The 72,089-nt window shown below is 40.5% G+C and overlaps 1 long non-coding RNA gene across 1 annotated transcript; it reads right to left on the reverse strand.

Moving 5' to 3' along the window:
• Positions 1–24,180: 24,180 nt before the first annotated feature.
• LOC134732566 (uncharacterized) lies at positions 24,181–48,745 on the reverse strand. The gene is made up of 4 exons (XR_010115880.1): positions 48,687–48,745; positions 45,696–45,842; positions 26,583–26,646; positions 24,181–24,289 (listed from the first exon to the last, which is right to left on the reverse strand). It is a non-coding gene; the product is annotated as an uncharacterized lncRNA (long non-coding RNA).
• Between the last annotated feature and the right edge of the window lie 23,344 nt (positions 48,746–72,089).

A 72,089-nucleotide genomic window follows, 5' to 3' on the forward strand; every position in this document is an offset into this window, starting at 1 on the left:
TGCCCAGCCTTTTTTTATATTTTTAGTAGAGATGGAGTTTCACCATGTTGCCCAGGATGATCTCGATCTCTTGACCTCCTGATCTGCCTGTCTCAGCCTCCCGAAGTGCTGAGATTAGAGGCGTGAGCACCTGTGCCTGGCCATAGTGTGATCTTATCATGACTCTAATTTGTGTTTATCTGAGACTAATTTTATTAAGCACATTTTCATGTATGTTTTGGCCATTTGTATATTCTCTCTTGTGAGATACCTGCTCAAAATTTTTGTCCATTTTCTGGGGAAAAAGACAACTAATACAGCAAGTAATACCCATCTTTTCTTACTGATTTATAGGAATTATTTTATATATACATATATGTATGTGTGTGTACACATGTATGTATGTGTGTGTGTGTATATATGTATACATAAATATACATATCTCCTGAATATCTCAAATATATGTATTAGAAATATCCCCCTCTGAGGCTTGCTTTTTTACTCTCATCATTTTTGGTGAAGAAAAGTTCTTAATTTAATAAAGTCCTATATAATTTTCCTTTATGCCTAATGTTTTTGGTGTCCGATAGTAGATATCTTTGCATATTCCAGCTTTACATTCTGATGCTATTTTCACATTTACATCCACAATCAATTTGGAATTGGTCTTAATGAATAGTGCAATGTGGAAATCAACATTTATCTTTTCCATGTGGCTAGCCAATTGACTCAGCATCATTTATCGAAAAGACTAAACTTTCCCCACTTCTTTGCAGTAAAAATCTTTGTCATAAGTCAAATGACAGGCCAGGCACAGTGACTCATGCTTGTAATCTCAGCACTTTGGGAGGCTGAGGCGGCCGGATCACCTGAGGTCAAGAGTTCAAGACTAGCCTGGCCAACATGGCGAACCCTGTCTCTACTAAAAATACAAAAATTAGCCGGGCATGGGGCACACATCTGTAGTCCCAGCTACTTGGGAGCCTGAGGCAGAAGAATCGCTAGAACCGGGAGACGGAGGTGGCAGTAAGCCAGAATCACACCACTGCACTACAGCCTGGGTGAAAGAACGAGACTCCATCTCAAAATAAATAAATAAAATGATATAATATGCGGTCTATTTCTGAACTCTGTGATTTTTTTCTTTTTGCCATTGATCTATTTGTCTCTCTTTGCGCCTTTACTGTTAATTACTGCAGCATTGTATAAATCTTGATATCTGTCAGTGTAAGTTTCCAACTTTGTTCTTCAAGATTTTCTTGAGTACTCTTGACCCTTAGTTGTTCCACATAAAATTTAGAAGCAACCTGTCATTTTACACACACACACTGTGTGGTTTTGATTGGAATTGTATTAAATTGATGAATCAATTTAGGCAAGTTGACAACTTTTTTTTTTTTTTTTTTTTGAGACAGAGTCTCGCTGTTGTCAGCCTGGGCTGGAATGCAATGGCGTGATCTCGGCTCACTACAACCTCTGCCTCCCGAGTTCCAGCAATTCTCCGGCCTCAGCCTCTCGAGTAGCTGAGATTACAGGCTCCCACCACCATGCCCAGATAATTTTGGTATTTTTAGTAGAGACAGGGTTTCACCACATTGGCCAGGCTGGTCTCGAACTCCTGACCTCAGGTGATCCACCCACCTCGGCCTCCCAAAGTGCTGAGATTACAGGCATAAGCCACCGTGCCTGGTGACAGCTTTTCAATATTGAGTCTCCCAATCCATGAATGTGATATATTTCTCTGTTATTTAGGTTTTTTTTTTAATTTCTTTCTACAACATTTTGTGGTTTTTCAGTGTAGAGGCCTTACACATATTTTACATGTAAGATAAATATTTAACATTTTATGTTCATATAAATGGTATTATAAAATTCTATTTCTAGTTGTTTGTTTCTATTATATAGATGTACAGTTGATTTTTGTACTTTCACCTTGTGACCAGAGACTTTGTAGAATTACTATTTTAATTACAATAATTTATCTTTAAGGCCTTTCCATGTTCTGAACCATATCATCTGTAAATTACAATGACTTTGTTTTTTTTCCAATCTTTATCATATTTCTTTTATTTTCTGTCTTATTTTATTGGCTGGCATGTCTAGGACAATGTTGATTAATCCTGGTGATAGCAGACATTGCTGTCTCATTGCTCATCTCAGGAGAAAAACTTTTAATATTTTTAAATTAAGTACAATGTCTGCTCTAGATTTTTGCAGAAATTGTTTCAAATTTCAGATTTAAGAAATCCTCTTCTATTTTCTAGATTCTTACAATTCCTTAAAGTGCTGAATGTTACCAAGTAATTATTCTGCATCTTTTGAGAGGACTATATAATTTTTCCCTTTTATTCTGTTAAGGTAGAAAATTGCACTGATAATTTTTCTAATATTAAGCAACCTTGCATTCCTAGAATACATTCAACTTGGTCATGATGTATTTTATACAAAATGCTGAATTCTGTTTGTAAATACTTTGTATATTGTTTTTGCATCTGTGACAATGAATGTGAATAAACTGCAATATTTCTTTCTTGTCCTAATTTTATCAGGTTTTTATATCAAGGGATATCTCTGGAAGCTTGGCCTTAAAATCCTGGCCACTTTGGTTGCTCTCTGATGTCTTCTGATAGCTAGATTTTTTTTAATGCTATCGAGTTTTATAATTATTATCAGGGTAGTGTTTGTGTGACACAAGCTAGTCATCCATAGCCAGAAACAAAACTTTTGCCTTTTGCAAACCTGATGAGCAAATGAAACTTCAAACAAATATATAACCTTTAGTTAATCTTCTGACCTGGTTCAGTTCCTGAAAAATTCTTGGGTTGCCAAAAGTATAGTTTTGACTTTCAGTGCCATTTAGTGCCCTAATCTCTTAAAACAGTTGTAGGAAAATAAATACAATTGAATTGCAATCATAATATTTTATCCCTTTAAAGTGAAGAAAGAAAGGAATTTAGTTGGAAAATGTTAATGTGGCTGTCTGTGATTTTTTCAAATATTAATTATTACTATATTAATTAATTAGTAATATATTAAGTAATTGCTATATAATTACAGTAAGGAACACTGTAGCATTCTCAATGATATGACTCAAAAATTTCACTGGATGAAAAGATGGAGGATTCGACTATTCATATCTGACAATTCTCACTAAGAGAAAGACATTATGTGGCAGAAAGATGGTCAAATTATACCCATTAATTTTAAGTGGTTGCTAAATACATGTCTTGCATTTGGCTAAGAAATAGGACATGCATCCTATAGTAATGAAATACATGGTAAGGTCAACCTGAAATTGGTATAAACACTAAAAACTAGGAGAGAGGTGAGGTGAGAGCAGAGAAGTTGAGATAACACTGTCATTTGTTAAACTTCTATGTGCTAAGTGCTGTGCTTGGGGCTTTGCTGGCATTATTTCACTTAATCCCTGCAAACACAATAAGGTATTTTTATCTCCAATTTTACAAGAGGAAATTGAGGCTCAATAAAAAATAACGACTTCCCAAACATCGTACAGGTAGTAAGTGGGATTCGAATTTAGCTCTGTTTGACTCTAGAACCTATGTTCTTTCTAGTAAACCAGGCTGAGATTAAACAGAAGAGAAATCCGGTATTCTTATCAGTGAAGACTAGACGCTCTATTAGGAAGCCCTGCAAAAGAGGTGCTGAAGAAGCAAAAGTTTAGTTACACGTTTATGATTTGTTGGGTAAGGATTTTATTTTGGGTGTGTATTTCCTTTGTCTCTGGAATTCCTGGTATATTCTCAAATAAAAACATTTCCTGTTTACTACTGACTGGGCTCACATCCAATAACCAAGCAATATAAACAAATTCCAACGTTTTTCTATCTCATGTAGGGTTAGAGCCCGTATATCTCTGGTTGACTTGCTCAGTGGTTTACAAAATAGTACAGTTAAGTCTACGTCATGGGTTAGATCTTCATTTCCTAAATGTGTTTTCCAGAACATAGTAGTTCTACATATTAATAGCTATTATTCAGGAAAAAAAGTAAGTATCTGGGGTTGGTTCATAGTAAAATGTGTTTAATAAACTGTGGATTAAACTGAGTGAAACGAATGTCTAGTTTTAAACTTTTCTAACCTTAAAATATTAGTATGTAGTGTGAATCTTCAAGAGGAGGTATAAGAATTTCGAAACTTATTTGGCTTCAGAACACTGAGGATTATCTTCTAGAATGGGTGTTATTTAGGTCATGTTTTGGGAAAGAATGAATTAGATGCTTTATAGACTAATTCGTTTTATAGAAAAATGCTACATCATTGGTCATAAGGGGAAAGGTATAAAAATGTAATCAAAGCAGCCCCATGGACCGGCCCTCCTAGTGATGCAGTGTAGACCCCATCACAAAAGATTTGGGACAGAGCGTGATTGACTTCCTGAAGAGATATTGTACAGGAGATTGCTACATGGGAAAGAAGTTGGACAAGATGACCTTTAACTTTTTTCACATGCTAAGATTCTTTGTTTCTATGAAAACCATAATCTCTTTTAGAAAAGCAAATAAACAAAAAGTGGTGTGAAACTGCTATTTATAATAGGAAATGTATATTTAGTCTTTGTCCTGTTGCCTGACACACAGCTCCTAGAACCCTTAGAATCTCCAAACTAATGTGTCTTCTTGTAGGCTAACGAGAGATGACTGCTGGCTGGGGGCTCCTGGATAGCCTCAGGAGGTGGGGGCTGGTTCCCAGGGAAACCAACCATGTGATTAGAATGTTGGAAATTTAAGTCCCATCCCCAGACCTCCTGGGAGAGGAGAGGAGCTAAGGGTTGAATCAATCACCAATGGCCATTGATTTAATTAATCACTCCTATAAAACAAAGCTTCCACACAAACCTAAAGGGATGGGAGTTGAGAGAGCTTCCAGGTTGCTAAACATGCAGAGGTGCTAGGAGGGTAGCACACCTGGGGAGGGCATGGAAGCTCCACAACCCCTTCCCCCATACCTTGCCCTATGCACCTCTTCCATCTGGCGATTAATCTGTATCCTTTATAATAATGCCAGTAAATGTAAGTGTTTCCCTGAGTTCTGTGAGTCATTCTAGCAAATGATTGAACCCAAAGACAGGGTAGTGGGAATGTCCAATTTATAGCTGCTTGGTCAGAAGCACAGGTGGCAACCAGTGGCTTTCGATTGGCATCTGAAGTGGGCCAGGTGACTGGGGTGGGAGGGGGGCAGTTTCATGGGACTGAGCCCTTAACCTATGGAGTCTGCACTACCTCCATTTAATATCAGAATTGAGTTAAATTGTAGGACACTCTGTCAGTGTCCACTGGAGAATTACTTGGTATCTGGGGAAACAACCCCACACATGTGCTGTGTTGAGACTGTAGCAGAAGAAGAGAGCCAGTTTATTTAGTTGTTTTTGCCCTATTTCATACAAGTGACATCTTGTAACTATGTGCATTAATTAGGTAAAGTCTCAGCAGTTATAACAAAGAGACACACAATACCATGGTTTAAATAAAATGGAAGTTTATTTCTTATGTAAAACTCCCCAGGGGAGCATTTCAGGTCAGCAGGTTGGCTCCACTCCCCTCCGTGAGCTCCATCAGGGTCCCAGGTTCCCTCCACCTCCTTGGTCTGCTCCCCAGGGCATTGTCTTCCTCTATGCAGCTCAGCCAGCTCACTAGTCTGCCTGCTTTTCTCTTCACAGTAAAAGGGAGTCCCAGGCAAGTAATTTTTTTCTTTTAATTAAGTAAAGCTGAAGTTACTTACTTCAATTTGCTCACATTTCATTGGGGACAATTTAATCACATGGCCAAACCTAGGTACAGAGTTGGTTGGGAAGTCCATTCTTAAGCCAGGCAGTTATGTCCACAAGAAAAACGGGAAAAGAGATTTTGGAAGAACAACTAAGACTCTGCCACACTGTTGTTGGGACAAACACCAGTTGATAATCATTACTTGGTCATTACTAACATTTACTAATGAACAGCCAGGTCAGACTGACCAAATCCTTTCTAGAAAAATATTGACTTCCTGTCAGTGTGATACTCAAGTACTCCAACTTATGAAGCATGGAAGTTCTCAGAAGAGCTCTGGTTATCTGCCAGGGCTGGAGGATCAGTGCAGCAAATCAGGGGAGATGCAGGGGTCAGTAAACAATTAATAGTATCCTCTGCAGCTCACTTACTGTCATTCATGTTCCTTCACTGATTTTTTTTAAAAAATGGTAAATATGGGGAAGAAAACTGGCAGATCTCAATTTTATGCAACTTCAACTGCATCAATGTGTGCTATGAGGACAAGTCCATGGGGTACAGTTAAAAAAAAAAAAAAGGCTTAATAGGAAACCAATCTTTACATAGGAAATATGCAACTCAAAATCTTCTCTTTCTAATTTTCAGGTGGGAACTCAATCAAAACCAGATGATATATATACAACTGAACAGAGGGCCCTGAAAGCAGATGTGCTGGTTACCAGCCCTGCATTTCACTTCATCCTTTCCTAAGGATGCTGTCACAGGTCCTAGGTATTTGGGGTTCTGCTCCTTTCCTTAGAGTCATTCCCATGCAATGGCAACACTTCCCTTTGCAAAGTCAACGACACTGTCAAGTCTGCAGAGTAGCTGAAGTCCATATGGAACATCCTGGGGGGTAAAACCCCCAAAATTATTTATCTGACTACCTGCTTCAGAAATTTCACCATCTCAGATGCAGTATCTGGGGATTTCAAAGTTTCCAAAGTCTTCAAGATGTCCCCGTTAAGATGAAAATAACTCTGGGAGAGAAAAATATCACAAGCTAACTATCCTCAAACCTGGGCATTTGGAATCACCTGGAGAGATTTTTCAAAACCACAAATGCTTGGGCCTCATTCTCTCCATGTACTAAGTCAGAATCTCTGAAATGGGACCTGGGATTTTCTGTTTTATTTTCAGCTTTCTAAATAATTCCATGTCTGGGTTTGGGAACAAGAGACTTAGGACATTCTCAGTTAGTTTAGAGATTCTTCAGCAACTCAGAGTTGTTTTGAGGGATGATGATTTGGGAGAGAGAAAAGGAGAGACCAGGAATGGGAAGGTTCTGGAAACTTTATGGAAAGGCTCAAAAGACAAGCATGGTTCCTTCTCAATCTTGTTTTGCCTTGACTAAAAAATGGCCATTTGTAAAACAATATACAATATTTCATTACCCTTGCCTTATGGAAATGTCTGACATCATTCTCTTTCTAATCATCAGGAAATATTGTGTCACATTTTATTTATATCCTTTTGCTTTCCCCTAATTTATAAGATCAATGGAACATGGGTATGGGGGTTGGAATAATCTTCTGAATTCCTGGGAGAAATCCTCAAAAGGCCTTGGGCTCCATCCTCACTTCCTGGAGGAGAGATGGAACTTCTGGGAGAGTGACTAGTTCCTCAGGACCAGGCCTGAGTGAGAAAGGCAACCTAAAGCACTCTGCAGCTTACGTCATCTCTGTGATCAGACCTTCAGATCAGAGACCTTTTCCTTACATCTGACTTCATCTTTTCCTCTTAATATTCAAGTCTATTTCCCCAGCTTTCTACTTTCTGGAGAGATGGAGAACAGCGGCTTGGGGACCTCCTGATCCCTGAAGCTAAAGAATTCTCCCATTAACATTTTTTTCCAGACAAAATAACTCTGATTTCCATAATCTTTTTTATGGTCTCATTTCTTAGTCCTTTATTTTCATAGCTCTCCTTTGGATGTAGTTCTTCCAGTAAGAAATGAATCAATGCCAAATATAACCAAAGAATGCTTTCCTGTTTTCTCTATGTCTTCAATTAAAATGACGAATCTAGTTTTTTAAAAACAGCTTTGCTGGCCATTGCTAATGTATTTTCAATAAGTGGTCCCCATGTTCTTGGATTATTGGGGAAAATTACTCTTATAGAGAAAATGGCTTCAGGCTAGAAATCCAGAGACCTGTGTTTTAGACCCAATTTTGTCACAATCAAACTATATAACTTCTTGTTTATTTTTCAAAACTTATTTGGGTCTGTTTGTTTCATCTGTAAAGTGAATCAGATGGACTAGTTGACCTTTAAATTCACTCCTACTCTAAAACTCTTATTTCTGCTTATTTTATTTTGATTCATGTCTGATTTCTCAGTAGCAAAACAATGTGAACTCCCACAGCACTTTATTAATACATCTCTTATAGCTGTGTCACTCTTGTACCTATAATACAATCATTTCTATTGTATCATGCATGCCATACTTTCCTACTAGTTCAAAAAGTACTTAAAGGCAGGACCCAAGTAACTCTATAACTTGCTTTAGCACAGTGCTTTGCTAATAACCATTTGTTGAATGAGTCTATGCATGAATATTTAATGTTCCTTTGCCAAGTAAAGAGTAACATTTTTTGGAGTAGGAAAAATGATGACTGACAATTTTGTCCTCTGTGCCCCTGTAGCTCTGTCTGCCCCCTGTGGTGAGATGCCTTCACTATTTGCACTGGCCTCTTGTGGATAATCCATTGCATGTGGAAATGTCAATGACGGGACAGGTAATTGTATATAAACAAGGTTGTTTTCTCCAGGAGAAATTAAGACACTTCAAAAGATTTGCAACACAAAAAGAACAAAGACTGCACACTGCAGGGTAGAAAGAAGGAAAGGCTAGACAATCAGAGAAGAGTTTGAGTTGAGAAAGAAGTATCTGAAAGTAGAAAAGTACAGAATTTTTTCTGAGCAGCCTAAAACCAAGAGATTGAACTCTACCCTGAAGGTTGGGGATAGAAGTGCAATATGTGAGCTCAGGGAAATTGGTGAGAATAGTCTCCAAAGCTGGACCTTTATCAGCTCTGGACACCTGTGATTTCCTAACTTGTAAATACTTTGAACTTCTATTGATTCGCTGCTAGAGAAAACCCATATTACTACAAACCAGATACCCAAAAGGCCATGGGGTGTCACCATGGTGACAATTTAACCATGAAAGTGACACAAATTATAGTTGGGGGTTGAGTGAGAGATTGAAGGGCTTCTAAGCTGAAAGCCCAACCAAGAGGCCTAAGCTCTGGGGAGGAAATTAATGATGAGTCAACTGCTGCTCCTACCCCCAGCCCAGAAGGCGGGCTTTTGGCACAGCTAACACGGTTGACCATTCTCATGCTCCTATTGACCTAGAAGAAATCTGGTAGGCATAATAAAAGACAGTTTGCAGCTTGTTTTCTCTTTCTAGGTCTCTGACTCAGTGGAATAGAGGCTGATATGGACCAAGACACCATAGATACCGCTGCACACTGCCTTCTATGAGCCAGGGATCCAGGATTGACCTCCAGACCAACCCAATAAAATTTTGTATATAGAATGACAATGTGTTCCGAGCACCAGGGTCACACTCCACATCCCATTCCCCTTGTTTTTACTCATATTGAAACAACTTGATGCCACTTCTAGATGAGTTAGAGGCCAAGGACTCTGGAAAACAGAACAATAAGCACTTTCTTGTCTGAAGATGGTATGATTTTATTCTCACAGGCTGAAAGTGGCCTTCCAAGAAAATGGTCTTTGTGATCTGCTTAGGAAACAGTGTTCAAAAATTAACTATTCTGTGACCAAGGGCACCATTTCTGGCAGCCACCTTCCAACTTTGTCCAGGTTTATACCCAGGTAAGGAGTCAGTGGAGCTTCGTGTCATGAGTATGGTCTCTGGGGTGGCTCTGCCGTGACGTGAAGTTTGTTTCCAACTCTTAGCAGTTGGGTAACATTTACTGAACAATTCCTGGCCTCAGTTTTTCATTTGTAAAATGGGTTAATAATAATAATAGTTCTGATCGAGACCATGGTGAAACCCCGTCTCTACTAAAAATACAAAAAAATTAGCCGGGCGTGGTGGCGGGCGCCTGTAGTCCCAGCTACTCGGAGAGGCTGAGGCAGGAGAATGGCGTGAACCCGGGAGGCGGAGCTTGCAGTGAGCCGAGATTGCGACACTGCACTCCAGCCTGGGCGACAGAGTGAGACTCCGTCTCAAAAAAAAAAAAAGAAAAAAAAATAATAATAATAATAATAGTTCTTACCTCGTAAGGTTGTTGTGAAGAACAAATGTGTTTACATGTAAAATGCTTAGAACAGTGTCCAATAAATGTTAACTATTGATACATGGCTTCTAATCCTGTCCACCAGACAACGTCATCTATTCCCGGAGATGTAGTTGTTAATCTTTCAAGAAATCCAAGACAGTTCAATTACTCAATGTTAAGCATTCTGTAGACATTATTACTGTATTGTTTTTGTTTGGAGTTTTTGACTGTTGTTGTTGTTTAATGTTCAAAATGAACACTTAATTATAGCTGTTTAAAATGCTTCCAGGTCGGCCAGGCGCGGTGGCTCACGCTTGTAATCCCAGCACTTCGGGAGGCCGAGGCGGGCGGATCATGAGGTCAGGAGATCGAGACCACGGTGAAACCCCGTCTCTACTAAAAATACAAAAAATTAGCCGGGCGTGGTGGCGGACGCCTATAGTCCCAGCTACTCAGAGAGGCTGAGGCAGGAGAATGGCGTGAACCCGGGAGGCGGACCTTGCAGTGAGCCAAGATCGCGCCACTGCACTCCAGCCTGGGCGACAGAGCGAGACTCCGTCTCAAAAAAAATAAAAAATAAAAAATAAAAAAAAAATGCTTCCAGGTAAGAATTATTGTGGCAGTGCTTAGTAGTGTAAAACTTGGGAATCTCTCATCCATTTGTCTGTGAGTTAGCGGACATACAAAACCGTTCCTGAGGACGGTCCTGTCTTCCCTTGGCTCAACTCAGAGGGACCGTGGGGTGACTTCTATGTCCATATTGTCCTTGTCTTGTTGCTAAATTTTTATAACAATATATCAGTTCTACCCAAGACTCACTGATTTTTAAAAATAGAAGGTTTTGTATTAAATTTGTAACACAAAAGAGCTGCACTTCAGATATTTGTTCAAAGAGTATAATCTCTAGCATATTGCTGCATGTTCTAAAGATATCAAAAGTCCTGCTGAGAAAAATAATATTCTTGGAAGATTTTGTGTGTGTTTCCATTCTCCTAGGTCAGTGATTTCCCAAGTTTTTATATTTCACAGCCAGTTTTTTTAAAAGTATTTTTTAATGATGGTTACTGATATAGGCTGCTAACTTATTTTACCAATAAGGATGTAACAAAAAGAGTCTTTTAAATTGACGTTTTATGGAAATTTAATGCTATGGAAAATTCACTACTCACTGATTGTTTTTTTTCTTTTTACCATGAACCCATGAAAATTTTATCTCTGACTACCAGACTGGCACTTGAGAACATGGAGATAATTTATAACTTATCCCTAGATGAAATACCCAATCACTAGTGACTTCACACCTGGGATGCATCATTGTGAGTACCTGCAGAAGGATTTCTACCAAATCACACACTTCGATGTGACCTTGACTAAATGAAGAGTGTTACAGAAACGTCCTTTGAAGCTTGTCACTTCATTTAGTCCAAAGCTGTCACAAAGACATTATTTTTTGCACTACCTGGCCTTCTCTCTTAGAAGACCTACTGGAGAAATCCCACTCTGGTCTCAGTAGCAGAAGCATTTGCACTTGTCTAAGCAGTGCATTTGTATTTTATCTTCTTTATGATGGGAATAATTTTACCCTTCCTCTTCATAAATCTCCTTGAAATTTTTAACTCAGCTCATCTCTAATATGCACATAAAATTTCAAGGAATTTGATTTGTGTATTCACCATGCTCCTGGCTCCATCCTGTGCTTCTACCATTTTCCCTTTGCCTTGTTTTATTTATTTATTTTTTTACCTGTTTGACCTTGTTGTACTACATACTTCTTTGTAAGCTATCTTAAATCCTTTCCAGTGCCAGCAGGGATGTACTTAAGTACATAAATTAGTCAATGGAGGACCACCTGTGACCTAGATATAGCTTCACGAGGACCCCTCGCTGCCCAGGGGACCCACTCACATATCTAGGACTCATCTGCACAGATTTCCCGGTGCTGACTGGAGAGAAAATCAGCATTATGTATCCCATTAATATGCTAGCTGCTGGTACGGCCTGAGTGTTGTCCTGCTCTGTACTTTAAAAGGAGCCACAAATGCCTCACTTTATACGAATAAGGTGAGAATTTCAAGTGCCATAGCAAAGCCGGGAGAACGGTACTTAGGGGAGAAGGGCCACTAAATTAGGATTTGTCCAACTGCAAATCCTATTAGATTTGTCCGACTACAATCCTATTAGAGGATTGTAAAATTAGGGTTATAACTAACATTTTTTTCATGAAAAATTTCAAGGTTTTATGGAAGTGTAGTCTTGCGGAAAATAAGTATAACATAAACAACAGAGTGCATTGCGTGGAGTGAGGGTAAGGATTTACTCATAAAACTTTGGTGTGTGTGTCTGCTGGGTCACAATAAAAACATATTTCTTACTATGGGTTACAAAAACTTCCTTAAATAATATCACGTAAGGGTGTGCCCATTCTATCTATACATAAAACAGGCCTTGGGCCTTGATATGGTTCGGCTCTGTGTCCCCTTCCAAATCCCACCTTGAATTGTAACAATCCCCACATGTCAAGGGCAGGACTGGGTAGAGGTAATTGGATCATGGGGGCAGTTTCTGCCATGCTGTTTTTGTGATGGTGAGTCAGTCTCACGAGATCTGATGGTTTTATGAGCACGTGGCATTTCCCCTGCTTGCACTCATTCTCTCTCCTGCTGCCCTGTGCAGAGGTATCTTCTGCCATGACTGGAAGTTTCTTGAGGACTCCCCAGCCATGCAAACTGTGAGTCAATTAAATCTCTTTTCTTTACAAATTACCCAGTGTCAGGTATTTCTTCGTAGCAATGTGAGAACGGACTAATACAGTAAATGGTCAGACTCAATCCTCACTCAGAAACTGTACCACACAAACAAAATTCCACATAGCAAATAATCACTTTCCCAACAGAATGTTTTCTCATTGATGACTTCTCATTAATAAGTTTTTGTGCACCATATTAGTCAGGGTTTTCTAGAGAAACCGAACCAATAGGATTTGTGTGGGTGTGTGTATATATATATATATATATATATACACACACCCACACAAATCCTATTGGTTCGGTTTCTCTAGAAAACATATATATACACACACACACACACACATATATATATGTATACACACACACACACACATATATCCTATTGGTTCGGTTTCTCTAGAAAACATGTATACACACACACACACATATATATATGTATACACACACACACATATATCTCTAGAGAGAGAGGGACAGAGATTGTATATATACAATCTATGTGTGTCTGTCTATACGTGTGTGTATACACAAACACACACAAATCCTGTCGGTTCTGTTTCTCTAGAAAACTGACTTATGTATACACACACACACACATATATCTCTAGAGAGAGAGGGACAGAGATTGTATATATACAATCTATGTGTGTCTGTCTATACGTGTGTGTATACACAAACACACACAAATCCTGTCGGTTCTGTTTCTCTAGAAAACTGACTACTATGGTGCACAAAAACCTGTTAATGTTTTTGTCTCAAGGAGGCAAATGTCAATTAATGTCTCAAGGCAAGAGAGGTAGAGAGATTGAGATTCCTTTAAGGAATTGGCTCTCAGTTGTGGAGTCTTGGCAAGTCCAAAATCTTCAGGATAGGCTGGAGACCCAGGGAAGAGCTGCAGTTCCAGGCCAAAGGCAAACTACAGGCAGAATCCTTTCTCCCTCATCAGAGTCAGTCTAAGGCCTTCGACTGACTGTTTGAGGCCCACTCCCACTATGACGGGTATCTGCTTTACTCACAGTCAAGTGATTTAAATGGTAATATTTCCTATTTGAGCAGCACTGCAGAGAAGGGACTGGCTGGACAATTCCTTCCAGCCTTGGAAACGGCTGGCAAATAAATAAATAAATAAGGAATGTTAATCTCATCAAAAAAACACCTGCACAGACACATCCAGAATAATGTTTGATCAAATCTGTCCCCATGGCCCAGCCAAGTTGACACATAACATTAACCATCACATGCCCCTTAGTTTAGATTCACAGAACCAGAGAAAAATAGTGGGCTTTGCCTACACTACTGAAGTTATTGTGGCTATTAAGACCAGATTCTAAACAGGCTGTGTCAGTGTTGTGCTGGCGCTGGCTCCTTCTAGCTGCTGATTGCAAATTATGCCCGATTCTTCCCAAGTCTGCATTCAAATGGCATCACGTTTGTGCCTGGAAATTGGCCATGGGGCAGTGCTTACACCACAAAGATGCTATAAATCAGGGGTGAGGTCCTTTGAATTTCTGGCTTACCGTCACACCACCGGACCTGTCAGCTTTTCAACAACGCGTTAAAAAGTCTATAATTCCATTTAGTAGGCATGATGTCAAGTCTGAAAATGGAATATTTCTAATTTTAGTAACAAAAATAAAATTTCAAAAGTTTTAAAACATACATTAGTTTCTCTTTTTTTTTAATTTCAATAGCTTTAGGGGTACAAGTGGTTTTTGGTTACGTGGATGAACTGTATTGTGGTGAAGTCAGAGATTTTAGCGCACCCATCACCCAAGTAGTGTACATTGTACCCAATATGTAGCAAAACATACGTAAGTTTCTTAATCACATTTTCAAAAGAACAGAACAAACAGTAACCAATCCCGTCAATTGATGGTAATCCGTCATACTGACTTTTCAATATCTAATTGGTCTACATGGAGTGAGCATATGTAGTATTTATTTTCTTTTATAAATAATTGTCATATTATTATAGGAATGAGGCTGGGCGTGGTAACTCACACCCGTAATCCCAGCACTTTGGGAGGCTGAGGTGGGCAGATCACTTGAGGTCAGGAGTTCGAGATCAGCCTGGCCAACATGGTGAAACCCCACCTTTACTAAAAATACAAAAATTAGCCAGGCATGATGGTGCACGCCTGTAATCCCAGCTACTCAGTAGGCTGAGGCAGGAGAATCGCTAGAACCCAGGAGGCGGAGGTTTCAGTGAGCCAAGGTTATGCCACTGTACTCCAGCCTGGGTGACAGAGAAAGACTCCATCTCAAAAATAAAAAAAAAATTATTATAGGAATGCAATCAGCAAGATCCAGACTATAGTAAACTGTACAGTGCATACGATCTATTTCTTTAACAAACACATTTCCAGGGTGACAGAGAGAGAGGTGGAAGGAGGAGGTGAACCTAAAGCAGTGCTTTCCAAACTTTATTACACATCAGAATCACCCGGGGACTGCAGGTGGAGTCCCACCCCCAGATTTTTTTAATCGGTTGCGCTAATGCCAGATAATTTGCATTTAGGAATAAGTTCCCAGGTGATACAGCTGCTCATGATAATTGTATTCTAGTTGTGTTTTTGTTGAAAGGCATTTACATGTCTGATATGGGTTGGATCTGTGTCCCAGCCAAAATCTCATGCGAAATTGTTATCCCCAGTGTTGGAGGTGGGGCCTGGTGGGAGGTGATTTGATCGTGGGGGTGGTTTCTCATGGTTTAGCATCATCCCCCTAGTGCTGTTCTTGTGACAGTTCTCAGGAGATCTGGTTGTTTGAAAATGTGTGGCACATCCCCCCTTGCTGGCTTCCTCCTGCTCTGGCCATGTAAGATGTGCCTGCTTCCCCTTCACCTTCTACTGTGATTCTAAATTCCTGAGGCCTCCCCAGAAGCAGAAGCCAACATGCTTCCTATACAACCTGTGGAACCATGAGCCAATTAAACCTCTTTTCTTTGTAAATTACCCAGTCTCAGGTATTTTTTTATAGCAATGTCAGAATGTACTAATACAATTTTAAAGATGTATTCTAAGGCATTACGGATGAAATGATACAATGTCTATAATTTACTGCAAAATCATCTGTGGTGTGGTGGTAAGTAGTGGGGATACTACAAATGAAACCAAATTGGGCAGAGTGATAATTGTTAAATTTGGGTGAGGGGTACAAGGGGCCTTCTTATGTTATTCTACTTTTGTGTATTCCATATTTAAAAGTGTTAAAAAGGAAGAATTAAACCCAAATTATTTTAAATATCCACTTCACACCTCTAGAAACAAGTCATCTTTCTTTTTTAATCACTTCTCATTATAAAAAGAAAGGCAGAGGCATCATTCATAAAAAGGGCAAAGCTTTCATTAATTATTTTTTTTAACCAGGAAAGGCTGTAAATTCAATCAATCCCTTTGTATCTCAGACGTCAAGGATAACAAATGGTTCCAGCACTTCCATCTGCCAGTATGCATGTGGGAGCATCACCTGCCCAGTGCAGACACTGCCCTTTCTCTTCCTCACCTTTTTTCTTTCCTCCACAGCAAACCTAGACGCCAAATAGACCCAGAAGGCAGTTTCCCATCAATTTTCAAAGACTAGGGTAGGGGGGGACCCAAATTCTGATGTTCCATTCTACAAAATCATCAAGGCTGGGGGCGGTGGCTCACGCCTGTAATCCCAGCACTTTGGGAGGCCGAGGCCAGCAGATACTTGAGGTCAGGAGTTTGAGACCAACCAACATGGTGAAACCCCATCTCTACTAAAAATACAAAAATTAGCAGGGCATGGTTGCAGGTGCCTGTGATCCCGGCTACTCGGGAGGCTGAGGCAGGAAAATCGCTTGAACCTGAGAAGTGGAGGTTGCAGTGAGCCGAGATCAAGCCACTACACTCCAGTCTGGGCAAAAGAACAAGACTGTCTCAATAATAATAATAGTAAATCAAAATCATCAAAGTTGGGATTTAGTCAGAGTTACAAATACCTACCCATTTATTATGAGGACTAAACCCTGATGTTTTTATCTTGCCCAAATTCCCATCTATGGGGTCTGGGGAGTCATGACCTACAAACCATAAAATCTCATCAGATGCGTTTTTTAACCCTATATATCGTGACTTACTTTCCAATCTGACTCTGGCATAACATTACATAACAGAGAAGCAAATCAAAATATTTTACCCCAAAATATGTTTCTTTGCCATATATTGAAATGTCCCTGCAAAGCCATCCTTTGTGGGCGAAAATTTTCATCTGTAAAAAATCTCTATTAACATAGCTAGATCTTTTTCTTCCAGCCCTCCCAATCCTGAAGAAATTAACTGAGAGTCTAAGACCGTTTATAGATCTGAATAGGAAACATTTGTCATCTGTTGTCTCTAAGGGCAGCCACGATGAGACCTCAAAAGAACGTCAATCTCCACAACTTTTTATCTTAACCTGAACATTTCCTTGCTATTAATCCCAGGTCTTTAAACAAACTCAACCCTATAGGAAGTCCCCCAACCCCACTCCACTTAAAATTGTCCTGCCTTACTGGACCAAGCCAATGTATTTCTCAAATATATTTGATTGATGTCTCATGCCTCCCTAAAATGTAGAAAATCAAGCCGCACCCCAACCACTTTGGACACATGTTCTCAGGACCTCCTGAGGGCTGTGTCATGGGCCATGGTCACTCATATTTGGCTCAGAATATATCTCTTCAAATACTTTACAGAGTTTGACTCTGTCCACTAACAATTACAGATACTCAAAAAGGGAAAAGCAAAGTGTAATGAGAATAAATTGTATCTAAATAGACAGTGACTTTTCTTTGTATGAAGGTGTTTCCTCCTGCCCATGAGGTAACCACTGATACCTCCTCCCCATGAGGTAACCACTGAGGTAGCCACTGCATTTTGGAACCAGAAAAAATCCTCAGAATCTCCATGATCTCTCCCATCCACTTACAAAATGAGGAAACCGACACCCACATAACTCCGATGACATGGCCAGAGTGAAAAAACTAGCTACTGCCAGAAACTTACCTGCACTTTCAAAACTTTCTAGTAAAATAAAAGTGAAAAAGGAAAGAAGGGAGGGAGAGAGGATTGACTCACAGAAGAGCTGCTTTCAGGAAAGTTGCCCATACAGTGAAATTTTTAAATAAAATTCTATGTACCTATTGATTTTTGTTCTAAAATTGGAAATACAGATAGGAGTGTAGTCTACCGAGGGACTCAGTTGAAAACATTTGCTAATTTAAGAGTTAAAGAGGGAGCCAAACACCCATGGAATGTTGCTGCTGTTGAGCTACACAGTGTTGGAAGCAATAGTACTTGGGGCACTTTTTGGTCAGTAACAATTACCAACATTTGTGAGCACTATGCACTGGAGACTAAATGCCATTTTCTTTATTCCACACTTTGTCCCCATGACAACTCTGCAAGGTAAATTCTACAGATCTCCTCATTGTATAGATGTGGAAACAGAGGGCCGGGCGCAGTGGCTCACGCCTCTAATCCCAGCACTTTGGGAGGCCAAGGTGAGTGGATCACCTGAGGTCCAGAGTTCAAGACCAGCCTGACCAACATGGAGAAACTCCGTCTCTACTAAAAATAAAAAATTAGCCAGGTGTGGTGGCACATGCCTGTAGTCACATCTACTCTGGAGGCTGAGGCAAGAGAATGGCTTGAACCCGGGAGGCGGAGGTTGCTGTGAGCCGAGATCGCGCCATTGCACTCCAGCCCGGGCAACAAGATCGAAACTCCATCTCAAAACAAAGAAAATAGATGTTGAAACAGAGACAGAGAGATTAATAAGTTGCCCAGGTTCATATGTGGGATGGATCTAGGATATCCTCCCCAGCTCTTATTACTAATACTTCTCCCAAGATCACTGGGGTACATTTCTATGGGTTGTATCTGCAAAGGAGCCCCAGGCTGGGGGTAGAGAGGGTGGGGAAATGTGAAGGCTGAAATGTAGCCCATAGTTTCCTTACCAAGCTATGGGGCTGCCTTTTTCTGGAGGAGGCAACCTTTTAAAATCCACACAGACACTTTTATGAGCCAGTGGTAGCCCAACTCCTTTCCCAACTAGTTCCCATGCCTTGGGAATTTTAACTACAAGGAGCCGATATTCTTGGGATTTTGTCCTGTGTCTGAATGGCCAGTTGCCTAATAGAGCCAGAAATATTATAGCTCATGCATTTTGTCCGTAGGGGTTGCTGCAGAATATGTCATGGTCTGCAGCGTTGCCTGGGCTGGGATCGAGTAGGAAGTAACTGCAAGTGGGCTTGAAGTAAGTTACTGAGGTTCTGTGAAAGTGTCTAAAACTGGAATGCAGTGAAATTTAATAAAAATCCAACTATCCACTTACAGTGAGTGAATTGTATGTAAATTATACTTCAATAAAGCTGATTTTTTAAATACCATGATCAGATCAGCAACTCCTTAAGTTGGAGTCATTCTATAAAGTCACTCTACAAAGATAAAACATGTCCAAGAATGAATAACGTCGTGATAAGATTAGATAAGTGTATGGGATCTAAAGACTCAAAGACCAGGGCTTCATGGGCTTAGGAGACCTACACAGTCACACAGAGCCCTAAGCTCAGAAAGACTCTGCCCTAGGCTTTATGATGTGTGGTTTCTGTCCGTCTTGATATTCTTAATGATTTCATTTTTGAACGTGTGCTTTATAAGTGAAGACCAACAGGACAATGAGGCCCACGGATGTGCAGAGGAGATACCTGCAAGATGTGTCCACACCTTGCCACCCCTTTGGCTTATGACATCATTCAACGTGTCCGACGAACACAGAAGTCTAGTGACCCACAATGTGTGGGAATTCCGTGACATTTAAAGCCAGTCAAAACAAGCATATTACTTCCATGACTAAGTATGAGCAAAGAGGATAATAACAGCCCCCAAGAGGCCACACTTTCTGTTTGAAGCAGAACGTGCTTCAAATGCAGACAGAAAGCTTTCTAAGAAAGGCAAATGACCCAGAAACCATAATATTTCCTTCCTGACTCTCGTTAATTCCCTGCATGAGTGAACCATTCACCTTGAAAATGATGACATCAGAGGAAAGGAAAGATAGAGCAACCCATAATTCCTTTTCCTACCAGCCTTTCCTTACTTATCAATACACTGAAGGTGGAGAGCGTTGGTAGAATGTGCCCATATCAAAAAGTGAATGAAAACAGTTGAGTCTGTTTTGTGCAGCATTTCCACTGTTCTAAGAATGAAATACATATGTGAGAGCTACAAAATACAAATCTTATGTCAGTAATTCCGTGGGAATTAAATGCTCTTACATTAGCATTAAGGCTGTCATCACACAGTATAAAGATGAATGCTAAAACTCATGCTGATTTAAAATTTTATTTTTTCTTCACTTAGAATGGCATTAAATAGCACATTTTTAAAAAACGCTATGACAAGTCAAGAGACTATGGAAGAAAGGAAAAGGTGTTATAGTACCTGTAATAGCACTTCTTTCCTGCATTTGGAACAAGGGGTCCCACGCCGTCATTTTGCACCAGGCTTCACAAATTCTGAAGTAGCCCTTTTAAAGATAAGTGTTCGGCTGGGCACGGTGGCTCACGCCTGTAATCCCAGCACTTTGGGAGGCCGAGGCCGGTTTTCACCTGAAGTCAGCTTGACCAGTATGGTGAAACCCTGTCTCTACTAAAAGTACAAAAATTAGCCGGTCGTGGTGGCAGGTGCCTGTAGTCCCAGCTACTTGGGAGGCTGAGACAGGAGAATTGCTTGAGCCCAGGAGGCGGAGGTTGCAGTGAGCCGAGATCGCGCCATTGCACGTGAGCTATGATCACGCCACTGCACTCCAGCCTGGGCAACAGAGAAAGACCCCCGTCTCAAAAAAAAAAAAAAAAAAAAAGATAAGTGTTCAACCTCCTAACTGAGGCTGGAAGAGATTGTATGACTTGCCCAAGATCACAGTTAGAAGCAGACCTGGCTCTACAGCCCAGGACCTACTCCCAGGCCAGTGGTCCTTCTATCATTCTTATAGTCCAAAACGACAAGTTGGTTTAAAACTAGAGATTCTTATAAGAATAATATTTCAAGGCTGGGCGCGGTGGCTCACGCCTGTAATCTCAACACTTTGGGAGACCAAGGCGGGCAGATCACATGAAGTCAGGAGTTCAAGACCAGCCTGGCCAAGATGGTGAAACCCCATCTCTACTAAATATAAAAAAATTAGCCGGGCATGATGGTGGGTGCCTGTAATTCCAGCTGCTCAGGAGGCTGAGGCAGGAGAATCACCTGAACCTGGGAGGCAGAGGTTGCAGTGAGTTATCACACCACTGTACTCCAGCCTGGGTGACAGAGTGAGACTCTGTTTCAAAAAAAAAAAAAAAAAATCAGTTCAGCAAGTTCAAAGAATGACCAAATTAGACACATTTGCTGCAAATGGCTCTCAGAGGCTTTGAAAAATGGCATTGTGGCATTTTGTTTTAAGCAAGTAAACATATTTTCTGAGCCTAGAATTTTCTCCAATCACTAGAGAGCTTAAATAGATTATAAATACAGCATAGAGAGTATTCATGCAAAACCATTGCAGCTAAATGTCTATTTGTAAAGTCAGCTGGTTTCCAGTTAAAAGTTTGTAAAAGAGGGAAAAATAATATGCTTTATTTAAGTATGAACAGAGGAAGGCCTAGGTCCTGCCTCTTTCCTGAGTATTTAAAGTTCTGTGCCCATAATGGATACAGGAATCAGATGATCACACTGGACAGAAGTCAAAAGTCTTGCTCCTCCTTTGATGTGAACAACAATCTTGGTAATTGTTGACAGAGAAGTAAATACAACCTGCCCTCTAGTTTTTGAATTCACAAGTAGTAATTATTATAAGCAAGCTCTAAACCACCTTCAGAAAAATCTGTCTTTGAAAACACAAGATGTGATAGGCAAAACAAACAAAATAAAAACCTAAGTCAATCTGGTTTGGGTTAGAAAGAATCTTTTTGGTAAAATTAAATCTTTGTATAGCCCTTAATGCTTTCAGTCCCATCCCAATGTGGCTTATTCATTACCCACTCTGTAGTTTTCCTTCCTCTAAACCCTCTTCTCCTGCAGTGCCATGGAACTCATCAACAGCTCCTACAATGTGGCAGGTAAGTAAACACTAAGGATTAGGGCCAAGGGTTGGGAGAGGGGAATGACAAACATAGTAATTATAGCTAACATTTTTTAAGCCCTTCCTATTTGCTGGGCACTTTGCCAAGTGCTTTATGTTCATTATCTTAATGATTCTTCACAACAGTTCTATGAGGTAGGATTATCCCATTTCAACATGAGAATACAAAATCACAAAGAGGTAAAAACTTGCCCTCTAGGTCACACCAAATTTGGAATTCAAAGCCAATCTGACATCAGATAATGAGATGTCTGTTTTTCTCTTTACCTCTGCCCTGTATCTTCTTATTTCCCCATATTGCCCATCCTTACAGCATCCTGATGCAGAGACATTGTTCATTCAGGTGGTCGAGTATGGATGGTGATATATGGAAAGCATTTTATCCAAGGCCACCATTGACCAGGGTCTTTGTGGGAATTATCATAACAAAAGGCACTCTCCTTTGAGCTGTTGCAGAACAGGACGGATTTGCTCCCACTCTTTGTTGGACACGCTTTGGCTGGGCACAACCTCTGCAGTATACACCAAAGTCCTGAGCTTACCCTAGTCGTTTTGAATAATGGTCACTTGAATGTCCAGTAATTTTAAATGACAGTGATATGATGACACTTTACGTGATTACATGTGGACTATCATCATGTGTTCTAGAGAGGACAAATATGTCCTTAAAAATATACAAAAGGGGGCCGGGCGCGGTGGCTCACACCTGTAATCCCAGCACTTCGGGAGGCCGAGGCCAGTGAATCACGAGGTCAGGGGTTCAAGACCAGCCTGGCCAACAATGTGAAAGCCTGTGTCTACTAAAAATACAAAAATTAGCCGGGCATGGTGGCGGGCACCTGTAATCCCAGCTACTCAGGAGGCTGAGGCAGGAGAATTGCTCAAACCTGGGAGGTGGAGGTTGCAGTGAGCTGAGATCACGTGATTGCACCATTGCACTCCAGCCTGGTGGACAAGAGCGAGATGAAGTCTCAAAAAAAAAAAAAAAAAAAAAAAAAAAAAATATATATATATATATATATATATATACACACACACACACAAAAGGGGCTGGGTGCGGTGGCTCACTCCTGTAATCCCAGCACTTTGAGAGGCTAAGGCGGGCAGATCACGAGGTCAGGAGTTCGAGACCAGCCTGGCCAACACAGTGAAACGCCGTCTCTATTAAGAATACAAAAAATTAGCTGGGCCTGGTGTTGGGCGCCTGTAATCCCACCTACTCAGCAGGAGAATCACTTCAACCTGGAAGGCGGAGGTTGCAGCGAGCCGAGTGGGCACCACTGCACACTAGCCTGGGTGACAGTTGGAGACTCTGCCTCAAAAAAATAATAATTATTATAAATATATATGTATATATATATGTAGACACAAAAGGTTATTCAACAAATTTATAGGCTTGTTTCTGTACTCCTCTCTCTGAGCCTCAACTCCCAGGAGACTGAATAAAGACTAGAGAGTTGGGTGCTGTTGAATAGACTCATTAAACTCAATAGCCCTTAATTGGCAGACACACAGGAGGAAGCTCCATGTGTCTTATACATTAGCGTTCCTGAGAGGAAGCAGAATGCAACCATTACGGAAATAAATCGAATCAATAACAGTTTCCCCAAACATAGTCCAAGCCAGTGCGTAAGATAAGAACTAGGTCTGCTTTCAAAACAATGGTCTGATTCTAACCCTGTTGATAACTTTCTTCCTATCCAATCAAGAACTATGCTGTGTTCAACTTGTCTGAATCTTCATATATCCATTAATGTTGGAAAATGAGTTGTTTCCTTTGTTGTAAGGGAAGCCCACAGAACACGTCACTGTGGTAATCTCTAGAATTTACAGCGGGGAATCAAATCTTTCAATTGAGAGAACAACAACAACAAAAAAGCTAATCATTTGGTATGATTCAAAATGCTAACATTTCCAGGTGGGTACAATACATATTCTCATTTCTAAAGCAGATTGTCAGTATTCATGTATTATATTAGAGTCTTGATTTTTTTCAAGAAGTGGTAAGTCAAGCTATCTTATTACACCACCAAAATTTGGCTAATTGCAAAGTCAGTGCATTATATCTACCATAAACCATAGCAAGTTTCCTGCCAGCACGATCACTATGAAATCAGCTCTTTTGAGGCCAAACCTCAAAGGCCCACATAATAACAATGGCTGCCATTTTAGGTGACATGGACTTGGAGTGTATAAATCTCAAATCGGAAAAGACTCCAGTGAACCGTCACAGTCTTGCTAGTCTTCGATAACTGGAGAATAGAGCTATAATGTAGTTTGAAGTGCGTATGGGGAGAATTCATGGTGGGAATCTGAGCCTCAGAGAATGCAAAGTCAACTCACTACTAATAGCAAGTGACATCGGTGGCAGCAAATCCTCTGAAGTGGCAAGTTTCTTTCAGGATATACTGTGCTAAGATTAAAGAAAAAAAGTTTGTAAGGAAGGGAAGCAAGTGTCAAACAGATAGCAGACTTATTTTCAGGATTATGTAAAGCACAAAAATGAAAGGACTTCCCTGGTGCAGTGTTGTCATGGTTACCTGATCTCTTATCAAAAAGGAGAATCGAGCAGGGAAGGGAAACCTGGAAAAGGCAGTAACCAGGGAGGCCTGTACCTCCACACGGGCTTTTCATCCAATTGAGGTGGTTTATGAGGGTATAAAATAAGAGATGACATTTTGCTGCTGTAGATAATTTTTAAAGGAGCTTATTTTGCTATGCAGAATAAGTACTTCATTCTGCTGTGCTTTCTAAAACATGAAAACACAATGGCTAACCCATCATTGTTCATGAGAATCTCTAAGTGAACAGGAAAAAAAAAAATGTACCTTTAAAATTTCCTTCCAATGCAATAAAAATAAAAAATATTTTCCCAACCTACAAACTTAGTATATAGGTTGAGTTGCTTTCTTAAGAAAGCTGCATTTATCTCCTCCAAAAAATGTTAGAGGATTTTATTTGGAGGTTACCAGTTTAAAAGAAAAACTGGTAAATTATTTTTAGAGATTAAAAAGAAAAATCAGGAGAGGAGGGGCAGGGAAAAGAAAAAAGAAAAATCTCCTTGGTTTCCACTTCACAATTAGCATAGAATGAAGGACAATTTACCACTCTGTCCTTCCCCCTAAGCTCCACCTACCTCCACAAATGCGTCATCTTTCTGTCCATCACCTCCCCAACCCTCATAAACCATTGTCCCTGATAAACATTGCCAGGCACAAGCTCTTGCTTTTCCAAATCACAATCTCATTCTCAACACACCTAACAACAGCTTGCAAAGTGCCCTTTTCTCCAGTGACAGGTAGTCAGAATAACTACAAGGCCACTAGCATGAAGACTCAGCCTAGGAGAAGAAATGGAAATTTGACCCTATTTATTTTATCTGCTTGGGAAGGGGGAGGAGGAAGACAGCAATAAAGATCAGTCATTTCTTTAACAGCTCAGTCTCTGAATTACTCCCACTTCTCATTTCCCCTGGTAGAAAGACACTACGCCTAACTGGGTAAACCTTACAAAGGGGACAAATAAGCCTTAGACTCACAGTGACTTTGACTTCTCTCATAGAGAAAATGTTGAGAATTAGCATTCATTGAAGCCCTACTACGAACTAGACATTGTACTAGGGGCTTTAGTGATAATGTTCCATTTATACAAATCGCATCCCTGTGAAACCATGTCCTCTTTAAATATGAGGAAGCTAAGTCTCAGAAAAGAGAAGTAACTTGCCCTAACTCACAAAGAACTTACTTCTAAACTCACTTACTGCACCACCTAACACTGGAGAAGGCAGCATGCTAAGTGGTTCTCATCCAGATTAGTTCCACTCCCTATGAAATATTTTGGAAAGTTGTAGAATTTATCTTCAGTTTTGTCATTTACCTATTGAAACATTATTTTCAGTTACATTTTTTAAATTTCTATTTTATATTGCAATTTATATTTTATATTTTTTGTGTGATTATGTGGATAGTTAGGTTATATTACCTGCAAATTTCATTTTAGAATAGTAAAGAGGTATCTCAAAATATGTGTTACGTAAAGGGAGGCTTTGGGCCTGAGAAGGCAGAGAACCACTGCACTAAATCGTTATTCCCAGAATAATTGAGAATTGACACTGATTTTTCTTTAAAATATGGGACACAAGCATTTCTCAAGGCTAAAAAGAGAAGTCATTGTTAGTAGCATATAACTGTATTAGTTTCTTAAAATAAATTAAACATATTTCTAAACAGTTAATGATGGGGCAGGGTAGGCAACAGGGAGAAGAAAGGAAATGCAAATTCATTTGTAAGGAGATACCCCTGCCTTTTCACTGGAAAGTCAATTTCCTTGAAACATTAACTCCTCAGTCTCAAATATTTATTTAGGGGAGGTACCAAGCTTAGGGCCCTAGCATCAGGGAGTGAGAGGGCAAACTGCAAAGTGAAGCTACCATTTCAATGCTAGTGCTATGCACAGAGCTAGAAATAAGAAATAATGAAGGCTTCACTTAGCCACTAGGAAAATGGGATAAAAGGTGGCTTCTCATTCTCTTGTTTCTGAATCTCATGTGGCCAAAGCCATTAGAAGGACATCCCCAGGTTATTTTATCTGAAGAGTCTCAGGAATCCTAGTATATTCTCTGGAATACACACTCACTCGGGAATTGCCCCAGGGAAACCTGGACTTTAGGGCTACTTTAATGTAGCAAGTAGGTGCAACTAACTCACCTATTTGGTTTTCTGTGCGATAAAGAAGTACTGCTTCTTTCTCCAACTCTTTTGGAAAGAAGAGCTAAAGATAATATCAGAGATAATAAATTATCTTCCATTTTTCTTTTGTTATTTTAGGTCTAATACCTTTCAATAAGTGCCCTTATTCAACATGTATACAATATAAGAAACCACAGGATATCTTTAGAGCTAAATTGACTTCTCAAAGTTTATTTCTTTTGATCAGAAACCATGTTTTAATGGAGGGAGGAAACTTTATGGTGGGGAGCTGAGGTTTCAAATTTTATTCAGGCTGTATTTTTACTAGAAACAATATTGTTTTTTCTTTGTAGAATACTAAAAGATTAAATTTCATATGTCAATTTTTGTGAAGACTCCCAAGATCCAAATCCAACATTAAGTGTGTATGTTTGACCCCATATCCTCCTTACATTAACAATACAGCTTACACATAAGTATGAAGCAATGCACAGCCACCCACAACCAGCACAAATGATACTTGGTTCTTACAGCTACATGCTGTAGAATATTTTCAGCACATCTAAGTAAGAGAGGATATTAGAAATAAAATAAGGATCACAAGAAGTAATGAAAATGAGATTAGTCTTTAATATGTCTCTATTTTATGCAACTATGGATTTTAGACCATTGTTCTGGGTTCCATCTTTACAGGATAAAATCCAAGTGTTCAAAACTGAAATATAGAAACTATAATTGCTTATACATAGGAGATGTTTAGATAAATTTATTTTTCATAAAAGAAGCAGCATGGAGTAATAAACTGTCCGTTACATAAAAACCCTATCTGGGATGTTTTCAAGGGATTTTATTAGGATGGCCACATCAAAGAACACTTATTTATTAAAGATATACAATCTTCTTAGGTCCACTGGGCAGATTTTAGACAATCAATAGCAATCACAGGGTGTCCCAGTGACATCCATAGAAAGCTTTGTGGAGCCTAAGTTAGCTGAATGACCTCTTCAAGGGCACCTCTTCTTACCCTAAGAATTCTCTTCTTTGAAATGGATACTCCTCGAGGCCAAAATCTACTTGGCATCAAAAGCTACTAGAGTAGATATATTAGTCAGTTTTCGAACTGCTATAAAGAGCTTCCCTGAGACTGGGTAATTTGTAAAGAAAAGCGATTTAATTGACTCACAGTTCCATGTGGTTGGGGAGGCCTCAAGAAATGTATAATCATGGCAGAAGGTGAAGGGGAAGCAGGCACCTTCTTCACAAGGTGGCAGGAGAGAGAAGTGAGCAAAAGCAGGAAAAACTGACTTATAAAACATCAGATCTCATGAAAACTATCACAAGAACAGCATGGGGGAAACTGCCCCCACCTCCCTCCCTTGACACATGGGGATTACAATTTGAGATGAGATTTGGGTAGGGACACAGAGCCAAACCGTATCAGCAGACTCCAAACCAGGTCCATTAAAAAGTCCTTTAATTTAGATCCCTATGGCACATCAACAAAATACAATGAAAACATCAGAACTTTGTTGTTGCATTATCTCAATCCTCTCTAACTTTATCCTGGGTGCCTATTAATATCTCTTGTTTTATTCTACCACCATTACTTCACACATCCAGATTATTCTTGTTTGTCACCCCTATATTCAAACAAACTGAAGCATGAAGTTGTCCAGAAGATTTACCTTGTGTCACCTTATGTGACAAAGCAAGTCATCCACTGCAGAAACCTGCTAAATGTCCAGTAACCTACTGATGAATTCAGAATGGGGTCTAAAAGCCCCTGGAACTTCTTGAATTTACCTTATCCATGGCAAACACAGGCTTACTTCTCTTTGGTTTCCTGCAAATGTTTCCTGTTTATTTTAAAGTTGCAAAAGCCACGCAGACTCGAGTATATGAAAGATGACCACAAAATAATGAAACTGTCACGTGTGGCTCACATGTACTTAGTTCCTATAAAGGTTCATGGCTACACTTACATAAAACTTCAAACAAAATTAATCTGACAAATAGTATTTGAAACATTAGTATATTTATATCTAATCCTGTTCTAGAAAATATTTGTAATATTTGAATATATATTCAAAAACATATATATTCTTATAAACTATATAAATATATGTGTGTGTGTGTGTGTATATATATATATATATATATATATATACGTATGTATGATGGAGAAAGATTGGTACACATGTGGAAGCAATAGGGACCTACACAGTTATTAAAATTTGTTCAGAAATTGGCCCTGAGTCTCCTGAAAACCAAAGCTGAAAGAGAAACATGACCACTTACAAAATTCATGTTTGCCATAAGGAAAGGGCATACCAGATCTTCCAATATCTAATAATTTACATAATTACTCATGTACAGTATGGTAATAAGCCATAATTGGTGAGTAATATACACAAATTGCTACGAATTATTCATTTTTTCATTCCATAAACATAATGTGTCAGGCTTCAGGGATAGTAAGAAAAAGTCCCTGACCTTGAGGAGTTTTCAGTCTAATGAATGAAAAGAGAGACATTCGAATAAATAGTTAAATCACAATATATTGACTATTAAAGAGTACTATGAATAACATGTAGTGCCTTCATAAATGTTTCCACATAACCAAGTCAAATTTTGATTTCTTCCTCCTATTATTTTGTGTATTTTCCAGAATTCAGGATTGATACGCAGTAATGCAGCCCCAACTTTTTCACCATGGAAACAGTAACACCATTGAGACCAGTAAGTGCACTTGTCTGAAGCACAACCACACTTCCTATGTTCCTGCCTATACCCCAAGGCATCCAGCCCTCTTCCTGATCCTCTGTTCTTCCATCTTTGCCACCCTTCCCCCTTGTACTTGTCCTTGAGCAGTTATGTAGTTGCTCCCTTCCCTTGGTTTAAGTGTTAAAGACTCAAGGCCAAGGAGAATCTGTGACTGGGGTTTGGAATTATTTCCTGGGATTCTCAGCAGGATTCTCAGCAGGATTCTCATGTTGAAGGGGGATAAAGGTACACTCAGGGAGGAAAAAGCGCTCAACAATTTTGGCTCTGGATCCATAGGATATGAAGTCTTGAATCTAAGGGATGGAAAAGGATTCAATGAGACCAGTGCTTCTAGTCCAGCCTCACAGCCAGGCATGCCAGAAGTAATTATAATAATATTAACAACAGCAACAATAATATCTGTTTGATGCTTCAGAAATGATATGTGTTCAAGAGTAAATCATGTTTGCCTCAGGTGTAAGATGATTTCAAGGTCAACAAGAAGGCTTTCTGGGCTTTCTGAATAAATCTCCACTGAGCCTCTTGACAGTGCATGCAATTCCTTTAACACAGGGACAAAGATTTTCCCCACCACAATTAGAGATAAAAAGGCTTAAAAATGTAAATGTGTAGGAAAGGTGACACACTGGTATTGATTTGCTTCAGTCAACGTGCAAATGATGGTATCAGAAACTTTCTCAAGTCCCTCCTCTACTCAGACTCTTAAAACAAGAATTTAGTAGTTTTTGCATCTGTCCTTGCTCATATTCCCTGGATTCCACCCTCCTCTGAACCTTGATCCATCAGTGATCCCTCTGCCTTCCAATATTATTAATCTCATTTATTCAGCATCCTCATTGCTAAGCATATCCTAGACACAGGGGATGGACAAAACAGACAAAGATCCTTGCCCTGAGAGAAAAGATAAAGCAGTCAAGAGATAATAAGGGGTCAAGGGGAGAATGCTGAAATTTTAAATAGGGTGGTCAGGGAAATCTTCTATCAGAAGGTGATATTTAAACAAAAACTTGAAGGAGGTGAGGCAGCATGCATTCCAGGCAGGAGACACAAGTGCAATGGCCCTGAGGTCTGACATTCCTGGGACACAATGTGCGTACAAGAGAGGGTCACCAAGGAAGCCAATAAAATGAAGTCACTGAGATTTTAAAGGTCATGGCAATTGGCTTTTGCTCTGAGTGACATGGGAAACTACTGGAGTATTTTGAGCAGAGGAGTGATATGATCTGAATTACATTTTAATAGGATCGTTCAGCTGCTGCGTTGAGAACAAACTGGAGGGCACAAGGATGGAAGCAGAAAGTCCTTTTAGGAGGCTGGTGCAACAAATCCAGGTAAGAAAGAAGAAAGTGACCCGAAAGAGGCCTTAGTCACTAGGGAGTTAGCAGTGGAGGTGGTATGAAGTGATCAGATTCTGAACATATTTTGAAGTTGGGGCCAATAGTATTTGCTAAAAAATCAGATGTAAGGTATGAGAATAAAATAAGAGTGAAGGATACCTCGGAGGCTTTGGGCCTGAGCAACAGGAAAAATGGAGCTTCTGTTTCCTGGGATGGGGAAGATTTTGGAAGGATTAGGCACAGGGGTAGAATATCAGGAGCTCAATTTTAAATGCTAACTAGACATCCAAGTGAGATGTTAAAATAGGCAGTGGATATATAGTCTATAGTTTTGGGGAGAGGTTCAGCCTGGTATTTAAAGTCATGACACTAAGGAAAAACCACCATGGGAGGAAATACAGAGTTAAAAAGACAAAACGATGAACTGGTCTCCGGCACAGTCCAATTTTTAGAGGTTGTGGACATGGAGAGGAACCTGCAAAAGAGGAGAAGGAGCAGCCAAAGAAGTAGAAAAACTAGGCACATGTGATGTCCTAGAGGCCAAGGGAAGAGATTATGTCATGAGAAGGGACTGATGGGTCAAATGCCACAGATGGGTCATGGAAAATGAGGACTTTTCATTGACCATTGAATTTAGCCATCAGAAAGTCTTTTATGACTTTGACAGGGAAGTTACAATAGAATGGTGGGCACATTCCTACACTCCACCACTGCTCATGGAAGTTAATTCAGGAGAAGAAGAAAGATGAAAACTTGGAGACAACTAATAAAGAAACTTCTTTCGAGGTGTTTTGCTGAGAATGGAAGGGGAGAAACAGACAATGGCTTGAGAGTGAAATGGGAGTTCCAGACTGTTTGTTTTTAAAATGAAAGAAATTGTAATGGGTTTGCATGCTGATGCAAAAGGGAAGAAAAACGGTTAAGTCAAGAGAAAAGAGAATTCTGAAGCAGTGGCCTTGAGCAGAAAGAAGTGATGGGATCAAATGAGAGGGAAGAGAAACCCTGTCTTAAAAAAAAAAAAGGTTGGGGAAGGGATTGGCCTCAGTTAGGAATATGGACAATGATCCATCTTTTCCACTCATCCTTCCTCTCAGCCTCTTTTAGCATCTTTTGGCTTCCCTGTTGCAAAACTAAGAGCAATAGGCTAACTGTTTGCATCCCTCAAAATTCATATGTTGAAATCTAATCCTAATTTGGTGGTACTTGGAGGTGGGACTTTAGGGAGGTAATTAGGGTGAAGCCTTCGTGAATGGAATTGGGGCCCTTACAAAAGAGAGCCCAGAGAGATTCCCTTGCCCCCTCCACCATATGAGAACACAGCAAAAAGTGGCCACGTATGGGCCGGGCGCGGTGGCTCACGCTTGTAATCCCAGCACTTTGGGAGGCCGAGGCGGGCGGATCACGAGGTCAGGAGATCGAGACCACAGTGAAACCCCGTCTCTACTAAAAATACAAAAAATTAGCCAGGCGTGGTGGCGGGCACCTGTAGTCCCAGCTACTCGGAGAGGCTGAGGCAGGAGCTTGCAGTGAGCCAAGATCGCGCCACTGCACTCCAGCGTGGGTGACAGAGCAAGACTCCATCTCAAAAAAAAAATTAAAAAAAATTAAAAAAAAAAAAGTGGCCATGTATGAACCAGGAAGTGAGCCTTCACCAGACACCAAATCTGCAGCCACCCTAATCTTGGACTTCCTAGCCTATGGAACTCTGAGAGATAAGCGTCTGTTGTTTACAAGCCAATGGTATTCTATTAGAGCAGTGTGAACAGACTAGGGCAGTAAGCAATCTTCAGTTGCGTCTAACTGTGCTCTGTATCTCTGCTTCCTTCTCTTTATAGTCTGTTGTCTTTAAAACATTGCCCACATTTGCTCTGTTCCTGTGGTTCCCTTTCGTTTGTTGCCTTGAGATAGCCCAGCTTCTGCGCACCAGTGGCTCTGGAATTGCCTATTTCCAGGAACGGTTTTCTTTTTTTCTTTTTTTTTACTGAACCCTTTCTCAAGTGTCTGTGTGAAGAGACCACCAAACAGGCTTTGTGTGAGCAACAAGGCTGTTTATTTCACCTGGGTGCAGGCGGGCTGAGTCCAAAACAAGAGTCAGCAAAGGGTGGTGGGATTATCATTACTTCTTATAGGTTTTGGGATAGACGGTGGAGTTAGGAGCAATGTTTTGTGGGCAGGGGGTGGATCTCACAAAGTACATTCTCAAGGGTGGGGAGAATTACAAAGAACCTTCTTAAAGGTGGGGGAGATTACAAAGTACATTGATCAGTTAGGGTGGGGCAGAAACAAATCACAATGGTGGAATGTCATCAGTTAAGGCTATTTTCACTTCTTTTTTGGATCTTCAGTTGCTTCAGGCCATCTGGATGTATACGTGCAGGTTACAGGGGATATGATGGTTTAGCTTGGGCTCAGAGGCCTGACAAACCCCTCTGACTATTGACTGCTTTCCTTTCTAGAAACCCTTCACCCTTCACTATATTGTGTACCTCTATCCCTGGGCTGGCCTTCTGGTCCATTCCCTGGACTCCTGTTCCTCTGCCTGACACTTCAAATGTTGGTGCTTGTTGGGTTTTCTCAGGCATCTTCTCATTTGACAAAGGAATATCACTTATCCAATGCCAGCAGGGACTCCAGAATTTTCATACAGGAAGAGATAGGTGATTTGTCTTGATGCTGAGTTTGCCGAGTAGGCTAACGTCTTCTACCTGCATTCTCTATGTTTGGAGTAGCTTGTTAAGTGGTGATGTAGATTACAGGGGGACTTAATCCTCCCCCATCTCATCACCCCTTGTTTCTCTGCTGCCAGAGCTTCAACTGCCACCTACATGTGGGGTTGTTTTACCCGATACGTACTAAAGGCACACTATCTTTTCAAAGTAAAAGGAAATATTTAAGAAAAGAAAGGAAGGAGGAAAAGAAAGACAAAAGCAAGGAAGGAGGAAAGGAGAGAGAAGAGAAAGAGGAAAACTGCAAAATGAAATTAATAGATGTTTAATAAACTGCCCACAACTCATGTCAAATGTCTACTTAACTCGTGTATGATTATCTGATATATTGTACATAACATATTTAAGTATATTTTTATATGATCTACAGAAGAGCTTCCAAAAGCAACCGTGATTAGGGCCTATCAAGCAGTTATTTACTGAAAATACAAGCTAAAACCTCTTCCTGAGCTCCGTACTCTTCTTTCCAATTGCCTACTACACACAGTCACCTCAAGGACCACAGGAATCTCAAACACAACACATCCCTAAATAAAATCATCTTTCTTCTCAAATGTCCCGCTAGAGTTTATGCAGTAAAATGGCGTGAGCTTGAGCATCAGCCAGTTTTTTAGGTTCAAATTTCAACTCTTTGAGTTAGCCATTTTGTGGGAAATAAGAATTTTAAATGGTACTTTGTCATTTACTAATAATTGCATTTCGGGAAGGCACGGAAAAGAGTCCTTACCAGCCAGAGATGTAAGCACTCAAAGGCAGTAAACTCTGGTAGGGGCTGTGACAGAAGCTCGTCAGGATATAGTGGGGAACAAGAAAAGGAGGGGTCAAGAATGTATTCGGTGAGGTGGAGAGACTTCTCACAGAGAGTAATAGTAGAGCTTTATCTAGAATAAGAATGACTTAAGTAGACCAGGGCATGGCTAGGAGTGGAGGAGAGAGGAGCATTAGCAAGAATTAGCATGGTCATCTGAGACCACCAACAGATTGCAGAGCACAACAGAGGAGGTTGGGAGAGAGTAGCTTGCATCTGATCAGGGATAATGGAGGACCTTGCTTACCCAGAGCCAGAATTTATCCTGAGGCTACAAGTGAGTCACAGAGAACTTAAGCAGGGGACTTATATGATTGGATTTGCATTTGAGAAACATAACTTTGGTAGCCACAAGGGGGATAAATTAAGCCCAGATTGGAGGTGGAGAGAATCCTAATAGACAACCGTGAACATTCTAACCAGAAACAATGAGGTAATTAAGACAGAGCAGTGAGAAGGAAAGAAAGGGAAAGTTTTAGGAGGGTGCTAAAGGGTAATTCTGACAGTTGTGACTGATGAGGGACTAGAGGAAGAGGAGAACAGGACTTCTTGGTCCCTGGCTCAGAGGCTCATCCGATTATTAAGAGGACAAAATGAAATACTATATGCCTGGTATATGGTAGAAGCTCAAATTATATTATTTCCCTTCCCTGTTCTCTCTTATTACTGGCACCATCACTTACTCAGTAACTGAGGCCAGAAATGTGGCAGTAATTCTAGTCTCTAGTGCCCATTATCCTCCACACCCAGAGCTGATGACACTGAGTGAGGCGAGGGGAAGACAGAGGCCAAAAAAGGGAAACAGTCCTCACGGAGTTCACAGTTTCCCTCTGGCCTGAGTGTTTGCTGTTGTTTGTTTGTTGAAGGAGTGGGCAAACAGGAGCCCAGGTTTAAGGTATTCTGTGGCTTGCCCACCTTGGGGGCTTGCATATGGATGAATGCTAGGTAAACTGTGGCCCCACCCACTGCAATGCCAGCTTCTTCCCCATCCAGCTGATTCTCTTCCCAATTTCCCAGCTCCAGTCTGGCTTCTACATTATCAGGTGCTTGGCTAGTGGCTGAATCTGAAAACATGTCTGAAAAGACCATCCCCTCCCCAAGGGAAATGGTTAACCAGATTTTAAACCAAGCTGAATAAAGTTTGGGGTCATTTTTTGAGGAGGAAGCGTTCTATTTGTATAAGTAGTAAGGGCTGGGAAAGGCAAAACTATGGGGACAGAAAAGAGATTCACTGTTGCTAGGGTCTCAAGGTGGAGAGAAGACAACCCAAGAGAACTTTGCAGGGGGGTAATAGAATGTTCTAGAACTTGATTGTGGAGGTGGTTACTAGACTGCCATTTTTTTTTCAAAAGGCATGAAACTACACTAAAAAGCATAAATTTGACTCTATGTAAATTACACCTCAATAAGCCTGACTTTAAATTTTAAAAAAATGAAGGAACAAATAAATAAATTCCTAAGCAGATAGTAAGGGCTCAGCAAATGTCTGCTGAAGTGATAGTGATGGGTAGTGATAAGGTATCCGGCTGTCAAAGCTGCAGATTTTACTCCCTCCTTGAATGTTTGCATTTTAATAGAGGATTCTTAAAGCTGGAAAAAGCCTTTAAGGCTCAAAGAAGTTTGTCTCTAATAGGATGCATTTTTTTTTTCAAATGCAAAGTATTTTATTGCAAGCCAGAGTGGGAGTTCTAGATGAAAGGAAAGGCTAGCAGGAGAGCTGGGAGGCCAGGAGTAAGGAGACTTTACCTGTCTCTAAATTTGCAAACCTCTGAAAGGAGGGTATGCATTTTAAGTAGAGGCACTCTCCTCTGCCTTTTATCCACCATTTCCATCACAAGCTTTTCCTGGATTATTATCCTGGCCCATGATATTGGATTCTTATTGGAAAAACAATTGGTGTTGATGGACAGAGACAGAAGAGTACTACATCTATATTCAGCTTGGAAAATGAGAATGAGTGAATTAGTGCTCGGCAGCTACAACAGGGGCTATTTAAAGTCAACCCATGCTAAAATCTGTTTCTACCCCACCTCATATGGACCAAGCCAAATGCTGGCCTTGACCTACCAACTTTTTCCTCTCCTGTTCATTTGCCAGTCAGGTACCAGAGGATTAGAAGTGACTTTAGCTTCGTTTTGGCCGTCACATCTTGCTGATAACCAGGGAACTGCCTGGATCTTTGAAACGGATATTCTCTCCAGTGTTTCTTTAAAACTAGCGCTCCGATCTTGTAATACCAAAGCACCTCGATTTTTTTTTAATTCAAACTTCCCCATCTGACAGGACAAGGATTCTCTTTTATAGGCCACTCAGGGAACTAATTTCTCTCTAAGCCATTCAAAGCCCAAAATGTCGAATCCTTGATTTTTCTTCTGTCACCCTGGACAGGTTTTCCTGTTTCATTTCACCAGAGTGCATGTGAGCACCTGTTTGAAGCTATGTGAACCTCTGTTATCCTTGGCAGCAAAAAGCGGAGGAGTCGGGAGAGTGGGAAGAGTCTCTTTCCACTGCTTGCCCCTGGCACCCCACCCTGGGGGAGGAGTGGCAGGGGTCCTGCTTTTTACTTAGGTTAAGTTCATCAGTATTGCCAGAACTGTCCATTCCTCACCCTTCCCCGGGTGGTAGTTCAGGAGAAGGGGGCATTTGACTGCTGGGCTGGAGAGGGGGTGCCCGGTGGCAGGAACAGCAGTGGCCTCCTCTCCTTGTCCATCAACAGCAGCTCCTACAACCCCCAATGGACTGCCCCAAGACAGTTATCACCTGGCTCTGTCCACCCCTGCGCTCAAACTGCCGCTCCATCATTGAACTCTCCCTGTCTCACAACCCTTGATCTGGTGCCTCCAGCTCAGTTTTCCTGGCACAGCCCTCTGGGGCTTTCTGAGCCCCCACCCCCTCCCTACCCTCACCAATAACAAAACACAAGACTCGGCCTGTTAATTACTTCCTTCCTAACAAGAAGGTAGCTAGTTGGCTACACCTGCTGACATTGTTCTAACTTAGGCCTGCAGAGTTGATGAAAGGGCTCTACTCCTTTTGAAGTTCAGTAAGAGCTAACTTTTATTGAGTGCTGACTATGGGGTCAGCCAGGGTGCTAACCTTGGTTATGTCAGTTAATCCACATATGGAAACTAAGGAGCAGAAAGGTAGCAGCTGTGATTGACACCTGTGCTTGACCCATAACCATAACCACACTAAATTCTGCCCTAAACAGGTCACTAGTCCTTCCCACCCTCCCTGCCCCAAATCCCAGGCTATTCTATTTGGAATTAAGCAGGACCCAATGATGAGGGACATCAAAGGCATTTTACTAGTCTGAAGGATTTCGGGAACTCTTCTAGAAAGTTCTGTGCCTAATCAAGTGATTGTATGGACCTACAAAATCAAAGAAATAAAAATGCCTAGGAAGAGGTCCACAGCAGGTTACAGACTGTGGAGCACCACTGCTCGATTCCTTTATTTTTATTCTTTAAATTTAGTAGAGAGCAGGCATGGTGACTCATGCCTGTAATCCCGACACTTTGAGAGGCTGAGGCAGGAGGACTGCTTAAGCTCAGGAGTTTGAGACCAGCCTGGATAGCATAGTGAGACACTGTATCTACAAAAAATACAAAAATTAGCCAAGCATTTTAGCATATGCTTGTAGTCCCAGTTACTCTGGAGGCTGAGGTGGGAGGATTACCTAAGCCCAAAAGTACAGGGCTGCAGTGAGCCGAGATACCACCACTGCACTTCAGCCTGGGCAACAGAGTGACACGCTGTCTCAAGTATTTATTTATTTATTTATATTTTGAGATGGAGTTTTGCTCTTGTTGCGCAGGCTGGAGTGCAATGGCGCAATCTCGGCTCACTGCAACCTCCGCCTCCTGGGTTCAAGCGATTCTCCTGTCTCAGCCTCCCAAGTAGCTGGGATTACAGGCATGCGCCACCACATCCAGCTAATTTTGTATTTTTGGTAGAGACAGAGTTTCAACATGTTAGTCAGGCTGGCCTTGAACTCCTGACCTTGTGATCTGCCCACCTCGGCTTCCCAAAGTGCTGGGATTACAGGCGTGAGCCACTGTGCCTGGCCTCAAATATTTTTAAAAATTAAATTAAATTAAGTTAGTAGAAATATAATGCTTTCAATATGCCATCATAATGTAAACAATTGCCAGTATAATAACTCTAAATGTTGTGTTAGGCATTTCTAAGGTTGTACTTTTTTCTTGTAAAATTCACATATCCTTACTGCAGCAAATTTTTAAAATACAAAATAATTAAAACAAAAATATGTCTTACATATATTCCCATCACCCATAGGTAGCCTCAATTAACATATTGGTGGGTTTCTTTCCAGCCTCCTTTCTATATAAATATGTATGTATTTTCTTAGTAGGGATGTCCATGATATAAAAATATTTATACCTGGGTTTTCACTAAATATTATGTTAGCCAGCATGTTTCCATGTAATTAAATTTTTTGAAAATATCATTTTTAATAGCAGTAAATTATTTAATAAGCAAGAATTTGTTTAACCATCTCTCTAATGTTAGACCTTTGAGTTTTCCCCAAGTTTTCACTATTACAAGAAATGCCATCTCTCCCATTATTTCCTCAAGATTGTTTACCAGAAATGGAATCACTGTGTCAAAAAGAACCTTTAAAAATTGCAGCCGGGCACGGTGGCTCACGCCTGTAATTGCAGCACTTTGGGAGGCCAAGGAGGGCAGACCACTTGAGGTCAGGAGTTTGAGACCAGCCTGGCCAACATGGTGAAACTCCACCTTTACTAAAAATACAAAAATTAGCCGGGTGTGGTGGCGTGCATCAGTCATCCCAGCTACTGAGGAGGCTGAGGCAGAAGAATCACTTGAACCTGGGAGGCAGAGGTTGCAGTGAGACAAGATTGTGCCACTGCACTCCAGCCTGGGCAACAGAGTGAGACTCTGTCTCAAAAAAAAAAAAAAAAAAAAGCAGCTGGGCGTGGCGCCTCATACCTGTAATCTCTGCACTTTGGGAGGCTGAGGCAGGCAGATCATAAGGTCAGGAGTTCGAGACCAGCCTGACCAACATGGTGAAACCCCGTCTCTACTAAAAATACAAAAATTGGCCAGGCACGGTGGCTCACGCCTGTAATCCCAGCACTTTGGGAGGCCGAAGCGGGCAGAACACGAGGTCAGGAGATCGAGACCATCCTGGCTAACACGGTGAAACCTCATCTCTACTAAAAATACAAAAAAATTAGCCGGGCATGGTGGCAGGCCCCTGTAGCCTCGCTACTCTGGAGGCTGAGGCAGGAGAATGGCGTGAACTCAGGAGGTGGAGCTTTCAGTGAGCCGAGATCACGCCACTGCAGTCCAGCCTGGGCAACAGAGCGAGGGACTCCGTCTCAAAAAAAAAAAAAAAAAAAAAAAAAATACAAAAATTAGCTGGGCGTGGTGGCGCGCACCTGTAATCCCAGCTACTCAGGAGGCTAAGGCAGGAGAATTGCTTGAACTCAGGAGGCAGATGTTGCAATGAGCTGAGATTGCGCCATTACACTCCAGCCTGGGCAACAGAGTGAGACTCTGTCTCAAAAAAAAAAAAAACGTTGTAAAAGCGTTTTTTCCCTATATGCAATACAATGGTTCTAAGTATGAGTATAGTTCTTTATATGACTGGCTAAAGAAAATGTTGAGCTTATGCCAAATATCTCCTTGTTACCTTCTTATAGCTAAAGGCCTCTTGGTAAAATTATCACATTGACTCTGATGAACAAATCTTAAAAAAAAAAAAAAAAAGAAAAAGAAAAAGAAAACAGCTGGAAATCATTTCCACCTTTACATGGTATTAGGTGTTTGAAGGCTTCAGAAAACCTTGAGAGAATTTGTTATGATTGAAGATAAGGTTCTTCAGGAATAGAAAAAGAAAGATTTTTCCCTAAAATGAGGAATTTCATAATAAGAAAAAATGAAAGCAAGAGAATGTTGAATTTGAAGTGAATGTGAAACTTGAAGAGATTCTTGAATGCTTGATTCATTGCTTTCTAAAAGCCTTTAAAGATGTCAGCTTCCTGAGGTTTTTATGTTCTCTGCTGCGTTTAGCAGACCAGGTTAATTGTGGATGGTACAGACTGTCAGGAAGAACACAGTGCTTTGATGAGTCACTACACTTAACCTTCAATGGTGAGGGAGCCAATTATCTGCTCCCTAACCTGTGTAGACACTTACTTTCTTTCCTTTTCCTAATAGTCACCCAGATTTATGATCACTTAACATCTCCTTAGGACCTAGTGCAAACGTGGGCAGATGACATGAAAGAATATCAACCTCAGATCTATCGATTTTGTTACAGTCAACCCTAAACGGAGCAGATTATCTGTACGACATAGGCAATACTGATGAGTAGCACCTACTCCCCTGAAGGAACACAGCTGGATGCTGCAGAGACCAATCAGCTGAGACAGCTGCCAGCCGGCCCCAGGATGCTGTGAGAAGACTGCACCAGAGAAGGTGCTCTATCAGCTGCTGACATGGGAAGCAGTGGCTATACTCACAATATACCACACACTTAGGTCGTGTATTCTACAAATTTCAAAGAGCCTTTACATCCATATGATCATTTAAACCTCCGAACACTATAAAGATATAATCACCCATGTCCCACAGACAGAGGCACAGACCCTAGAGAGGTTAAATGCTTTGCCCAGTATTGCAAAACCTGTGAGCAGCAAGATGAACTATCAAAGCCAGATATTCTAATTGCAATACTTGTGTTAAAGCAAACTAAATATGGCTTGAGAAGGACTTTGTACTTCTATATTTGAGTCCTCGTGGATGAACTGCAACCTAAGTTAACAGGTAGACAAGATTGAAACCCTAACTTAGAGGTATGCTCCTGTAACAATCGCTGAGTCTTGGCCAATCCCCGCAGCCATACTTCAACCACTCCTACACTGCTGAGTGTTCAAACTGTGTTCAAATGAGGCAAATGCATAGCTGTAACCAATCCAGCTGTTTCTGTACCTCACCTCTGATTTCTGTACGTCATTTTCCTTTTTTTGTCTATAAATTTGTTCTGACCACGAGTCATCCCTGGAGTCTCTCTGAATCTGCTGTGATTCTGGGGGCTACCTGATTCACAAATCGTTCATTGCTCAGTTAAACTCCTTTAAATTTAATTTGGCTGAAGATTTGCTTTTAACACTTGTGAACTTTCACATTGCTAGCTTACAACAAAATTTTATTCAGTATTACTGTGGGCCAGATCTTTCACCAGATAAAAGAGGAGTGAAAAAAAAAAAAGGCATAGGTCTTTTTTTTTTCAAGGAACTCAAGACCTATCAAGGGGGACAGACAGAAACTGAGGCTATAATCCTAAATGATGAAGCCATAACTGAGGCAAATGGTAGGAAAGCACTCTGGACTTCAAGTGTGGACAAACTGTTTTCTAAGGAAGCAGCCACTAGTATAGTGGTAAGAAAAGATTTTAGACTTATCATGTCTTCTCCTTTTCAACTCTTGCCTCAAACTCTTTACAGACTAATTCTTTTGACAAGACAAGATATGGAGTTAAGAACTTGGGCTTCAGCTCACACAGTTCTGGGTTTAAAACCTGCCTCTGCCTCTTACAAGCTCTTTGAGCTAGAGCTAGGTGACTTTGAGCAAGTGGCCACATTAAGATCCAGTGCACTCCTTTGTCCAGTGAGAATGGTAATAATAGTATTTGCCATTTAAGATGGCTGTGAGGGCTAAACGAGAAGATGTGTTCAAAGTGCTTAATACCTCACCAGGTGTACAGTAAGGGCTCAATAAACATTGGCATGACGATGAGGAGGAGGAGGATGATGATGATGATAATTAAATACCTTGATTACTGGAGAAGAGAAAGGAGAATGGAGAGGAGGAAGGGAAGAACTTGAGTGATAGGGGCTTAAGAGAATTTTTACTTAATTCATATCTTGCATTCCAACTAGAAATCAAGGAATCTGCAGCAAGCTGGGCAGCCACAGGTTAGGAAGATGAGGGTAGGGCATTGGGGTTCCTTAAAAGGCAGCAAAGCTGGATACCCGAAGTATAACGGTTTACGAGGCAAGTGTAAATTTCCCCACCAGGCAATGATGTGTTACCAAACAGCCCAGTCACTCTGCATCTGTCAGCAGAAGAGTCCAGCACATTCTGAAGCTTCTGTCAGACCCATCAGCCCTTCTCTGGCCCACTCACAGCCCCTCAAGGATTCCTGCTCTAGCCTGAAGTCCCCACATGAGTCTTAGACCATGTCTCCTTTCCCAGAATACCCAATCCAAGATCTGACTTCCCAGCTCTAGAATTCTGGTTTTCTACATATCACTCCACTGTGGCATAATTCAGTATTAAAGAGGATGGCCCTGGACTCCCTGATTTCAAATCCAGGCTCTGCTACTTACTAGATGTTTAACTATGGCCAAATTCCTGATCCTGTGTACCCCAGTTGCCCCCACCTATAAAATGGGGACAATATTATCGATGACCTAAAGTTTTGTGAAGTTTAGCTGAATGCTTAGAATTGTGGCTGGCACCAAATTTAAGGGCTCAGTGAATGTTAACTGTTATGATTTTTTCCCCTCCTTGGAAAATTCCAGTTCTGGTAAATGATAAGGAGGGAAACATATGACAATAGTTACATAAAATATGGAATTATTTGTATATTTCAATTGTCAGTTTTAATTACATATTGTTTCATGCATGGATGATTGAGAGTTCTGTCTTGGGACTTTTTCATTTGAACTGGTTCGCAAAGATGATACAAATGATGATGGGATGTCCATGAATAAAGAAGGAACGTAGTAACTATTAATGACACTGGAGTCTGGCTGTCAACTTTTCTGAACATTTCCAAAATCCTAAAAGTTAAAAATTTCCCAAAAAGATTTTTGTGTGTCTATGTGCCCCTAACATCTTTCAGAATTCCACATGAAAGCATCTACATGAGATAAACATAGATAAGGATTTACCCAGTAGGAGCAGAATTACAATCGCTGAGTCTCCAAGAAATGCTGCTGTCTTTGCTCTTGCCCAAACAGCCCCTTGGCTACTTACATACAGTAGAAAGCTGATTTGATTTTTTTATAGTTATAAAACTTACATAAGATCATCGTAAAAAAATTAAAATGAAGACAATAATAATCTGTAATTACAATTCTTGGGAATGTAGGTTTAGCACATTTTTATATGATCAGCCAGTTCTTTCTCTGTGCATTAAACATATGACCAGAAAGGACCAGAGTAGGAATGACATGCTTGTGGCTTGATCAAAGGCAAATTTACTGGGAAGCTAAAAAGCCTTAAGCTTTAGGGCCTCTCCTTTCCACAGGTGTTTTCCAAGGCCTTGGCAATCTGTTCATATGGTAATACATTTGTATAAATTGTATAAATCTTAGGCTTCATAAATCCTGGTTCCATCCCAGGTGCTGCTGGCTGCAGCCTTTCCTGCCCCATGCCATTCTGTCCCACTGAGCGAGCCCAGACCCAGACACTGTTCACTCTGAGCTCCTAGCAGCCACTACCAATCAAACAGAGCAGGTATCCACTGAAATCTACTTGTCATCTTTCCAATTCCTTTGCCCTAAGTTGGGATTGATGCAGGGCCTGAGAACTGCCAGCATGTATAGGTTATAAGCCTTGGAGAAAAGAGAACTGTGGCAGGGGGAAGGTGGAATACGGGGATGACTAAGACACTCCTTGACCAGCTTTGGTCAGGCTCCTCTGAGGCTACTTCTCAACATGCTCCAACCTTCAGACTCCTGTGTCCATCTTTACAATGCCAAGACTTAGCAAAAAAAAATTCTGTTAGGTGAGTTTAGCAAGAATCCCCATCTTTGATGTCTAATCAAATTCCTTATCCTCACTCTTGGAATCTGATCTCCCCAGCCTGCCTTCAATAAGAATACTACCATCAGTTAAGCTAAAATCCCCCTTACCCCTGATATTTCCTCTTAGTAATTTTTCCATCCACTGGTCCCCACCCTTGTCCTTGGCTATAAATCCCTACTTGTCCACACTGTATTTGGAATTGAGCTCAGTTCAATAGTGAGTCTCTTTTCCTCTATTGCAATATTTAGTTTTTTAAAAATAAAATTGATCTTTAATTAGAGCCCAGAGCTGATTCTCTTTAACAAAGGGCAGGCAGGACATGATACCCACCAGAATTCTAGAAATGCTTGGTTTGGCTGTGACAAAACAGACTCATATGTGGGACTGAATACCACTTATACCCAATTATCATCCAGCATGATATGGTTTGGCTGTGTCCCTACCCAAATCTCATCTTGAATTGTAGCTCCCATAATTCCAATATGCTGCAGGAGGGACCTGGTAGGAGATACTTGAATCATGGGAGCAGTTTCCCCCACACTATTCTTGTGGTAGTGAATAAGTCTCATGAGATCTGATGGTTTTATAAAGGGAAACTCCTTTCACTTGGCTCTCATTTTCTCTGTTGTCTGCTGCCATGTAAGACGTGCCTTTCACCTTCTGCCATGATTGTCAGGCCTCCTCAGCCATGTGGAACTGTGAGTCCATTAAACCTCTTTTTCTTTATAAATTACCCAGTCTCAAGTATGTCTTTATCAGCAATGTGAAAGCAGACTAACACACAGCACAGTGACAATTACATATATTACTGTTAAATGTGTTCAATTAACTTTGAGGACAACTCTAAGCTCAGTTGAGGTGAGAGCCCTATTCAGAGTCTTGCTCACCCACTTTGGTAATCCAACTGTAACTTTAAAAATAGAGAATGCTGCTTTCAAGCCACTTGTTTGAAAGTAAGCTGTGTTACTACAGTGTCACAGTTCCCACATAGTACTGGAAGTGATTCATTTTCTTGTTAACTTGTGCTATATATACTACAGAAAAATGAGTTGGCATTTCTAAGAATACTTGATAGAAAAGAACAGAAGTTTTTCTTTCTCTTCCTGTCATCTGAAACTCTTAAATCATAGACAGTGCAATGTGTAGGAAGCTAAAATATGTACTCAAGCTCAGAAGCACCTGCCATTGCAGGGTTTGTCTTTTTTTTTTTTTTTTTTCTTCGTGGTATCAGATAGTTTCTCTAACTCTGAAGAAATTTTCTCTAGAAAAATATAACAGTGTTAGGGCCGGATGCAGTGTCTCATGCCTGTAATCCCAGCACTTTAGGAGGCCGAGGAGGGCAGATCACCTCGGTCAGGAGTTTGAGATTAGCCTGGGTAACACGGTAAAACCCCGTCTCTACTAAAAATACAAAAATTAGCCAGGAGTGGTGGTGCACGCCTGTAATCCCAGTTACTCAGGAGGCTGAGGCAGGAGAATCACTTGAACCCAGGAGGTGGAGGTTGCAGTGAGTCGAGATCACGCTATTGTACTCCAGCTTGGGCAACAGGAATGAATCTCCATCACACACACACACACACACACACACACACACACACACCATATATATATATATATAGTGTTAGATATCCTGCAGAATGCAAACCAACAAAGAACTATTAAATACCTAAAACAAACACAGGTTCTTCTTTCCCTTGAAGCTTGTTTTTTGATCCTTTGATTGAAAACTTGGGCCAGATAAAAAGGAAGCACAGAACTACAAGTCATCACCCACAAAATGTTTCATTCTCTGACTTCACAGCTGTAAAGGCACCTGGAAAAGATGGAGAGAAATAGGTAGAAGAGTGACGGTTTAAAAAAAATCCATCCATTTAAGTAATCTGAAATGAATTAAAAGAGTCACATATGTTAAATGCAATTCACATCCAAAAATGTTCCCTTTGTGGAAATTGTAATTATGGCGTTCTGACCACAAGACTTTTGTCTTGTTTAGTTTTGTTTTGGGAGCACCTCACAGGGTTAGGTTAACTAGGAACACACACTGGGAAACAACTGCACTAAGTTTTCAAGAAAGGATTATGTTCTCTGCACCATTCAGGAACAGGACTCATGCATTTCAGGAAGGTTTCCATCCCTATTAGACGTACCTGGCTGTATGTCAGAAGTCCGTGCTCCTCTTTCGTACAGGGTAGAGTTGTTGCTAAAATGTGGGTGAGCAGCTAGGGACTCTATTTCTGCCAGCCCCTCCCCACCTTTGCAGCTTGATGCAGTCTTGCAATTAAATCTTAGCAAAGGAAGGGATGTTCACCAGCATGAGGTCCCCGCCACAATCCTTAGTGTTCTTTATTCCTCTGCTATGTTAATGTTGACATTCAGGGCAACCTTGGAAGCCTCTCATTGAAGATGGCAGAGCCTCCATCTGATTTCGTCTCTGAATGATTGTGTCGAGCGGAGCACTTCCCCTGCTCCCACGGCAAACACACACACAGACACATACATATGCACTACCACCACCACCACCTCCACTTGACCTACAACTGTGCTGTCCTCTTAAGTGAGCATAAAATAACTGTTTATTTTGTGAAGCCCTAAAAGGCTAAAGTAAAATGCGGTTGGTATTTTGAACAGTAACTTGTAGTTAGATCTATGCCTTGGGGAGGGCAGTGCCCTTGGCCCCATGGTGATGTTGATGCTGCACCTTATACTTCTAATTTGGAGCATTATTAAAATTCAATTTCCAAATTTCTCTCCTGAATAAAGATAACCCAAGGGAGCCTATAAAGGATGCTGACAGGGTGATTCTTTTCAAGTGTGATTATCTTAGGAGTTTGCACTGTTAGTGTTGCCCAAGACCCCTCATGCTTTAAAAGATCCAGACTTTAGTTATTTGAAAAACCCATCACACTCTCTGGATGTGCCAGATAAATTCACTTTTTGCAAGATATGTCTATTCATTTTTTAGTTGTGAAAACCTCTTGATCTCTGGAAACTCCGTTTGAACACTACTTGATTCAGCAAATGTTAATTGAGCACCTACTATGTGTCCAGAGCAGCAATCATCAAGCATCAAATACACAAGAGACTTGAAAGCCATGTTCCTAGGCTAAGCTGGGAAGCCCACCACATTCATCTGTAGTGCCAGCCATGAAGCATAGCACCTTTATTCTGATATTTGGCTGTCCCTCTACCCACTTCCCTACATCGATGACTTGTAGTACAAGCGTAGCCTCTCTAAACAGTGCCCAGTGCTCCAGATCAGTGATTCTCCAAATGTAGAAACAAACCAGCAGCCTCAGCATCACCTGGGGCCTTGTTAGAAACGCAAATTTCAGGCCTGCACATTTACTTATCCAAGCCCTCTGCATGGGGTAGCAGCATGATGCTTTCCCACAGTTACAGAGCTAATCACTTGGACTTCAGGTGATGGCCACCCAAGAAAGCTCGCAGCCTAGTGAGACTATCTCCAGGCTGAGCCTTCTTCTCACCTGCCAGCTAAGACACACTTATTTTTATACAAGAGCCACTCTTGGCCTAATAACCAGGAACACTCAACTTTGAACCAAGATGATAATACTATCAATAATATAGTAGTAAAAAAAATTAGCATTTATTAAGCACTTTCTGTATGCCAAACACTGTGCTAAATGCACTTAGTTACTCAATTTAATTCTCACAACAACCTTAGAAAAAAAGTGCTTTTATATTGTCCCCGTTTTACAAAAGAGAACATTGAGAATCAGAGAGAACCGCAGTTTGGAATCCTCACTCTCGCTTTGACATATAAAGCCTTGTCTTTTTTTTTTTTTTTTTTTTTTTATTGAGATGGAGTTTCGCTCTGGTTACCCAGGCTGGAGCACAAATGGTGCGTTCTCGGCTCACTGCAACCTCCGCCTCCGGGGTTCAAGTGATTCTCTCACCTCAGCCTCCCAAGTAGCTGAGATTACAGGTGCCTGCCAACCACGCCCGGCTAATTTTTGTATTTTCAGTAGAGATGGGGTTTCACCATGTTGGCCAGGCTGGTCTCGAACTCCTGACCTCAGGTGATCCACCCACCTCAGCCTCCCAAAGTACTGGGATTACAGGCATGAGCCATAGCGCTGGATCTGCCTTTTTTTTTTTTCAAGACAGAGTCTCCCTCTGTCCCCCACGCTGGAGTGCAGTGGCGCGATCCGGCTCACCACAACTCCCACCTCCTGGGTTCAAGCTATTCTCCTGCCTCAGCCTCCCAAGTAGCTGGGATTACAGATGTGTGCCACTGTGCCTGGCTAATTTTTGCATTTTTAGTGGAGACACGGTTTCACCATGTTGGCCAGGCTGATCTTGAACTCCTGGCCTCAAGTGATCCACCTGCCTCGGCCTCCCAAAGTGCTGAGCCACTGTGCCCAGCCTAAAGCCCTCTTTTTGACATGGTATCCAGTGTGGGCAATTCTGGCTGCCACAAGTAAATAGAGTGTAGAGTGGTGTATGAAAAGATCAGCAGAGTGAACTTTAAAGCAAGCTCTTCAGACCTGGGTCCTCAGGTACAGTAGTCCAGGCTCCCTCCTAGTGTTTGAAGAGCTTGAAGTTGTATATAGTACCAATAGAGGCCCACATTTCATATATCTAAATATTTTAAAGTTATTGAGCAAACTAGAAAACTGTTAAAGTAACCTCCTACCTTGGTAAATACACCTTCATAACAACTTGGAAGTCCAGGTTCAAATGTAGGATTCTTAGGCTCCATAGCATTCTGCATTGGAACTTGATGGTGAAGGTGAAATTTTTCCCAGCCATTCCATTTCTCTGCCTATCCTCAGCTGCAGACCCCACAAAGAGAGCCTCATGTGTTGATGTGTGCATACGGCAGTCTACATCCAGCTCTGTCTCCAAACCCCTGCAAACAACTGGCCCTTGGTTACCCCTCAGGCTTGGATGAACGGGGCGTCTACTCTTTGGAGGACAAACTAGAATAGAAACTCATGCAGGCCCAGAGCATGACGTTTAAAGGGGCACTATGTTTCTGGTGAGAATATCCCCATGGTCCTGTGGGAAGGGACATAGCAAGAGCAGGGCCCTACTGGGGCCTCTAAACCATGGATCCCAAGGCAGGTGCCTTTCTTGCCTTAACTAAGGATAGTTCTGCCCCCACCCTCCCTCAGAATCACCGAGAAAAACAACTCCTATTCAAATAAGTTTGAGAAACACTGGATATTGCACAGCCTTCTTGGAAATTTGTAGTTAACATTAGTAGGGTGTCTTAGCTCGGGCTGCCATAACAAAATATCATCAATTGGGTGGCTTAAAGGACAGACGTTTATTTCTCACCATTCTGGGGGCTAGGCAGGTGCTGGCTGATTTGGTTCCTGATGAGGGCTCTCCTCCTGGCTTGTAGATGGCCACCTTTTCACTATGTCTTCACATGGCAAAGAGAGAGCTCTGGTCTCTCTTTCTCTCCTTATAAGAACACTAAACTCGTCATGGGGGCCCCACCCTCATGACTGCATCTAAACTTGATCCCATCTCAAAGGCTCCACTTCCAAATGCCATCATATAGGCAGTAAGAACTTCAACATATGAATTTGAGAAGGACACAAACATTTAGTCCACAACACATAGGAAAGAGAGAGGTCTGATGCAAAGAAATCAGTTTGACTTTAACTCAGTATCATCCACACGTATTTCTTTATGAAATTTTTTTTGAAGTTTGGTGGATTTTCCATAAAAAACACTAGTATTTGTGCTAAACCACTAGAATCTTAAATCAGTCATCATCTTTGGCTCTATCCTCTCGGCCACTGGCTATTTCACCAATATGGTACCTCGCTTTAGTCTCTGTTGATGGTGATAAATACCATCAATAAACTTTGTTTCTAGATTTCCTTTTCTGTCATCCTCAGACCTGTCCCCCTATTAATAAAAGTCCTAAAAATTTGCACAATTTCCAGAGTACCAGTCAAGCATGTTTTATTCACATTACCAGTCAAGCATGTTTTATTCACATTTACCAAAGTAATAACTGCAATATCACCCCATCTTAACAACCAAGCAGGTGAAGCTGTGATTGACTTTTAAATGCAATCACTAAGCAAGTAGCCAAAACTCTGACTTCACAGAATAGACCCAAAACAACTCTCTGAGTTCACTTTTCTTCTCTCCTTATCATTTTACTTTGCTTTTCTTTTAATTTGGACATAAGTACAGCCTGGTGAGTAAGATTATAAATGAAAAATTCAGGAATGCAAAATTGAAAATTAGATAAAAGCTATGGTTTTCTGTAGCCTAAAACGAGTTCTCCAATTCCTTTTTTTCCCCATTTCTCCCACCCTTTAAATTGCAGGCTGTTATGAAGATTTACTTAGCATTTATAAAATCTAGAAGAGCAATAAGAGTAGAAGTATTGCATAAAAGCCAAGAGAAGGGTTTCATGTTGAAGAACAATCACAGTGTGTACTTTTGTTTACTAGGAAAAATATAAAGGATTCCCAGAAGACTAGTACTAAAAGTTAGTTGCTATTAATTCCAGTTGAAGCCATCCTCACAGCTGCCCTTATTCCTCTGCTGAAAGCTCCCAAGGGTTCCAGCCACACCGTTGCTGTGGTGACTGCTGCAACCACTTGCTCATTTCAGCTAAAAAACATATTCAGGTTGTCAGCCTGTGCCACCAGCTTATTTTGGCTCAGAACATTAAGGTCACTGACATTGCCTTCTCAATGCATGTTATCAATTGAACCTGCTGCAGTAAGAGAAAGTTGAGACAGAATTGTTGTCTAGGCCAGGAGCCAGTCAGGGTCTCAGGGGATGACAATGTCCTTGGTCATCTCATTTAGAGTCTAATCCTCAGCTTCACAGCCAGTAGGTCAGTTCTGTGGGTATATGTAGGGAGAGTTGGGCTCCAGGGTGCTGATTAACATTAATCAAATTAATGCAAGAATAATATATAAACTAGAATGTTCATTATTTTTCATTATAAAACATATTTATATATAAAATGTAATCAAGAATCACAAAATATAATCAAGAGTACCAGAATTCCCATGCCCATGCATCAGTAAATTCTCTGCATGATACTTACAAAGCCAAATTTGAATGAGAAGGTTGCTTAGTTATCTGGAAACCAAAGCCAGGGTGAAAAACAAGACTATTTTGGTGGCTGTCATCATGAAACCCAACAACTCCGCCTCACCATTTTCCAAGTTCACTGTAGTTCATTTCCCTGTGTAAACCATCTTGCATTAGGACAAAAACCAACTAAGTCAGCTATATCTTTAGACCAATATAGCCATACTCCTCTGAGTTTATAGCTCGAATACTTTAATTTAGTTTTAGGTATTCCTCAAACTCCCCAGGCTCCCATTTATAAATCATTGCTTAAAATGTGTTGGTTTTGCAGATGGCTGGTGTCAGATTGACTTTTTCTAATACAGCCTTATGTTCAATTTTGGGGAAGCCTACATCATATACAGAAAACAGTTCAATGTTTCAAATTTTAGAAAGAAAATCAGGAAGACATTATAGAGAAAAGACTTAGTACCAGTTTGATATTGGATCTCTGGTGAGGCATTTGATTTTTAATATTTATTATCATATCCTAATATGTTCTGAAAGATGAAAGACAGTCAACATTTATGGTAGGCAGGATTCTAAGATGGCCTCCAAGATTCCCACCTCCTAATAAATAGGCCCTGCCGTAGTTCCATCCTCTTGAATGTGGGCAGGACCAGTGACTATGATGAGATATCACTCCCACGATCAGGTTCCTATTCAGTTGACTTTGAGTTAATTAAAAGGGAAACTAACCTAGGTGGGCCTACCTAATCTGGTGAGCCCTTTAAAAGGTGAAGCAGCAGAAAGATGCTCTATTGCTGGCCCAGGAGGAAATAAACAGCCATACTGTGAACTGAACTGCCTATGGAAAGGGCCATGAAACATACCATTACTCCAACATTTGTGCCTCCTCGTATTTCATCTCTGTCCATTCTTCCAAAGAATTTAAACTCTATATGACACAAGAAAAATAGTAAAATTTTTATACGTCATTGGAAAGAGAATGTTGAATATATGGTTGTCCTGAAAACATTTTTTAAAATGCTATACTTTGTCGTATTTCCTTCCAAAAACTGCTAGATGCAGAAAAAGTTTAGGCCTTACTATACGGTTGTGTCTTTATAAATAAACGTAGCTAAAACAGCATTCTGTAAAGGATGCAGCTATCTGGTATTGCCCCTTTAGACAAGTAATACCTATACAGAGACAGTGATTTTCTGAAGACAGAGTATTTGTTAATGACTAAAGCAACATTCAGAAATGCGAATGAGATACATTTCACTCTGAATATGTGTATGTGTATGTCTATGAATAACAAAAACTAGGGAAGAGATTCTGATATTGCTCTCCAGTTCCTCCAGAGCTTGGCTGGTTTTAGTTAAGATTGGATCCCTCTTGTTCCAATCCCAGAGATCCCCTATGTATCTTGCCCATACCACCCTGTCTTGTGCCATACATGCTGGCTGGAATGCCCACCTCTTATTTCAGAGATCATGATGCTCAGTTTTTAGTCTTTGCTTATGCAGTTGACCAAGATAACATCTTGAAGTGATGAATCCTTGTCAGTTGATTTCTGGGGAACTCTTAGTTTCTTACCAAAATGCTTTACAAAATTCTGGCAGCCTTTATTCTTGTGTGGCAAAAACGAAAAACGACTTCTGCTTGCCTAGGGCCATTGAGGTAGCATAATCATCCCAGAAGGGAGATAAAGCCCTAATTTCCTACTGCCTTCCATATACAGAGACTCATGAGAAAGGAAACCACATCTAAGTCTTTGATCCTATGAAAGGGAAGATTGCAGTGGCACTTTGTGTACCAAGACAGACGAGTTTAGCTAAGTAGCTTAATGAGTTATTTCTCCCAGCTCTCTGGTATGAAGTCCAGAGCTGAGTTTTGAGATAGAGGCGAAAAAGAACCAAATTCCCTAGAGTAATATAGTGAGAGGGAAGTTGAGCTTTAGGAATAAGAAGAGAGTTCAATAAGATAGTGAAAAAGAGGCCTGTGAAGGACAGAGCCAGTGAGAAATTTACTTGAGCAGGAATGGCCAAAGAACTTGTAAGATCTGGAGCGCTCAACATCGGTTTTAAGTTGTTTGCTGTGATGTAACCCCCCTCCACTAACTCAGATCAGTGGGGCTTCAGAGGATGAAGGAATCAGGCAGTTCCTAACAGGGTGTAATGCTAGCGGGAAGAGGTGGACAACATATGCAGGGGATAATAAGAAGAGAGGTGAAAAAGAATTCAGATGAAGCAGAAGTTTTGATTCAGAAATGATTTAAAATATAAACTCCCTAAACCATGAGAGATATTTCAAGGCTTCTGGGACACCCATCATAAGTAGAAAAGGATTTTGAACCATTTTAATTTGAAAACTATAATGAAACAGATGAGCCACTAATGCTGGAGGATTTAGGAACTCCCAGACAGTTGACATCAGCTGAAGCAGATGGACCCACTGTGTGATGGTGCAGCTCTCTTCCCACCTTCCTAATCTCGGCACCTGTGGCTGCATTCCTCAGTGGGGAGCAACAGTTACAGTGGCAAGAGGAGGGGCATTTTAAACTTCCTTTTGTGGGAAGAACCACTTTTGTGCTGAGACCAAAAACGTGGTGCAAGATGAAGGATGCCATGTCACCATCATTGGGTGAGCCCCTGACCACAGAAAATCAGGATCAGCTCTCCTGTTTAGAACCCATCATTCAACTGCTGCAGACCAATCAACCATAATCCAAGTTGGACTACATTAGATTGATAAGAAGAAGCTTCACCGCAGGCAGTGGAGATGAGGGACATTAACTCTGATGTGAAAGTCCATGCAAGACATTTAAAAAACTCTCCCCACATTCTCATCTCAGGTAAAGGTGTCATTACCTGATGTCAAGATGAACCTATTGCTCCCATTAAGACTAGTGAGTCAAACTTTGGAATAACACCATCAAACGTTGCACTTCTCTTCATGCCCATCTTATCGATACCTCATAAAATATCAAACTCCTCTCCCACAAGACTCCTAGGGTTGTATTTTTGGGCAGCGATTCTGAATAATCTTGTCCTTAAAAAAAGACTCAGATCCAGATAATAAAATGATAGAAGCTCTTGCTGAATAACCTCAAACATGTACAAAGCAAACTAGGCAGTAAACTTCATGAGGACAGAGACCCTGGGTGTGTCTGGTTGGCCATCATATCTCAGGTCTTAGCACAGTGCCTGACAAATAGCAGGCCCGTGATGACTCGGCCTCTTTATGCTTCCTGAATGTCAGGATTCATTTGCATGGTCTGGTCTCCAGTCTTCTGGCTGTCTCTGTCTCCCTGAAGATGCCCAGGACAAAAGGCTACACAGCTTCCTTGGGCCGCTGAGTCATCTTCCTATCAGGAAATTGTTTCTGCCTTAGCTAAATAGGTAGGCAATTTTCTGCCCATTTCAGACAGAAAACCTAAGTTTAAAAAAGATTAAGTGAATAGCTCAAGGTTATATGCAAACTCTGGCCCAGTTAAGAATAGAATCCAAGTGGTTCCTAACATTGAATCCTATGGTTACTTTTGCAGAGGTGCCTATCTTTGTAATTTACAGATATTGTTCCCAAATTGCTCACTGAAAATTCTGCCTAAATATTGAAGGTAAAACAGCTTTATGTGTCCAATAGAGAGAGAGAGAGAGTATATATAAAATGAAATTTTTCCCACATGAGGAATGAATCACTGTAAGGAACATTTGTTCAGTTGTTTCATTATAAAATAAGAGCATTCCTCCTGGCTGCCACAAAATCCAAATGCTCCATTTTGTTACTAAACACTCCTTTTAACACCAAGCCAAAAATAAGTCACAATGTTAATGCAAACATCTTGCAAGCCAAATAAAAGGACTTGTGTCAAATTTATCAGAGTTAGAGGGAAATTGTGTCAGACCTGTCTATGAGAAACTTTCTATTAGATCACCAGTCAATAGGATACCAGCATCTGCTGATCCTGACTGAAAGACGTGAGTAATAACAGACAGCTTTAGAAAATACATTTTTCTTCCATAGTTAGCAATGCATGACTCACTAGAACTCTCCAGACACTATACTGCATGAATGACTCAAAATTCTACCAAGGACAGAGCACAATCAGTTCTCTATTCCTGTGCCAGGATTTCTTGTTCCAATTATACTGATTCGTTAGCTTACTTCAAAGACAGAAAATCTTGGTCCATTATCTTTCCCTTTCAAAAAAAGTCATGTATATTTTAATATAAAGACAATTATTAGGGTGCTACAGGAAAATAGAGACTAAACGTAATAGCGAATGCTGAAAGCAATCTTCAATTGGTTCAACTCTCATCATTTGGGAGAATGGGTTGGGCAATGACCATGGTTAAGTTTCTTCTGGAAGATTGACCAATGAGAAGAGGTTGTTGCAATACAAGAAATATCGTATTGTGTCACACCAAGAGCCTGCTCATCCAAATCGTCAGTAGCTGACAGTGGTACCAAGGATATTTTGAGAAATATTTCAGTAGTTACTCTCCACGACAGAGGTCTTGTTTCTTTCAAATAACTGTTTTCCGCAATAATTGCAAAAGCCTCCCAGTGAAAGTGCACACCTCTAGGCTCTTTCCTTTTCATTCTATTCTTGGCATTCCATCTCCAGATTAATGTTATCGAAGGATAATTCTGATAATGACATCAACATAGCATAGTGACTAAGAGAATAGGTCTTGGAATTAGGCCACCTGGCCACCAATTAATTTTTTTTTTTTTTTTTTTTTGAGATGGAGTCTCGCTCTGTTGCCCAGGCTAGAGTGCAGTGGTGTGATCTCGGCTCACTGCAACCTCTGCCTCCCTGGGTTCAAGTGAGTCTCCTGCCTCAGCCTCCCGAGTAGCTGGGACTACAGGCACCTGCCCCTACACCCGGCTGATTTTTGTAGTTTTAGTAGAGATGGAGTTTCACCATGTTGGCCAGGCTAGTCTCAAACTCCTGACCTCAGGTGATCCATCCACCTCAGCCTCCCAAAGTGCTGGGATTACAGGAGTGAGCCACCACACTTGGTCATCACCAGTTACGTTTTTAACCTCTTCATGCCTCAGTTTTCTTATCTGTGACATGGAGTTTGTGAGATGCTTGAATAACTTTTAACTTTGTGTTAAAAATGAGTATGTAAGCAAACAGAGCATTCACGGTTAAGAGAATAGGTTCTAGAATGACATTTGGGGTTAAATATGTTGGTTCTGCCATTTAACTGTCTGCAAGGCTGAACCAGTTACCTTATTCTGTATAGCAAATCACCCCCAAAACTTTCTGGCTTATGACAGCAATAATCATTTTTTTAATCTTCCACAGTTTCTGTAGGTCAGATTTGGGGAGCAGCTTGGCTGGGTGGTCTTGGACGCAAGGTCTCTCATGAGGTTGCAGTCAGATATTGGCTAGGGCTACAGTCATCTGAAAATTAGACTGGGGTTGGAAGATATACATTTAAGGCAGCTTACTCACATGACAAGTTGGTGGAGGTTATGGGCAGGGAGATTAATTTCCTTTCACATGGGCCTTTCCACAGGTTACTTGAGTGTTCTGATGACATGGCAACTGGCTTACCCCACAGTGACCCAGGAAAGCAAAGCAGCTCCAATGCCTTTATGGCTTCACCTTGCAATTTATATCCCATCAACTCTGCCATATTCTGCCGGTCACACTGTCCACCCCAGATTTAATGTGAAAGGGGACTACTCAAGGCACCGACACCAGAAGGTGAAAGTCACTGGCAGCTATCTTGGAAAATGACTACCACAAAGATATTGAGCGAGCTATTTTTAGCTCTTTAAACCTTAGTCTCCTTATTTGCCAAATACAGACAATAACAATATACTTATTTCATAGGGTTGTTACGAGAATTGACAAGATGATACATGTAAAGTACTTGGTACCTACTAATTATTCAAAAAATATTACTTATTATTATTATATTCCAGTAATAATCAAACTATTCCAGGGGCTGCCATGAGGAAAAGGGTTTTACTTCCAGGGAGTAGATAAAACTGTAAATCTTCCCCATCTTCTGCCTCATTCTTACTTCTTTCAGTTGACTTCATTTTGTCTCATATATATTAGGCTTCCTCATAAGATTTTCATTTGAAGAAAAGATTATTCAGCTTTTTTAAAAAGAAAACTACTTTTTTTTAAAAAAAAAGTTATTGATCATTATTTATTTCAAGCAGTAAGAATTTTAGTAAAGATAAATGTGTGAATGTATCTTTATAATTTCCATATAGATAGCATTACCTAGCTAATTGGCGATATAGTATGGCTGGAAAGCAGAGAATATCAGATTGTATAAGAGACCACCTAGTCCAGTGTTAAAACCCTTAAGGCTATTAACCCACTTCCACAGCAGTCAGATGGAAGACCTGACATTTGAGGTTGTTGGGCGAATGTATTAGGTAAACTCTTGCACATCCCAGAAGTTGATTTATTCACCATGGTATGTACTCAAGCACCTACTTTGTGTGTGCCCTTGTCTAACTGCTGGCTATATATTAGTGAACAAGATGAATAAACTTCCAGTTTCCATTGAGCTTTCATTTTGTGAAGGAAAAGACAAGGAATAAACAAATAAATGAACATTGTAATTTCAGGCAGTGATAAATGCTATAATAATGAAAAACAATGATGTGGTAAAATCACCAAGCAGTTGGAGGACTGGTTTAACTAGGATGGTCAAGGCAGTGTTCTACGAGAAGATGACATTGGAGCTGAATTTTGAACAATGACAAGGAATCAGCCATATCAGCAATTGACAGAGGAATTCCTAGATATGTACTAACATGGCGCCTTGGGAAGCCTGAGCCATCAGGTGACCTCATTCCAATGGAAATCTTACTATTTACTAAAGTTACTGAAATTTGGTTTGAAAGATATTCTGAATAGACTTCTTTCCCTTTGATGATGCATCTTCATAGAGACATTTGGCTAAAGTTGCTGATTAGAGCCAGTATTTCTGACAAAAAAAAAAACAATGGAATTGCCAATAGATGGTGTGACTGAGACCAATGCCTCCAAGTTAAAAACCAGTTCAATCTGGGCCACTTTGAAAATATCCTAGAATATCTGAAGGATCAACTTAAGCCTATTTTTCATGGGCTTAAGTTGAAAACAGAAATCAATACATAGAGGACCCAAGTATAGAACAGATAACACATGCATTCTTGTCTAGTTTCCCTAAGATTTTTCAACCTTCTTTTCACCACCAACCTATACACTTAGAAAGGAGGGGAAGGGGTGTCAAGAGAGAGAAATAACTGAAACATAAAAGACTTAGGAGGAAAGGAGTAACTACAACGTAAAATCAAATCTGGAAGGCTGAGGCGGGCAGATTGCTTGAGCCCAAGAGTTAGAAACAAGCTTGGGCAACATACGGAAAGCCCATCTGTACAAAAAATACAAAAAATTAGCCAGGTGTTGTGGCATGCATCTGGAGACACAGCTGCTGGGGAGGCTGAGGTGGGAGGATCGCTTGAGCCTGGGAAGTAGAGGCTGTAGTGAGCTGTGATGGTGCCACTGAACTCCACCTTGGGCAACAGAGTGAGACTCCATCTCAATTTAAAAAAAAAATCAAATCACATTAGAGTTGGAAGAGACCTTAGAGATGGTCCTGCCCAACCCCCTCAAGTTATACATGCACAAACCAAGGCGCAAAGAAATTACGCAACTTCTCAAAAGTACACAGTCAATAGCTAAGCGGCACCCTCACACACCAACGGGAAGAAGGGGTGATAGGGGTGTTCCCTTACTTCCCATACAGCCTCGGCTTCATATAAGGTGAACAAGGGCCTCTCCATCCTGAATTCAGGGAATGCTCCACCCCTACTTTCCACTCTCAGCAGGTAAAATGCCCTAATCTGTAGAAGAATTGAGTTTGAGTTGCCTGTGAAACATCTACATAGAGATTGCCCAGGAAGCTATTGGACATAAGGGTAAATAACTTAGGAGCGAGATCTCAGCAAAAATGTGGATTCATGAGTCATCAGTATACAGCTGAAGATAGGTCCAATTACAATACTTCCTGTTTTTACATGCTGAATCTGAGACCCAGAAATGTGATGTAACTTGACTCGGGCCATATTAGTAGGTACAGAGGAGAGATTTAGACCCTAGTCTTCCTGACTCCCATGTCTGTGCCCCTTCCAAGAGGGCTTGCTGATATGACTATGTGCTCTGATGAGGAGTGGTAGGAAGGTGTTACAGCAGAGCAATGCTCTTTTAATTTCAATTGCATATTTCTATTTCTAATATATAGCTAAATATAAATATGTCCAATGTGGGTGGCTATACACATTTTGCAGCTTATGCAGCCACCAAATTGTCTACTGACAGGCAACCAGCCACTCACCCTTGTCCTTTGGATATGATTCCAACAAGAAACTCTGTAAAGCTGAGAGAAATCTCATAATGCCTTCCAGATTGTCCCTTCTGGGTCCTGTAATCTAACCAAAAGAGTGCAAGATGCCTGCCAGGTACTGTAATTGGGCCTATCTTTAGCTATCAACTGATGATTTCTTTTATAGGAACCTGGTGACTCCTGACTGTGCTACCCAAGGAGACTGTGTGGAAGGAAGCAGCAGACATCAGTGTGTCCATTGCACCAAGACTGAAAGCCCAACCAGTGATTTCTGTAGCAAGTTCTGAAGTTGCTGAGCAAGTGGATTGAGAGCTTTTAAGATAACTCTATACTGAGTATCAAACAAGGACCAGAAAACACCTAAGAGTGAATTACTCATTTCAGCTGCATTATTTTATGGTTTTTAGGACACATTGGAAAACAATGGAAGCTCGACAGCTATTAATTAAAAACTTTGGGGGTACCACCAAGAACTTCCCAGGTACGTAATGGTTGGTCCACTGTTCACCCTTCCTTGTTCAAAAAGGATTTCCTGAGCACCTTCTCTGATGCTTGCCTTCCCTCCCTATAGTCTTTTGGTCCTCTCTTTTCTGTTTCTTTGCTTCAAGCCTAAGGAGCTTTTCCCCAGACCTTTATTTTATTTTTTTTTATTTTATTTTAGATGGAGTCTCGCTCTGTTGCTCAGGCTGGAATGCAGTGGCATGATCTCGGCTCACTGCAATCTCCAGCTCCTGGGTTCAAGTGAGTCTCCTGCCTCAGCCTCCCAAGTAGTTGGGATTACAGGTGCCCACCATCACACCCAGCTAATTTTTGTATTTTTAGTAACCATGTTAGCCAGGATGGTCTCGATCTCCTGACCTCGTGATCCCCCCACCTCCCAAAGTGCTGGGATTACAGGCATAAGCCACAGCGCCCAGCTCCCCAGACATTTCAATATTAACCTAAGACCCAAAGAGTGAGAAATCTATCATTGTTAACACTTATTTCTCCTGCAACTCTCAACCACCCCGCTTTCTCTGATACTACAATCCTCTTGCTCATTTCATGCCTTTCTGATGGCTCTTCTCTGCTCCTGTCATCAACAACCTTTCTTTATGCCCTTTCTATTTCCCAAGGTTCTTGCATTGGGTCTATTTTCTAAAATTCTTACACTTAATTCCTTGGTGATCTCATCAATTTCATCCCTGCCCCAACCCAGCTTTAACTATTTGAGGATGATTTCCAAATCCACATCTTCAGTCCTGAACTTTAAGTCATATATATTTTCTAATGCCTGGTAAATAACTCTACTGAAAAGTTCTACCAGCACCTCTAACTTAAAAACAAGACTTCTTTATTGTTGATAATAGACCATCCACACTTCTACCCATCCAGACTTGAAACCTTAGAGCCATGGCACCATTCGTTTTAATTTTAATCTCCTGAGTTCACTGTGTGGCGAATAGTACCAACTTCTTAGATGAATTCACAGCTCTACATCTATCTTTCCTACCCGTCTTTACACTTAATCCAGTCCCAACCTCTCTTTCTTGCCTCACCACTCACATTTCTGTCTTCCCTCCTACCCTAATCCTGTCACCCTACTCTTCCACTTGTGTTGTACCTTGGATTATATCACTCCCACCTCTTTCATTCCAATATCTTTCCCTTCCCCTTAAAGAGCATTTCTCCTCTCTAACTGATAAGATTGGACCCATTCTCAGACCCATCTCAAGTACCATATGCCCAGAAATGGTAAGTTTCCTCCAGTGTGCAGCCACCTGTGAGAGAAGATGTATTTCATGTCCAAATGCCTTCTCTCTCACTCTCCGTTAGTCTGCCTCATGCCCCGGAAATTCTACTTCCATAATGCTTCTTAAATCAATCCATTTTCCTTTATCTCCTTTACAATACTTTGTCCAAGTCACTACTGTTTTCACGTAGGCTACTAACATGGCCTTCTGGCTGACCTCCTGGGTCCTCTTTTGCCTATCTCCAGTTTGTGCCACACAATACATGTTTTAGAACATGACTCAAGTCGGGCCACCCCTTCAGTGCCTCCCTATAATGCCCAAACCCTCAAGCCCTTGGTACACTGGATTCTGCCTGTGTCTACAGCCTCGTCAGCATTTTTTTTTAAGACAGCATCTTTCTCTGTCTGAAGTGTGGTGGTGGGATCATAGCTTATTGCAGCCTCAAACTTCTGGGCTCAAGTGATCATCTCACCTCAGCCTCCTGAGTAGCTAAGACTTCAGGCAACGCCATGCCCAGCTATTTTTTAATTATTATTTTCAGTAGCGATGGGGTCTCACTATGTTGTGCAGGCTGGTCTTGAACTCCTGGTCTCAAGTAATCCTCCTGCCTAGGCCTCACAAAGCATTGGGATTACAGACGTGAGCCACTATGCCCAGCCTCAGCTTTTTGTCAGTCAGCACCATGCCCATTCCTACTATGGGACACTTATACCTTCTGTTCTCTCTGCCTAAAATTCTCTCCTTCCACTCTGCTCTCCTAGCCTTCAGAACACATCTCAAATATTCCTCCTTTTGAAAAGCCTTCCATGCCTATATTCCCCCAGCTGTCAATGATACTGTGTGTGTACTTTCCCTTCATGGCAATTCTCTCAGTTAATTACAGATGACAGCTAGAGACTTACAATGGGGTTATGTCCCAATAAGCCCATCCTAAATTGAAAATGCCATAAGTTGAAAATGCACTTAATACATCTAACTTATTGAACATCATAGCTTTGCCTAGCCTACCTTAAAGGTACTCAGAAAATGTATATTATGTTACAAAATATTCTAACAGAAAGCCAATTTTAAAATAAAGTGTTGAATATTTCATGTAAGTTGTTGAATACTGTACTGACACTGAAAAAGAAAATTATTATATGGGTACTGTGAGTACAGTTTCTACTGAATGGCTATCACTTTAGCACCATCCTAAAGTAAAAAATTCATAAGTTTAATCATCATAAATTGGGGACCACCTGTATTTTGCTATATATTTCTATTACTTGATTCCTGTCTGTCTCCCCAACTGGATTAAATGTTCCACGAAGAAAAAGGCTATATCTGATATGCTCATCATTTTGTCTAAGCTTTTGTTCCAAATTTGCAGCAATGTCTGGACATAGTAAAAGCTACCCAATAGATATCTGTTCATTGAATGGGTGAATTGTTATTCTCTGCCCTCAGATTTCCTAAGTAAAAAGGAACTCCTTCTTTATACCTATTTCCTTCTGGTAATATTAACTATGGTTTTCTGAAAATAAAAGTGAGAAATTTTAACCCACTTTGTTGAACAAGTCCTATGTGTGTAACAACAGTCATAATTCTAGGCTTCAGCTTCTCTTTCAAAAAAGTATTAATGGGTACAAAAACTGGCAAAGAGAGGGAAAATATAGGTGGGTGTAAATGAGGTTAAGGAAAGTACATGTTTTGACTCCACAGCAGACGAAAGTCATTTATATGTCTTTCCTTCATCCCACCCAACACTAGGTTTCAGAAATTGGAACCAAACTAGGAACTAATAAATGTGATGTTCATAGGTCACAATGACAATGTTTTTAAAATGCTGCTTTCTCCACTCAACAAATTTATTTTAAAGCTCTTCCTGAAAATGATTTATACTAGGTTTTAAACTAAAAAGTTTCAAAATATTTTTACCTCTGACATTTTCATGAAAACCAAAGATAAAAGTGACATTGAGTTAGGGAAAATATTCAATGCAAATACAAATGCATTGTCCTTCCTTACATCTGACTCTAATGAGCAAAGGTACATGCTCAAAATTCTGCTTGTAAACATTTCTGTTCAGCTGTATTGAATTCCACTGATAAAACTGAGAGGACATGAGGTGATGAAGAAGTGGGGACAAATGGTAAGACCACTAGACTAGAAAGCAGAAAACCAGTATTCTAGTTCCACCACTTAATAGTCATTTGGCAAAGCATTTAATTTCTCTGTGCCCAAATTTCAGGAATTATAAAATGGCAGTGATAGAGCTTTGGTTCAGGAAGCCGACTAACATCACATGGGTTAACAATAAAGGTGTGTGACAGGGGACACATCCATAATAGTAGTGAGCACTGAAGTTGTTAAAATGACTTCATGTTGAGGCAGAAAGTCATAACCCAGGATGCTTACAGAAGATGGCAATAGAGACAGGAGTTGGAATTTTTCTTCCCTCTGGGACCCAGGATTGATCCAAGCCCAGAGTTAGCATATTCCGAGAGCAGTAGTGAGCTGAGGATGACAGTAAGCACAATTAATTGAAATAACTATACCAGATTTTCTCCCTCTTTATGAACCCCACATGCCCAAAGAAGCTGGCAAAAATGGAGTTGGCAGAGGAAAGTCATACTAGCTCCCCATGACAATGATCTAGCACTGTATTCGTAAATATAAATGGAAAGCCAAGGATTCCTTCCATTTGTGTAAAAATACTGCAATGGCTCAAAAGAGAGGGACCAAAATAGATGTAAAATTGTAAAAATCTTCCAGGAAGCAGAGTATAATTTTTTAAAAATCTTTAAAGAAAACCAAGAGAACAAAAAGTTAAGGAATATGGAAGATAAATCTAGGAGAGACGTTGTGTATCTAATAGGAATTCTGGAAGGAGAACACAGGAGCTTTAACAATTAAAGATATAATTGAAGAAAACGTCCTAGAGATGAAAAAAACATGGAGTTGTCAGATTGAAAGAGGTTACTGAGCGCCCCTATGGATGAAATTTCAAAACATCCCAAAGTAAAAAAAGCTAAAAACTTCTAGGGAAAAATAATAGATTCCCTACTTACCTCACCGCTCAAAAGAATCTGATTATTTCACCTCTCAAAAGCATCAGACTGACATTGGATTTGCCATCAGCAGTCTTAGAAACTGAAATACAATAGGGAATTGTTTTTGAGGAATGAGGGTAAATTATTTTGAGGCTACAATTATATGTTTGGCCAAGTTATATCATAAAGTTACTGTAAACAGATTTTCAGACTCATTATGACTCAAAAAATCTGCCCCCATTTCACAATTTTTGTGAAAATTGCTTGAAATTTCACTTACATGTTGTTAACACAAAAAGGAACCCAAGAAAGAGGAAGATATATAATCTGTTTGTCAATCTAACCCAAGAGTGAGGTAATTAAGGAAATCTCAATATTTTAGATGCATAGTATACCTAAGGAGCAATTGATACAAAATTCATCAGGAAATCAGAGGATTCTAAAAACAGTAAGAAATGCATTCAAGAAGATAGAAAATTCCTTTTAAAAACACAGAAAGGTTAATATATATATCTATATACATATGTACTAATATGTATGTACTAATATGTACTAATACTAACACTATATTAAATATATATGATTAAATGTAATACACATATATTTAATATAATCATTAGTGTTTTGATGAAGACATGATATGCTATCTGTCAACAAGTATCTTATGTTGGGTTCCCTAGCAGGGTTCGAGAAGAGGATTCTTTTACAAGTGATTTATTAAGGAAGTGTTCTTTGGAAAAGGGGGATGATGGAAACAATAAAGAATAGGGAAAAAGCTAAGCAGGAACGTGGCTCAACTGAGTATTAGCTGTACTCTGACTCCACAGGGCACTAGGGATCACAAATTGCACCAGATTAAAGGGCCCATCTTGAGGCAAGCTGCTCTATTGCACCACATGTCAGTCAGTCAGCCAGCAGCAGGCTTGTATGGAAGGGAGTAACTTCCCTAGTGAGGCAGTTTCCATTAGCCTAAAGGTAATTCTTTGGAAAACTGGTCAGCTGTAAGCTATCAGATGCCAACACTTAACTGCAGTGAGGCGTGCCTGCAAAGTGAAACAACAGCATTCATTATAACAACAAAGAAAAGCCAGGCAATTTAAAATACCAGGTAAAACAAAAAGCTATATGAGAAATCCAGAGGTCCAAATGTGAGGCAAATTGTAGCATAATTTTGAACAATTAATATTACATGAGAAAGTTTATCTCATTTGATTTTGATGATTAAAATATTCTCCTTTGAATTTCATAGGTTCAGTTATAACATACATTTCCTCCATGAATCACTAATTAGACTTATAGTAAATAATAATTTCATAATCTCATTAACATAAGCATGTTTTAAGTTTGTAAAATCAACTTGTAAAAAGAGCATGTAAGACTTAATCATAGTTATAGGACAGAAGGCAAAATTTAAAAACCTTAATAATATCAAAGTAATGGTAGAGTTGAAAGAAGTTGGAAATAAAAAGGGGAGATATGAGATGGAAGAAAGTATAAGAATAAAAATTATTTATCTTCCATAAATGGAGTTAATATATATATTTTCTAAAGTTGAGACATCAAGAAATACAGATTTAAGTTCTATGTTACTTAATATTATAAAGATTTCTAATGAAATAACTATGAAATAAATATATAGAAACAAAAATTAGAAGAAGAGAGAAAGATAATATAAATAAGCTAAATTTCTCGTCTTTCATGGAAAGGAATCAATAGATTCTACCTGAGGCTGATAAATCAAGAAATGGACACATAATGATATTATTTGATGTTATGGAGATAAATGCCAAAAGAGGTAAAGTTAGAAACAGTTGAAAATGACTACCTCTGAAGGGTGGTGTAGAGAGGAGTGAGGAAACAGTAAACTTTTCTTTTTAATTTTGTAAACTTCTTATTATGGGATTTTTTTGTCTGTCCACATGTATTACTTTAGTAGAACTAATAAAAATGACAATAAGAATACTTTCCGACCTATCTCATCATGTAATTAAGAGAATTAATTAAGATAATGTATAGGAAGGCACTCTGAAAACTCTTAAGGGCTAAGATAAATGTGAAGTATTATTAAGAGGGCAGTCATAGGCATTTCAAAATAGGAGGAAGGAATGTAGCGCTTTTCTTGATCAAGCCACTCTTTCCAAGATGCCAAGATCCAAGCTGAAAAGGAAGCTGTCTCCAAAACGCTGACTGTAAGATATCTGAAGGAATAAATGTGCTGAGAGAAAGTATTTGGAAGGGAATGACAACAAGAAATTTTAAATAGTAAGTGTCGAGGTAGAATATTGGGTTAACATAAAATTCTTTCTCCAAACCAAAAACATTGTGAGGAACTAAACAGCAACAGTGATATCATCATCTTAGGAAACGCCATAGCAAAAACATTTCTTGTTAAAATATAAACTTATCACCTCCTGATATCTGAAACCATTTTTAAAGACTTTTGTAAACAGTCTCATAATTAGCATCCCACATGTTTTAGGAATACTGTGTCCTCATAACTTCTTAATTAGACAGTACTAATCAATAGTCTTGTTAGGGCTTTGAAATAAAATTGTTGATTCATGCCTCCGTCTCCTTTGCAAGAAAGGAAATTTCTCAATTTCTCAGAACAAAAAACCATGTCTAACATTTTGTTCTCGCTCTGGTGCCTACCTCAGAGCCTCCTAGCACATAGTAGGTGCCCAGTGAATTTTGCTAAATGGATGGATAAACGGACAGATGGATTGATGGGTGGATGGATGGATGGATGAAATAACATAGAAAAAAATGCTTTTTTATTCTGTAAAATAAGCTCTTGGTTTGTCCCTAATGTGCAATAAAAGTGTGGGGACTGTCTCAGCCATTATTCTTCTGTTAGCATGTAGCAATAGGGGAGGAAATTGACCCTTCGATAGCGTTGTCCACTTGAGCACTTTGGATAGAACAACTGCATGGTCTGTCCTTTCTTGAGACCTTTCATGAACATGGGCTTTAGCCTCCAGTGCATGTGGGTTCAAATCCCATTCTCCTGGTTAGAGTCTGTGTGACCTTGGGCAAGTTTCTTAACATTTACACAATAATCACAACCAGCAACTAACAGGTACTTATGGAGAACATATTATTCATATACTCTGTTGTGTACCTGCCTCCTCAGAGACTCATCTGAAAAATGAAAGTAAGGGTATCTACCTCAGATAGTTGTGAAAGTAACTTACTGAAATAATGTATGCAAAGCCCTCAACACATAGTAAATTTTCATTAAATGGCTATTATTATTATTATCATCCTCATCATCATCAATGTGCAACTCTTGTTACTGAGTGACCATTATACACAGTCACTGTCTGCAGAGCTGGGTCAAAAAAGATAAGCAAAACAAGGAGCTCACAGTCCAGCAGGGGACATAAACAAGCTGCTGGGCCACCTTACTCTGTGTCACTCTCCATGTGCTTCATGCACAAGCTCATTTAACAAAGTATCCCTCTTGGGCCAAATTTTCCCTCCTGGATACCTATTAAGGTACTGGCCAGCAAGAGAAGATACATATGGGAGGAAGGTGAGTTACAGAGGTCCTTGTACTGAATTATTTGTGAACATTCTTCTCTCCCTCCTCAACATATCCAGGGGCCATGATTGACCTCTGTTCCTCCATAGGCCCTAGCTCCCTAGCATGGGTGTCCCTTAGAGTACTAGATGAATATTGCTTGATGGCCCTAAATTAGTCAAGGCAAGAGACCGAACCATGGGGAACAGTCCAGAAAGAGGTGATAAAGCAGGTTCTGGACTCAGTAATTCACAATGAAAGTGGCATGGGAATCCTATAAGCCTGAAGGAGTCACGGGCTGACCATGGGCACAGAGGTTTTGGGTATTCCAGCGCCCCCAGACTGTCCACAAACAAAAAAGCCAGAAGCAGCTTCTTATTTAAACCATCAGGTTTTGGGTCATGCAGTGTTGGCTCAAACATACCAGACCAGACCTGGGAATTCATGACCAAGCCTGAGGATATACAAATGAGCAGGGAAGTGAGCCTTTCGTTGGAGCCTCCACTAAAGGCACCACTTTTAAGGTGTGTAGGGGGGAAGAAAAGACCCATTTCCACCCAATTCTACAACTCTTGAATTCTCCTCTTTCTGGTTGCCACAGTCTTAACATGTTTTGGAATATGTGATATGGCAAGGAGAATAGCGACATCTTCCCACTGGGGTCGCCTCTGTTCTGCGCTGTTTCTAATTGCATGACAAATATTTTCTCTGTCATCATTTTCTTGAACCCAGACTTTTTTTTTTTTTTTCAAGAAAGGAGATGGCACAAAAAACTTGGCAATAGATTAACGTCATTTTATACCCAGATTCAGTTTCTTATATCATAAATGTTTTATTTTAGAATGTTCATTTTAGAAGAAAGATTGAAAAGACTTTGTGAGAAATTGAACATGCAAAAATTTTGTGAGTGTGTGAATTATAGAGAGTGCATATAATTTTGTGAATTATAGAGAGCATCCTTCCCCTTGAGTTTATTTCTGAGCCAGGCTGGAATTGACCATGATCACATTCTCCACATCTCTGCTTGGCGTACTTCATTCAGACCCTTATCACACAAGCTCATTATCAATGTCCCCTGATTTTCCAGCACCCCCACTGGTTAAACAACAAGGATCATTTTCCCTGGCCCTGTAATGATTTTGCAGTAAAGGACAGAATTGATTTCAGGGCTGTGACTCAGGGCTTGGTAAAATATTGGCCAAGAAGTGGGTGTAAGCAGCCACTAGCACTCTGGAGATTTCCATACCTTGTTAGCGGCTAAAAATAGTCATGTAACCAATTATGCTACTTTCAAGAAAACATCTAAGTATTTGAGTATTTAGCGCTTTCTTCTTAGGAATCTTTAAAGGATTAAGTAGCTTTCTGTATTAATATTCTTCCTTCAGCCATTTTGTGGAGAAGAAAGTAGGCTGGTATAATTAATAAGGAAGGCTTTTTCTTTGCAAGCCTACTGTGTGTCTATCACTGTACAGGAGAGTAAACAAAAGGAGAGTAAGAACTGATTCACGCCTTCTAGATATCTATAGCCTAGGTCAAGGGCCTGGAAACATTCATTCATTAAGCAAAATACCCCAAAGGAGTGGTTCAGGTGGTCAGTGCCACCGAGGCTCAAGAATGAAGGTGACATGTCCCATGAAGCAGGAGGGAAGATTGTGATGGAGAACGGGCATCACGGCAGCCAAGCACAGGCCATGCTGGGTCACTGAGACCACCAGGGCCTACAGCCACAGGACCTGGCCTGCCACCTCCAGAGACAGGAGGGAATTTGCTGCAGGGCCTCTGACTCCTGGCTCTCCTTCTTCCATGTGGAAAGAGTTACCAGATGCTTTTCTGCTTTAGGCTGCAACACAGGATCTAATTCAGGAGCGACAAGTTGGTTATCCCTCAGACCTCACTGCCCACACTTGAAGCCCTAAACACAGTGCTAAAGAGCCTCAGTGGCCTTGCCCCCATCTGCCTGTCCAGATGTTCTTCTCAATGACACACCTCCCAATGCTTGTGTACTTCAAAACCAAAACCTTAAAACCTACCCTGTGCTTTCTCCACCCTATGCTTTCACTGTCACTGCCCTCTCTACCTAGAAGAGCCTTCCTTGCCATCTTTCCCTGTGGAGACCACACTTATCCTCAAATCCCACCTTCGATATTCTATCTTTACAAAATCTTCCCTGACCCAACCCCTAAACCACTGGCTGCCTGGTTGAAAATAATCTCACTCCACCAATTATCCCAATAGCACTTTGTTTGTAGCTTATATCACTCTTCATATTATACTCTATACTGAATTCTCATGAATGCCCCTTTCTCCCCTCCAAATTCTTTGAGGGACAAGAAAATGCCTTTCACATCCCTGCCCTCAATTTCCTAGCATGTTTCTACCAAAAAGCATTAAGTAAATATTTGTTATGTGGCCCTAAATTAGTCAAGGTAAGACACTGAGCAATGGAGGACCACCAAGAAAGAGGTGACAAAGATGTAATCAACAATGAAAATGGCAGGGAAGTCCCATAGGCCTGAGGGTGAAAGTCACCTGCTAGAGTCAGCTGTACTGCTTCCTAGCTCTGTTATTTTGACCAAATTGTCTAAACTTTTTGGATCTCAGTTTCTTCCTTGTGAAATAGACATAGGAGCACCTCTTTGAGTGCTGGAGAGCCAAGATGAAGCATAGAGTCTAGGTGAACTAGCCCAAGTGTGAACTTTTGTCATTTATGACTCTAGGTGGGGTGGGGGTGGGGTTCATGTGCCCTTTGAGTTGTCTGCAACTTGGGGGATGTTTGTTAAATGAGCATTCTTCAGACCTTTGTTATATGGGGCAAGGGGGTGTTGTTCTAGACTGTAGGGGCAGAGGTGTTGACCTCATCACATGTCTTAGTCCATGGCATGCTATTATTATTGGTTGCTGCCAGGCCATTCTCATATTTATTAATTATGTATTAATTCTCATGTATCCCCATTTCCTATTCTCCCTCCTCTCTTTGCCCCCATATTTTGTGTACCTCTTTAAGAAATCTGTATTATTGTTTTGTATTCATGTATTTTTAATTTACTCAGGTGGTAGTGTGCTAAATATTGCATTCTATTTCCTACTTTTTCTCACTTAGCACCCTGTTTTAACATGAATTCATATTGTTTTGTATGTATTTGATTCATTTTACCCATCATTAAGTGCTAGGTGCCTTGTAATTTATCAAAAATATTGCCACAGAGAATATTCCTATTCATGTTTCTTGATGAACTTACGTAAAAATTTCTCTGAGATATACCTGGAAACATAGCATCTGCATTTTAGGTAGGGGGCTCATACACCCCAGCTTACCCAGGATGGCCCATGAATAGTTAATAACACTCATTGCTGAGTCATCCTAGGCAAAGGACATGCTACCTAACTGGAGTAAGTACTGCCAGCTTCCCTTCAGCAATAGTTATCAACTTTGCATATTGGAATCATTTGGGGAGCTTTAAAAAAATACTGCTGCCTGGGTTCCACTCCCAGGGATTCTGATGTAATTGGTCTGAGTGTGGCTTGAGCAACAGCATCTTAAAAGCTCTGGAAAATCCTGATAGGCACCCACTGTTGAGAACCTCTCCTCCACCAGAACGGTCTTTACCAATCTACTCTCCCATCAGCAAGGTTTTCATACACCCACTTGGCATTACCCAACTGAAAGCATTTTGTAAAATGTAACTCTGTAAAAATCAGGTTTTACTACGACTTGTTCAGTTGGCCATGCCAAGGCTTCAGTGACTCACTCTGATTTAAGATGCTGCTTGCCAGTGTGATATTTCACATTAGCAATGATTCTTTTATATAAGCAAATGGTAGTTGGGGGCAGAGTAAACAGGGCTTTGAAAATGCTTTAAATTTTTATTTGAAGTTAAATGTAGAACTGTCTGGTTTAATGGGATCCGTCCCCTTGAACAATGTCCAACTCCTAGGCAGCATACCTAGCTCACCGCTGTGTTCACAACTGCCCCAGGCTTGGCAGTGGCTCAGATGGGCAAGAACAAGGTTTGAGTGTCTGTATCTTTTCTTGGTCCTGCCAGCTAACTGCTTGTGTTAAGAAGTAAAGGCAGTTAAAAGAGTGTTGGATTTTTTTTTCTGAGTTTTAAGAAAGGCCAAAATGTAAGTAGTAATTTTTAAAGTGACATTTAGTAAAACCATAAAACCTTGCAAGGAATTAACAGAGCTGGATAGCAGACTATTTTGGGTTATAGTAGTACCTTCCAAAAGAAAATTGCAACTACTTTAGGTGGCAGTCTTTCTAAAATTAATTATAAACTGCCCTCTAAGACAGAGCACACGGAACTGAATTTAATCTCCTTTGCAAATGACCCATTCTCATCCTTATGGACATCAGTGCAATTAGTTTACTCTGTA

The sequence above is a fragment of the Symphalangus syndactylus genome, chromosome 15 (genome assembly GCF_028878055.3).
Source record: "Symphalangus syndactylus isolate Jambi chromosome 15, NHGRI_mSymSyn1-v2.1_pri, whole genome shotgun sequence".
NCBI classification, from domain to species: Eukaryota; Metazoa; Chordata; class Mammalia; order Primates; family Hylobatidae; genus Symphalangus; species Symphalangus syndactylus.